Here is a 72,089-nt window from a genome sequence, read left to right on the forward strand (position 1 = left end):
ACCATCTTCCCTTTCTGGAATTGTCTCCTTTGTCACCCACTAAGAATGTCTGATTTCTCAAGTCCTGTCCTTTAAAGGTTCTCTGATAAGAATTCCTGACAGTCTCAGGTATCAGGCTTTGTATTTTATCCCCAACAAATTGATATGAAAAACCCAGTGTGGACTCTATCTATGTGAATGAGAATATAAGGAGGTTTGTTTGCACAAATGGAGTAAATAGGCAATAGAAGCAGGACTTCACATTTTTTGGTTGGTTCTAATTATGAGGACTAAGTGAGGAGTCTCTACCATAATAAAAAAATACCAGAACACAAAGTTGTTAATTTAAATTCTGTATAAAATGTCCATTGATAACAGCTCATACCTATAAGTGGTTACTATGAGCCCATCACTGTTTTAAGGGCCATTTATAAACACACTATTTTAATATTCACAAGAACCTTATAAGGCTGTTCATTATTATTATATTCATGTTAATAAGGAGACTGAGACAGAGGTAAAGTGATGTGTCCAATGCAACACAGCTAGTAGGTGATGGTGCTGGGATTTTAATCTTTCTCATCATAGCACCTTGCTCTTCACTTTCCCATCCTAAACACATTGGTAATAGTTTGAATTATTGAGATGGCATTCCATGCTACATTTTACTGATGTTTCATTTCATTCTGACAAGTAGGTTGTACACATAGTCTTCAGTATATGAATGACCCAACCATAGTGTCCCAGTTTCAGGGTCTGTTCTTGGATCCCTTTCTTATACAAACTATATCATTTGGGATCTAAGCAATCAACTGAAGACACAAAGGAAGGGTTTAACGGAAAGCAGTTTAAAGGACTATGTATGAAGGTTTTAGAGGAATAGAGGAAGCCACCATCTCAAGTCCTTGAGGAGCAAGGACAGGCAGCAGTGTTATTAAACCTGGGGAGCATTGAACCTGTGGGAGGGGAGCTCCCCAATATGGTCTCTGACTGCAGAGCATCCAACCACTGTCAGAACAGCATCAAGGAAAAAAAAGGAAAGTTGGAATAAATAACCCATCTTCTCTCTCCTCCAATATTTTGGCCTTTGGCAGACGGCTCCTATTGTTTGAACTGGAAGCCAGAAAGCCCAGTTGAGAGAGGCCATAGAAGGAAATGTATTTGTACTCACATAGGTAATAAGTATACTAAACTGAACCCAACTATTTGCCTTTTCCATAGTTGAACCTAGAAGACAAAGGAAACCCAAAGAAATAAAAACACAACACATAGACATGCACACACACACACACACACACACACACATGAATCTGGTTTCACTTTAACTTCATAATCACAAACCTTTACAGATATTCAACAACTGTGACAGAAACAGTTATTCACTGAAAAAAGTGATTCTAAAAGCACTGAAAAGGCAAGAAGATGATAGATTATGTATGATTTAAATTAGGTAAGATTGAAATGACTCTACTAAATACTCTGCTAGACATCAAGTAAGTGAGGAACAAAACTGACCTGAATTTAATCCTCATGCAACTACAGCATAGTTTATTTGTATTCTTGAGTATAAAGCAGGGAGAGATGGTTGGAAAGAGGTTGATGAACTAGTATTCAGTTACAGCTAGATAGGAATAAGAAGTTCTGGGCTTCTATTGCACAGTTAGATGATTGTAGATAATGTACTGTATAGTTTTCTACTTTAAGAAAATCTCTAAAAGATAAGACAGGAGTTTGGAAGTGTCCCAATGTTAAATGTTTGAGGATATATATATATATATATATATATACACATATATGCATATAAGTATAGCTTGTATGTGAATATACACACACATATATATATACCCTGATTGATTTTTGGGCAATGTATGTATAAATTGAAACATTAATATTACTCCATAAATGTTCAGTTTTTATTTGTTAAAAATGTTTAAGATGTATTTACTTGAAAGACAAAGTAACAAAGCAAGGGGGGGAGGGAGAGAGAGATATTTTCCATCTGCTGGTTCACTACCCAAATAGGCACTTCAGCCAGGTCTGGACCAGGCTGAAGCTAGGACCCAGGAACTTCTTCCTGGTCTCCCACATGGGTGGCAAGGGCCCAAAACTTGGACCCTCTTCTGCTGCTTTTCCAGATACATTAGCCTCACAGTGGATCAGAAGCAGAGCAGCTGAAAATCAAACTGACACTCTGATATGGGATGCTGGCATTGAATGTGGCAACTTAATCTGCTGGGCTATAATGCTGGCCCCCGTTAAAAATATTTAAAAAAAAAAAGGAAGAAAAAATGGAGGAAAAAAGGTGAAATCTACTTTAATAGATTAGAAGAAAGAAAGCTGATTTAATTTTATGAGTAGTCTGAATTTACTGGTTTTGTAATATTATATAATTACTATAATAGAATCTTGATAAGGGAAGCAACCACAACTAGTTTATTCACCTTTTTTTTTAACTTTTATTTAATGAATATAAATTTCCAAAGTACAGCTTATGGATTACAATGGCTTCCCCCACATACCGTCCCTCCCACCCACTACCCTCCCCTTTCCCACTCCCTCTCCCCTTCCATTCACATCAAGATTCATTTTCGATTATCTTAATATACAGAAGATCAGCTTAGTATACATTAAGTAAGGATTTCAACAGTTTGCTCTCACACAGAAACATAAAGTGAAAAATAATAGATGATTTTTTTTAAATGATGATGAAATCAGATCAGACCTATTGTCATGTTTAATCCCAGTGAGAGTCAAGTTGGGAATTGATAATTTCTTTCTTTTTTTTTTTTTTCAGAGGATCAGTTTAGTATGCATTAAGTAAAGATTTCAACAGTTTGCACCCCCATAAAAACACAAAGTGAAATATACTGTTTGAGTACTCGTTATAGCATTAAATCTCAATACACAGCACATTAAGGACAGAGATCCTACATGAGGAGTAAGTGCACAGTGACTCCTGTTGTTGACTTTACAAATTGACACTCCTGTCTATGGCATCAGTAGTCTCCCTATGCTCTGGTCATGAGTTTCCAAGGCTATGGAAGCCCTCTGAGTTCTCCGATTCTTATCTTGTTTAGACAAGCTCATAGTCAAAGTGGAGGTTCTCTCCTCCCTTCAGAGAAAGGTACCTCCTTCTTTGAAGACCTGTTCTTTCCACTGGGATCTCACTCACAGAGATCTTTTGCCAGAGTGTCTTGGCTTTCCATGCCTGAAATACTCTCATGGGCTTTTCAGCCAGATCCGAATGCCTTTAGGGCTGATTCTGAGGCCAGAGTGCTATTTAGGACATCTGCCATTCTATGAGTCTGCTGAGTATCTCACTTCCCATGTTGGATCACTCTCCCCTTTCTTTATTCTATCGGTTAGTGTTAGCAGGTACTAGACTTGTTTATGTGCTCCCTTTGACTCTTAGTCCTTTCATTATGATCAATTGTGAACTGAAATTGATCACTTGGAATAGTGAGATGGCATTGGTACATACCACCTTGATGGGATTGAATTGGAATCCCCTGGTATGTTTCTAACTCTACCATTTGGGGCAAGTCAACTTGAGCATGTCCCAAATTATACATCTCTTCCCTCTCTTATTCCCACTCTTATGTTTAACAGGGATCACATTTCAGTTAATTTTTAACACTTAAGAATAACTGTGTATTAATTACAGAATTAAACCAGTCATATTAAGTAGAACAGACAAAAAAACTACTAAGAGGGATAATGTATTAAGTTGTTCATTAACAGTCAGGGCTATGCTGATCAAGTCACCGTTTCCCATAGTGTCCGTTTCACTTCAGGAGGTTTCCTTTTTGGTGTTCAGTCAGTTGTCACTGATCAGGGAGACTATATGGTATTTGTCCCTTTGGGACTGGCTTATTTCACTCAGCATGATGTGTTCCAGATTCCTCCATTTTGTTGCAAATGACTGGATTTCATTGTTTCTTACCGCGGTATAGTATTCTAAAGAGTACATATCCCATAATTTCTTTATCCAGTCTACCGTTGATGGGCATTTAGGTCGGTTCCAGGTCTTAGCTATTGTGAATTGAGCTGCAATAAACATTAGGCTGCAGACCGCTTTTTTGTTTGCCAATTTAAATTCCTTTGGGTAAATTCCAAGGAGTGGGATGGCTGGGTCGAACGGTAGGGTTATCTTCAGGTTTCTGAGGAATCTCCAGACTGACTTCCATAGTGGCTTGACCAGTTTGCATTCCCACCAACAGTGGGTTAGTGTCCCTTTTCCCCCACATCCTCGCCAGCATCTGTTGTTGGTAGATTTCTGAATGTGAGCCAACTTATAACTGGGATGAGGTGAAACCTCATTGTGGTTTTGATTTGCATTTCCCTGATTGCTAGTGACCTTGAACATTTTTTCATGTTCCTGTTGGCCATTTGGATTTCCTCTTTTGAAAAATGTCTATTGAGGTCCTTGGCCCATCTCTTAAGTGGGTTGTTTGTTTTGTTTTTGTGGAGTTTCTTGATCTCTTAGTAGATTCTGGTTATTAACCCTTTATCTGTTGCATAGTTTGCAAATATTTTTTCCCATTCTGTCGGTTGTCTCTTCACTCTCCTGACTGTTTCTTTTGCAGTACAGAAACTTCTCAATTTGATGCAATCCCAAATAATCTCTGTATCTAGTCTAGTGTTGGGCATATAGCTAAAAGTAATAAATATTTATTGAATAACTGAGATTAATAGAGAAAATTAGCAGCTCAAATTCATGCAGATACCAAGAGTTGGATTCAGAAAACTTTAAAAGAAGGAAAATTGTATGGTTTTGCTAATAAATTATGGCAAGGAATATAATATATACTATTATATAAAGCGTATAGGGAAATCTGTCAGTAATGCAGTTGAGGATATTGAACACAATAAAAGACTACTTAAGAGGACACTTTGTGTAGTCAGACAGATAGATACAGATTTTAATCACAACTCAGTTTCAGATCCTATTCCTCACATCTCAATTATCGATCTTTAGCACCAGAACATCAGGCAAGATGAGGGTCTCATGAGATGCAGCTCATCAGCTGCCAGGGCCCAGTATCCCAGCTGCTACTCTCCCAGCTGGCTTGGAGAGAGGGGTGGGACAGTGTGAGGAACTGGATGCAGATGATAAAACTCTTACTTGCTCAACAGAGCAAAAGCAGCAGCTTTGGCTCTGGTTACTGGATGCAGGCAGGTGATTCCTCTAGCAGCACTTAATCTGTCACATCTGTGAGTTCTAGGGCTGAGGGAGTGGTCACCGCTGGGCTGGTATAGTAACATCGGGGTTGTGAGAAGACTCAAGAGCAGAAGTTTCTCTTAAGATTCCCACACTGGCTCCCATGAAAAGAGAGCAAAAGCCATGAGCTGTGGTGCTGGATGTGAGACTATTCAGAAATCCCAGCTTCCTCCTAGAAAGAACTGTTCTAGAGCTTCGGCAACAGCACACCATCAAGTGCAAGGAATTCCATGTGTTTTATGGCTGAGGACTTCATGCGAGTCTGCCCAGAAAAGCAGGTTAGGGATTTCTGAGAGGGAAAGGACAGTTATGGGACAGGGGCAGCATTTTGAGTTTAATACGACACTACTGAGTATACCTAGGTCCAGAAGGTTGAAGGAAAGAGTTGGTGAAAAAATGTGTTCATTGCTTTCTCTCAACATTTTCCACTGTAAACAGTAGAGAGCCTCCTCTGAGGATTAGATAGGAATTGTACCCAACAGAAACAGATTTCTATGTGATTTTCTCCTAATGACCCTATTTTTTCCTCTTCTCCATGACATTCAGTCATGCATTTGGAAGATATTACTGAGATAAAATATCTACACTTTCCTAAAAATTCCTGCTTAAAGCATTTTTAATGTCATCTTTATCCTGGACAACTTTTTCTAGGTAGTACAGTTTCAAAAATGCTTCTTCAATCAAGGTGCACTGATCTGGTCATATAATCTAAGCATAGTTGAAAAAGAGCAAAGCAGAATAAAAGTTACTACTTTCCTTTTTAATCACTGTTGCTTCTGTTGATATAGTTTAAATTTCTAACAGATTTTTATTAACTAAATATATCAGAAGCTCAATTCATGTTGAGCTATACTTCCACCTACATTTAAAGCCAGATATCTAACCATTTTTCTCTACCTATTTCTTTTTATCCTTTCTGCTCTTATCCTTTGTGCTAAGCACATTCTTCTTAATGTTATCTAAGTAGTGGAAGGATGAGTTTAATTAGAATAATTCTCCACATTGTGAGGAAGGGATGAAAACAGGGATGGATCAGAGAGTGGGAATTGTGAAGTAGGGACAGAAAGAAGAAAAATGTCAAGTAAATGTTCTTTCAGAGACAGCAGAATAAGATAGGAAAAGAGAACAGGCAGACGGCAAGAAAAGAATTGTAATGCAGCATAATGGGATATTCTCTGCAACAGGAGATTGTAAGATATCTAAGGCAATTCTCTTTCATAAAGAAGGGATCACAAGCTCATTTTGTACTAGTGCGTGTATAATGGCAGAAGACTATTAGTAGGTCAGAGGACTGTATCAGAGGAGTTTTCCACTTACCAGTGGTCAGGCTTTTGCGGTTAGAGGGCCCTTAAATGGAATGAGTTGTTTAAAATCCCCAAACTCCAGCAAGAACCTTATGCTATCACAATTCCTGCCTCTGATAGCCATAGCTATCTCAGTCCCTATTCATGTCATGAGCCTCTGTGTGTGGCCTCAAAGGCCCCATCAGTTCCCTTTGGCTTTTTGGTTAATATTTTTTCTGTTCTGTTTTTATTTTTTGATTTTGAAACCAAAATTTAAAACTCAAAATTGAAACATTTACTTCATAAGCATTTTTAACTTAATATTTTATTTACTGCTCTTGCGATAACATTTTTAAAAAGATTGATTTATTTATTTGAGAGGCAGAGTTACAAAGAGAGAGAGATTTATTTGAGAGGCAGTGTTGAGAGAGAGAGAGAGAGAGAGAGAGAGAGAGAGAGAGAGAATCTCCCATCTGCTGGTTCACTCTCCCAAATGACTGCAATGGCCGGAGCTGGGCCTATCTGAAGCCAGGAGCCAGGAGCTTCTTCTGGGTCTTCTACATGGGTGCAAGGGCCCAAGCACTTGGGCCATCCTCCACTGCCTTCCCAGGCCATAGCAGAGAGCTGGGTCAGAAGTTCAGCAGCCAGGACTCGAACAAGTGCCCATATGGGATGCCAGCACTGCAGGCAGAGGCTTAACCCACTATGCCATGGTGCTGGCCCAGAGATAACATGATTTTAATTTACATTGTAGTCAAAGGCTTTAATGTTCCACCAAATAAATAAATAAAAAATAAAAAAGACCACAATTAAGCAGGAAAATACACAAAGACTGTAAATAATAACCAAATAAAAAGATGTTCAACTTAACTCATATGAATTTTTAAATAGTCACAAAGTTATTAAAACTACAGTAATATATAATTCTTAACAATGTGTTTGACAAAGGTTTAATACAAAGTTTGATAAAATTGTATTTTCAGCAAATTGATACAGGCATTTTTTTCCTTTTTTTTCTGTTTTTTTGATTTTTTGAAAACATTTTCACCTCCACATAAAAGGAGAACAGGTGGTGTTTGTTTCTGTGCTTGGCTTATTTCACTGAACATGATGTCCTCTAACTGCAACCATTTTGATGCAGAAGATAGAATCTCATCATTTTTATAGCTAAATCAGATTATAGTGTGCATAAATATCTCACGTTTTCTTTATCCTTTTGTATGATAATGGATACCTTTGTTCTTGGTTGGTTCCTTTTTGGCTGTTGTGAACAGTGCTGCTATAAACATGGTGGTACAGGTATCTATCTCTTTGATACAATGTTTTCATGTCTTTTAGGGGTATTTCTAGTTAGGGGATTGCTGAATTACATGGCAAGTCTATTTCTAGTTTTTTAAGATGTCCTTACTGTTTTCCACAGTGACTACACTAATTTACCTTCATATCAACAGCATGTAAGAATTCCCTTCTCTGGCCGGCGCTGTGGCTCACTAGGCTAATCCTCTGCCTTGCGGCGCCGGCACACCGGGTTCTAGTCCCGGTCAGGGTGCCGGATTCTGTCCCGGTTGCCCCTCTTCCAGGCCAGCTCTCTGCTGTGGCCAGGGAGTGCAGTGGAGGATGGCCCAAGTACTTGGGCCTTGCACCCCATGAGAGACCAGGATAAGTACCTGGCTCCTGCCATCGGATCAGCGCGGTGCGCCGGCCGCAGCGCGCCGGCCGTGGCTGCCATTGGAGGGTGAACCAACGGCAAAAGGAAGATCTTTCTCTCTGTCTGTCTCTCACTATCCACTCTGCCTGTCAAAAACAAAAAAAAAAAAAAAAAAAAAGAATTCCCTTCTCTACATCCTTGCCAGAATTTGTTATTCTCTCTCTCTTTTGAATAACAGCCATTTTGATGGTGATGATTGATATCTCATTGTGGTTTTGATTTGCATTTCCCTGACAGTGATATTGAGCATTTTTATTTATTTATTTATTTATTTTTGTATTTGTTGGCTATTCGTGATCCTTCTTTTGAGAACTTTTTATTGAGGTCCTTTGACATTTCTTAACTGGATTTGTTATGTTTTGCTGTTGCTGAGTTTTTTGATTTGCCAATATATTCTGGATATTAAACTTCTTTTGAATTAGTAGCTTACAAATCTTTTTTTTCCCATTCTGTTGGCCGTGTCTTCACTCTATTGATTGTTTTCTTTGATGTACAGAAGCTGTTGAGTTTGATATAATTGTATTTGTCTAATTTTTTTTATTGCCTGTGCTTTGGGGGTCTTATTTAAGAAGTCATCACCTACTCCAATGTCTTGAAGTGTTTCCACTGTATTTTCTTCTAGCAACATCATAGTCTCAGGTGTCATTGAGCATTAGGTACAAACGGCCCAAGATAAAAAGATAGACAAAACCAATATCTATATAATTCAGAGATTTTATGGTGGATTGGGAAGAAGGGAAAGAAAATCAGACACCGATGTGTTTTAAAGAGTATTTAAATAGTAATAATAACTGTTTCCTTAAGATTTTTCTCTTATTTACTTCCTTTTCTTTTTACCATTAATATTTTTTCTTTCTATTGTCTATTGCCCTTTAAGTTAAGAATATTCAAATTTCTTTTACTAACCTTACAACAAAATCCCTGCGTTAACATCTCTGCACTGGCTTTGCCCTTCATATAAAGCTGTTTGCTGAAGTAAAGATTTCAGACAAACTCTTCATTTTGCCTGTCTCCATTTACTCAAGTTTCGCTGTCATGTTTTTCTGCCTTCTGTTTCTCTTCCCACAAAACTGTTCTTCATTACCTAATGTCAAATATAATGTATGATTTCTTTTCTTCCATTATTAAAATTCTTTTTGTGGGCACATCTGAGCATTCCATATTATATTTATTTATGCCTCTGGTCATTCTTTTTGGCTCTCCTTTTCAGCCCCTTTACATTTTCTGATCATAAACTTACATCTCAATGTTTTTCAGGGTTCCATTCTTATGGGGTTATTTTTGTATTTTAATCTATATATTCTCCTTAAGTAAGTTATGAAGTCTATGTTTTGACAACTATTCAGTATGCACTGATGATTTCCAATGCTTTATTTTTGACTTTGAGCATTTAAATAAATTCAAGCTACTTCAATATTTCATGTCATACATATTTTAATAGTTACAGATTTCATAAACTTAACATATCAAAATTGCATATATAATCTGTGTCTCCACAACATACTGAAAATCTTTCAAAGTTTATTTGTTCTGTGAAATTTATCTAGTCATTTATGTCAGGACAGACAATGCAATTTTAGAATTTCTACCCTCTCTTCTTCTAGGTTAACTTGTCTAAACTTTGCCTATGCCATTACATTTGCTCCTTTAAAATGCCTATGGCATTATGTTTGCTCTATTTCCACATCCTCAGAGTCATTTGTTCATATACTGTTCACTTATAAATTGGACTACTAAAGCCAACAACTACTTATTCTTTTAGATGTTCTTTGCTTCTTTTGGTCTGTTAAGTTTGTGAAGGAGGAAGAAGAAAAAGATTTAGTATATTTGTTCAAAAATGAACTTATGATCTTAATATCAAATAGGATTATGATAATTAAAATAGGAGAGGTTGGAACATTGTGAATATCCATGGAAAGGGGCTAGGAGAGGGTGAATATATAGGAGATCAACTGGAAAATTAATAAGCCAAATTTCATAAGAAGGTCAAGGTAGATAGAATCTAAATCAAAGGTATAGGGATTGCCCTTTGGAGGAAGGATATTTCTTTAGGTCTACTAGGTGTAAAGAGGAACACAAGGATGTGGATGTCGATGAGCTTGAGTCTGTTATGGGAAATGGAGGAATTTGTATCCAATGTTTCTGCTGTCACTGGATAGCACTTAGAGAAGTTACCTTAACAAGGAGGAGATTTAGCATTTGAATAAAATTTAAGAAATTCCTGAAATGGATAAAGTAATAAATAAATGAGAAAAAGTTATTTTAGTAAGTATATAATTTATTTGGGATTGGTGGTCATAAATTTTAATGAAAATATGTGCTGTTGAGCACAACTTTCTATAGGAACATTGCATTACACCTGTACAGGCTGGATTTAAATATGTTCAGGATGGGTTGTGCCAGAATTATAATCAATCAGAATGACAGGAACTTAGAGGGATGTCCTCTTTATATTTAATCAATGTTTACATTTATTTTCTTCTAGTTTATAATAGGTTTGGGAGTATATCATAAAATTTTCAATCTCAAATTTACTTAGGTATATGATAATAGGTAAGGAAAAATGAATTTTTACCACTAACTTGGTCAGCAATACTTACTAAAAGGATTGTATGGTTAGAAACATTTTATGGCATATTTACTAATCCTGTATTACTCTGTAAACTAGCAAGTTTTTCAAACCTATGGGATCTATAATTACTCAAGTTAGTATCACATGGAAACATGTAGCTTTACAACATGTTTAAATGAGGTAACTTATTATTTTCCTTTGAAATCTTGTTTACTATAATATTAGTTTATTTTTTCTAAATTAACTTCAGAAATAATGTCCAAGACTTTTCCCATTCATATCAATATTCACTGAATTTGCTTTTAGTTGGGATTAGTCTTTATATATATATATATATATATATATATATATATATAAATTTTCAGAAGAAGAATGTGTTGGTGAATATTTTGACAGCTTTGTTTTCTATTTATCTAATTCCTGTGTCATATCATCCATAAACACAGGTGAAACTTCCTCATCTTAGGATTTATCTCATGAAATTACTCAGCAACAACAAGGCCCTGGTCTCTGAATTCCTCCTCATCTGCTTCCCTAACTATCAGAGTTGGCAGCACTGGCTGTCCCTGCCCCTCAGCCTCCTCTTCTTTGTGGCCGTGGGGGCCAACGCCACCCTCCTGATCACCATCTGCCTGGAGGCTTCTCTGCATGAACCCTTGTACTACCTGCTCAGCCTGCTCTCCCTGCTGGACATCGTGCTCTGCCTCACTGTCATCCCCAAGGTCCTGGCCATCTTCTGGTTTGACCTCAGGTCCATCAGTTTTTCTGCCTGCTTCCTCCAGATGTTCATCATGAACAGTTTTCTCACCATGGAGTCCTGCACATTCATGGTCATGGCCTTTGACCGCTATGTGGCCATCTGCCACCCACTGCGGTACCCATCCATCATTACTAACCAATTTGTGGCCAAAGCTAGTGTCTTCATTGTGGCTCGAAATATTTTTCTGCTTTTACCTGTCCCCATTCTCTCTGCTCGGCTTCATTATTGTGGAAAAAATGTCATTGAGAACTGCATCTGTAGCAACCTGTCTGTGTCTAGGCTCTCCTGTGATAATTTCACACTTAACAGAATCTACCAATTTGTGACTGGTTGGACCTTGCTGGGATCAGATTTCATTCTCATTTTCCTCTCCTATACCTTCATTCTAAGGGCTGTGTTTAGGTTCAAAGCCGAGGGGGCTGCAGTGAAGGCCTTGAGCACATGTGGCTCCCACTTCATCCTCATTATATTCTTCAGCACCATCCTGCTGGTGGTTGTATTGACAAATGTAGCCAGAAAGAGTGTCCCCATGGACATCCTCATCCTGCTCAATGTCCTTCATCACCTTATTCCTCCTGCCTTGAACCCTATTGTGTATGGATTTCATACCAAAGAGTTAAAACAGGGATTTCAGAAGTTGCTGAAGGGGAGGCTTTGAATACAGAGAGGGGTGGTCTATAGAGACGCTTGTTATTGCTATTTCCTCTATTTCAGGATCTGTTACTCCAGACAATACATTAATATTCAGGTACTGAGTATTTCATGCCTACTTTCTGCCCCTATAGTGTCAACAATTAATGTGGACCTCTTAGTACCTAACCAAAGTTCATTTGTCTAATTCATAATATAATATGCAACTTTGTATCTTAATATTTACAATTTTTAAATGTTTTGTCCTCACAAAATTGTGTAGAGTAGGATTATTTTTCCACTTTATACCTTAGACAAAATTTGGGAAGAAATACAACTATCTTCTCTAGTGAATAGTAGAGCATCAATTCCAGCACAGGTCTGACTCCCTAGCCTTTCCATTCTACAGCACTCCTTCCTCAAATGAGTGAAAGCTCTTTGCTCTGCTCTTTAGATTGTGATCTTTGGGTCATTATTATGAATCTTTTGCTGCCTTCAGATTGAGAAAGATCCAAGGATCTTTCAGATATGTCATCACTACCTTTTTCTGACCATCACAGCTCAAGCATCTTTCACAAAAGGAAAATAATAATAAAAATAATAAAATAATAATAACAATTTTACCGGTATATGCTCAGCAGAAGCCTCACACATCTGTACATTTTTAATGGAAAGGCTAGGCTGCTGAGAACCCACATGGAGGTAGAGATGGGAAATGAGAAGACCAGGGATGTGGGCAGTGGCAAAATTGACTGTGGTGGTATTGGAGATTGTTTTTTATATTGAAAGCTTCATCCCATGTGGTCTGGAATCTGGAACTCAAGAATTTCCAGTGAGAGGTGTATAAGTATGGAAAATAGTTAAACTCTGGACATCATAATGTAATGAAACTAGGTAAGGAAATAAATTATGTAGTTGGTAGGCAGCAATGTCTTTATTTACATAAATAATAGGGAATTGAAGTTTCAGGGCCACCCAAGAAGCTTATCCAAAGGTCATATATTGACCTTTATTTGCAAAATTCCATAAAGTGAAAGCAAGGGCCACTCTATTTCTTGGTCCTTATCCACTGGTTCTGGTGAGTACATTCCATACCTTCTTAAATCAAAGACATTTTAAATAAAGAGAGTACTAGTACTTACTTTTTAAAAAATATTATCTTTTTTGTTCTATGAAATGTCTCTTGAATGGCAACTTGCAAATATTAGATGAATATATATATATGTATATATAATATGGCATTAGAGTATAATGAGCATTTGGTGAATGGTGGGAATTGCTTTATTCCTTTGATTGCAAAGGGCATGAAAGATTAGAAAATATTTTATTTTTCTTGAAAGAATGGCCAGACCTGATCATGCATTTGATATGTGGAGTAGGTGAGAAGAGAGAGAAAGATAACTACATTTTCAAGTTTGCATGCAAATATTTCTGTGAGTTTAGTCAATGCCACTGTGGTATTTAAGGAATACTGGCATAAGCTTCTCTTCTTATTATTAAAGACAGAGATTGAGGTCCCCAGAATGACATATAATTGACTTGGGGTCCTGGTCATGTCATTGTCTTTATTTAACCCTGTGAGAAAAGATTAGTAGTTATATGGTCTTCCCTGAGACACTCATATTAATTTTGAGTTAATTGCACACACAAGTTAGTTTTGAGTTAGTTGCACATGTAAGAATGAAAGATTGGTAGATTTTTCACTTATAAGAAAATCTAAATGCTATCCTTATCCTGGAGGTCCTGAATTAGTCATATCTTACTTGATTTCCCATTTCTGGACATCACTGCTCTTCTCCCAGTCTTAAAATCTATTTTCTTCAACTTTCTTAGATTTGCTCTGGAGTCTCCAAATCATCCCGACCTCTGGTCCCTTAGAGGGGCATTCCCTTCTTTGTGTACATAGTTTTCCTAAGGCTGTTTTCAGCTGTTAAACAGAGCTCTCCCAAATGTGGAGAAGGATGAAGCTTGTGTAGCCACAAATCCAACCATGAGATCAGGATGGAGATAGAAGTTGGGATTCTATATACTCAAGACTGACTTCAGCTTGTCAAAATGGAGGAATCTGGAATACATCATGCTGAGTGAAGTAAGCCAGTCCCAAAGGGACAAATACCATATGTTCTCCCTGATTGGTGACAACTGACTGAACACCAAAAAGGAAACCTGTTGAAGTGAAATGGACACTATGAGAAACGGTGACTTGATCAGCATAGCCCTGACTGTTAATGAACAACTTAATACATTATCCCTCTTAGTAGTTTTTTTTGTCTGTTCTACTTAATATGACTGGTTTAATTCTGTAATTATCACACAGTTATTCTTAAGTGTTGAAAATTAACTAAAATGTGATCCCTGTTAAACATAAGAGTGGGAATAAGAGAGGGAAGAGATGTATAATTTGGGACATGCTCAAGCTGACTTGCCCCAAATGGTAGAGTAAGAAACATACCAGGGGATTCCAATTCAATCCCATCAAGGTGGTATGTACCAATGCCATCTCACTATTCCAAGTGATCAATTTCAGTTCACAATTGATCATAATGAAAGGACTAAGAGTCAAAGGGAGCACATAAACAAGTCTAGTACCTGCTAACACTAACCGATAGAATAAAGAAAGGGGAGAGTGATCCAACATGGGAAGTGAGATACTCAGCAGACTCATAGAATGGCAGATGTCCTAAATAGCACTCTGGCCTCAGAATCAGCCCTAAAGGCATTCGGATCTGGCTGAAAAGCCCATGAGAGTATTTCAGGCATGGAAAGCCAAGACACTCTGGCAAAAGATCTCTGTGAGTGAGATCCCAGTGGAAAGAACAGGTCTTCAAAGAAGGAGGTACCTTTCTCTGAAGGGAGGAGAGAACCTCCACTTTGACTATGACCTTGTCTAAACAAGATAAGAGTCGGAGAACTCAGAGGGCTTCCATAGCCTTGGAAACTCATGACTGGAGCATAGGGAGATTACTGATGCCATAGACAGGAGTGTCAATTTGTAAAGTCAACAACAGGAGTCACTGTGTACTTACTCCTCATGTAGGATCTCTGTCCTTAATGTGCTGTACATTGAGACTTAATGCTATAACGAGTACTCAAACAGTATATTTCACTTTGTGTTTTTATGGGGGTGCAAACTGTTGAAATCTTTACTTAATGCATACTAAACTGATCTTCTGTAAAAAAAAAAAAAAGAAATTATCAATTCCCAACTTGACCCTCACTGGGATTAAACATGACAATAGGTCTGATCTGATTTCATCATCATTTAAAAAAAATCATCTATTATTTTTCACTTTATGTTTCTGTGTGGGAGCAAACTGTTGAAATCTTTACTTAATGTATACTAAGCTGATCTTCTGTATATTAAGATAATTGAAAATGAATCTTGATGTGAATGGAAGGGGAGAGGGAGTGGGAAAGGGGAGGGTTGCGGGTGGGAGGGACGGTATGGGGGGGAAGCCATTGTAATCCATAAGCTGTACTTTGGACATTTATATTCATTAAATAAAAGTTAAGAAAAAAGAGAAAAAAATTAGTTTTTTTTTAAAAATTGCTGCTTAGATTTATGGGTGAACATTCTTATAAAAATTATTCTAACAGAATAATGAATCAAATCATTTGGATCAATAAAGTTCCATTCTAGGAAAATTAATAATTTTGATATCAGATTTTAATTTTTATTAATACATTGCTGCAGATTACATGATTATCTCTAACAATGGAGAAAAACTGATAAAATATAATATCTATTTATAATTTAAATTTTTTCTGAAAGTTAAAGAAAAATCCTTAATATGGTGTACCTCTTTATCAAATACTTCATGGTCATCAAAATGGAGAAATTTAAAAGCATTTGTCTTAAAAATGATATGAGCATGCCCAGGTTACTGCTACCTTTCCTCGTAAAACTGGACATCTGGAACAACACTAAAATCAAGGAAGAGAGAAGAACTTAAAGGATCTCAGAACAACAGTGCTTAAGAGTGACGTCAGCAAATGGTGGAATAAAGGATTCATGGCTTCAGTCTTCCTAAGAGGATGTCCAACAAGTAACTATCCACAGGCAAGATTTTTTTTTTGCCATAAACTTTATGAAGTTGTCAATGGTTCACAATAATGTATTATATCTTCTATGAAGAAATAGAGGAGGACATAGTTTCTGAACACAAAGAAAATGTAAAGAAATGGAAATGCTAATCACCTATTTTGATCAGTTTACACTGTATACATGTGATGAAATATTGCACTGTACTTCATAAAAATTTACATGTATTATGTGTTAATCAAAAATATTAGGAAGAAAGAAGGAAAGAAAGAAAGAAAAAAGAAGCAAACATCTACAATTTGAATTAAAAAAATTCTCAGAACATGGAGGTGAGAATAGAACAATTTGCTGGACCGCAGATCTCAAGAGAGCTGCATTAGAAGGGGAAGAGAACCAGTTTCTCTTTGGCCACTTCACCCCTTATCCAGAAGGCAGTGTGTGTGAGGGATCCCCTGGGCCTACAGCTTCTCCAGTGGGCACAAAGAACCTAAAGGTAGATTCAGTTTCCCCAGTATTCTAAGGCACATCCCAGGAATCTCACTTCTGTCTCAGCTCCTGAGGGACCCTGGGGAATCCATAGGGCCAGACCACCTGAGGTCAGCTGGTAACAAAGAAGGGAGTGGAGCTCACAGCAACCAGCATGCAGATCTTAGCAGTAGCCCAGTATTACTAAGGGAAGTCAGTGCCTGACCAGAGAGACCACAATCTTAGAGAATAAAACATACTATAGAGCTGCAGAATGTAAATTAGGTGGGTCTAGTGTAAAGGTGTGCAATATACTAGTTTATTACAGCAAGTGAGGTTGGTACAAGATTATATCATTTGCATAAACTTTTTATCAACCTAGCTGTGTACACATACATTTTCTGTGTGCATTAAAAAGCGTAGATGAAAATACTCAACACACTGTTTAGCAATTTCTGATGGTTGGGATTTAAATAGATTTTAAATAATACACAGCATTACATAATTTGAATTTTAGAGTGTAGATATATTATTTTATACTCATAGGAAACAATTTAAAACTTCTCTTGACTGTGCTGTTTTACAGTAAAAAATCGAAGGATGAGCATTGAATTGATGACAGAAATGCATCATTATTTATAAGGATACACGTATAAGAAGTTAATGAATTCATGGACACTTGTAAAGGTCACCAATTAGAAACTCACGGAGAAACGGGAAAAGTAAGGATGAGAAGACTGGGAGCCACAAAGCAGCCTTTCAGTTCCTGTTGGCTCGATGGTAGCATCCCTTTTGAAATCTCAGTTTTGGCTACTAATCAGTTCTAGTGCTATCTTTGCAGGTCTGTTGTGTCCCCAGTGCATCTTCCCAGCAAAAGTGAACAGGGCTGTGTTGCTAAGTTTTCAGCAGACACAGGTCATGCCCTGCTTGCCCACTCAGTTGCTTTCTCTTTGTTCTCTTCACTGTATCTATTACGGATGGGTCTAGTCCTCCTGCACAGTAGAAAGGGACAGGGAGTCCCATCTAAATAGCAGGTTATTAGAATCACACCAACCCCACACACATTTACAAATGGGCACCAAGAGAATACATGTATGCCCATTCTCTACTTCAAGCTCCTTCTAAGCAGTGATGTCCACTAGAGATAAGACAACAAAGAAATGAAATATATTATTTATTACCTAAGTTATTTGTCTAAGATCAGTAGGGCAATACTAAATGTTAAAAATAAAAACTTAGATCAAATTCTTTCTCTCTTGGACACATTCTTTGTGAAACTTCTCTCAGATTTGCCCTAAATTAACAGTTTATAATTATACTTTATGTAGCTCCTTCTATAATTGAATACTTCACTTATATGTATTTATTTTTCATCAGAGTATCATTTGATGAAATAATGCAGTGGAAGTCCCATTGCTGGAAAAACTGGGTATGATTGTCGATTTAGTTCAGCCTGTGCCCCAAACTTTTCTTGTTGAATTTGACTTATTGTGGTGGTTGATCCACTCCAAAATCTTAGATTTGACATATTCTAATCTTGATTGCCTTCTAATCGCAGGTTCATATTTCATATATCCTTTTTTGGACATCAAGACTAGCAAGACAGAATCCCCATCATCCTTTATTCATCATTTTCTTGGCTTTATTCTTTGGCCAGGTTAGATCCTATGGCCGAGAATTACTGACTCTGATGGTAATAGCCCAGAATTTTTATTTTCCCTTCATTGTAGTTCCTTCAGAAAACCAAAGTCAATTTATATACAAATGTATGTCTCTTCTGCAAGTTTGAAACTTGCTAGGAAAAATATCTGAATAATAAAGATTGATTTCACATTAAATTTATCATCACAAATTTGAGCTGCCTAAATGATGAATACGTTAATTATCCTGATTTAATCATCTCATAATGTATACATGAATCAAAACATCACAGTGTATCCTATAAATATGTACTATTGCAGTTGATTTCTCAACAATGTTGCAGTGGATTCATTTCTGAGAGGAGGAGCGTGGTGGGGGCAAGAGGCGCGGAGTCACCACACAGACCCTGGGAGTCGGGTGAAAGCGGGCTTGAAGCAAGCAGCCCGCAGACTCGTTTATTTCAGTTGGTACAACATCTTATATAGCCAGACCAGCCAATCTGGTCAAGGGACGGTCTATGCCCCAACCAATAGCAGTCTGTTGCCAGGCAGTTTCCAAAACCATCCAATCACAGCCTGTTGCCAGGCAGGCTCCATTGCCAGGTGGGTTTCAAAGCCATTCCTGAGTAACTGAGGCTTGCTTGCCAGCGGCCACCTTGACATGGCCTTCTCATTCCACCACAATGTACAATTACTATATGTCAGTCAAAAGAATAAAAATGGCCGGTGCTGCGGCTCAATAGGCTAATCCTCCGCTTGCGGCGCCGGCACCCCAGGTTCTAGTCCCGGTCAGGGTGCTGGATTCTGTCCCGGTTGCCCCTCTTCCAGTCCAGCTCCTGCTGTGGCCCAGGAAGGCAGTGGAGGATGACCCAAGTGCTTGGGTCCTGCACCCGCATGGGAGACCAGGAGAAGCACCTGGCTTCTGGCTTCGGATCAGCGTGGTGCGCCGGCCACAGCAGCAACTGGAGGGGTGAACCAACGGAAAAAGGAAGACCTTTCTCTCTGTCTCTCTCTCTCAGTGTCCACTCTGCCTGTCAAAAAAAAAAAAAAAGAATAAAAATAATTTTAAAAATACTCTCCCCAAAATAGTGATGTGTGTGAGAAAGAGGAAGTGGGCATTGCTTTATGCTGTTGTGACACTCTGCATGCTATCCTGCAGATACTGTCAGGAAGGACTTGTCTCAACCTCTCAGAACCCCGTGGCCCTCAAATAAGTAATTCTAGGCAGGAAATACCTGTAAGCAGCTGGAAAGAAAAAAAAAAAACATAGACCAGAGGAGAGTGGCAAGAAGCAGGATCTCCACCTTCAGTTGAAGTTGAAGGGGAGTTTCTGAAGAATCTGGGTTCCCAAGCCTGCATATTAATCCCTATTCTGCTACTTCCTACATGTATGATAGTTGGCATTTTCCCTTCTTACAAGTATCTCATTTTATACTATGTAAAGGGAAGTAATAATACACATGGGACATCTTGAAGATTAAATTATTTAGATGTAATTATATAGTACCTAGGTTTGAAACGGTTCCTCAAGAAATAGTTGTTTCTTCTTCTTGCCTATCTCTACTTGAACCATGTAAGGAGAGGCAAGGAACCCTTATTTATTATCTCCCTGTCTGCCTTCCCCCTCCACCAACCCCAGCCCCAGCCCAAGCCCCAGGCATCTGCTTTCTATTCTATATTTTTTCCTATTTTGGACATTTCAAAAAATATTTAACCTATTTACCCACAATTATATATCCTTTGATCAACAAATTCCAACCTCATCCTTTTCAGTAGACACCCATGCCTCTGGTAAACACCAATCTACTCTCTGCTTTTGTAAGATCAACCTTTTCGGTTTTCACATATATGTGAGATTATACTGTGTTTGTCTTTCTATGGTTGGCTTATTTTACTTAATATTATTTTCCCAGATTCCATCTATGTTGTTGCTAATGACATGATCTACTTTTTCTTATTAATATTCCACTTTAAATTCATTTTGAATATATGCAGCTTCAGTTTCTACATTTGAGAGAAAACAGGTGTTATTTTTCTTTCTGTGTATGGTTTATTGCCTTTAACATAATGACCTCAATTTCCATCTATCTTTTTGCAAGCCTCGGGATTTTATTTTATATTTTTATAGCTGAGTAATATTACATTGAATATATGTAACACATTTTCTGTATTCATTTACCTGTTGATAGACATTTAGATTGATTTCATATCATGGCTATTGTGAATAATATTATAATAAACATGAGTGCAGATTTCTCTTCAACTTATTGGTTGCATTTCCTTCAGATATGTACCCAGTAGTGGGATTGCTGGATCATACGATAGTTCTATTTATCATTTTTTGAGGAACCTCCATTCTTTTCTCCATAACACTTGTACTAATTAATACTCCCATCAACAGTGTATAAGTGTCCCCCTTCCTCCCCATCCTCAGAATTTGTTATTTTGTGTCTTTTTGATAATAACCATTCTAATTGGGTGAGGTGGTACCTCGTTTTGCTTTTTATTTGCATTTCCCTGATGGGCAGAGTCTTGAAAATGAGAACATGTGGAGAGAGGGATGGGAGAGGTGACATGAATGGGTAAACTGACTAGGACAATGGTTTTACAACTTCCACTATATGTTGAAGCTACTCTTACAGTGAACAGAAAACAAGTCTGATTTGCTCTGTTGCCTGCCAAAGTGCTCTATTGAAAGTGGAATGCCTTAGCATAGTGTTAGGTTTATGGATGAAAGAAGGCCCAATCAGGAGAGAAGAAACCCTATTGATTATGTATAGGGGATTTATGTAAGCAGTTGGTTCAGTGGGTATTGAAGACATGGAAACCAAAATAGATTTTGCAGCCTCTAGAAAGAGATTCTGAAACAGCGCAGAGATGATACTTAAAGGAAGAGCCTTTACTTGGAAAAATCTTGTGTCATTAGAGTCTCAAGGGTTGGCAGGGGGAACCCTTGAGCCATAGGACTGTGGCTTTGACTACTGGGGACTGATACTGCCCCAGCTAATAGTAGTGGCACAGAAGCTCGGAGGAGGTGCCCCTTAGAACTGGGACTGAAACCGCTAAAGGTGGGATTCTGCCCTGCTGGTACTAAACTTTTGAGAGAGTTTGGTGAGGCTGAATCTTTGAGTTAAACCAAAACCCATCAACCAACAAATAAACAAACACATGTAGAGACTAGAATTACCTGCACTGATAGATGAAGAGTCATTGCTGAGAGATGCTGACATAGCAGGAACAGGGAGGATGGAACAGGGAGGAAAGAGCAGGGATCTTCTGCCCTGACTTCTACCTTCCAGTTTTTCTGTGACTTTCTGTAGGTAGAGACTAAGAAGAGACCTCTAACAAAGAAGAGCCTCAGTCCCAGCGTCACAAAACACTGCATGGATAGAAGGTTTGGGACTAAGAGACATGTTAACAACTGACACAATTCCAACAGGTTCTGAGTCAAAGCTTATGATTACTGAGGGGCAGTTGTAACATCATCCTGCAGTGCATGGTTGCTCCCAGGACACTAGAGATAGCATCAAGTCTCCCAGTGGGTGTGGCTGAAGAGACATGATATCGTGTTATAGGAGCAATGCTCATAGTTATGAAGGAACTTGACATTAATCTGGCAGCAGGAGCAGAGGTCAGCTACCTCATAATGTAGGAAATAGAGTAACTGCAATACAGTGCTGATGTGGACTCTAGGAACAGAGTTTCTTCCTGTTGATACAGCAGAAAAGAAAACATGACATCTATTGGCAAATAAGAAGGGGCTCTTATACCCTTAGGTAACTGATGTAACCCAATATTTATCATTTTATAGAGGGAATTCTCTAATAGGGCTTCTCTCCATCTCACAGTTGCTAGAATCGTTTTTTTTTTCTTTTTTTCTTTTCCCCAAGAAACCTTTTATTTAAGGAATACAAATTTCATAAGTACAACTTTAGGAATACAGTGATTCTTCCCACCATACCTGCCCTCTCACCCACACTCCCACCCCTCCATCTCTCCCCTCTTCCATTCCCAGTCCCATTCTCCATTAAGATTCATTTTTAATTAACTTTATACACATAAAACCAACTCTAAACTAAGTAAAGATTTCAACAGTTTGTACACACACACACACAACTGTTTGAGAACAAATTTTACAGATAACTCTCATAATACAATTCATTGAGGACAGAGGTCCTGCATGGCAAGTTATTGCACAATGACTCCTGTTGTTAATTTTAACAATTACCACGCTTATGTGTGATGTCAGTGACCAGCCAAGGCTCTTGACATAAGCTGCCAAGGCTATGGAAGCCTTTTGAATCCACATACTCTTGTCAGTGTTTAGACAAGGCCATAAGCAAAGTGGAAGTTCTCTCTTCCCTTCAGAGAAAAGTACCTTCTTTGATGGCCACTGCTAGAATAGCTTTTATCTACCACTACCTTCCTACTGAAACTGAGAGGACACAAAGGCCAATTACAACACTGATTTCCTAAATGAGACTAATAATTTCTAATATCCTGATATACTAACAAAAATGATAGCAGTAATAATGAAAATCAAAGCTCACGTATTTTGAGCACTTGCAGTGAACCAGTATCTGTGTATGATAAGTCTTCTGAAGATAATTATAAATATAATATTAAAAAGATAATTATAAATTAGTTTTAAAAATAATCCTAACAGGGATACATCCCATAAAAATATGATAATTTGTAATTAGGTGATCTTTTCAAATCTTTTGTCCACTCTGTTGGCCTCCCCAGGAGTACTTTCTCTACCTCTGTCACACTTTAACCAAGGTGCAAAACCAGAATGAAGTGAAAGATGAGTTGCTATTGGTTAGTCAAAATTCAGATCTTCATTCATGGATCAGTCTTCCTTAGTTCGAAGCAAATGGCCAAAATAATGAAGAGGAGCTCGACTCAAATAGTTGGACTCAAGGACAGAAACTATCAACTTGTACAGATTTGTAAAGAATATAATGTTCAACAGACCCTTGCTCAACCCTTACAAAACCAACACAAATATTGCACATCAGCACACATTCTCTTATGACATTGAAGTGCTAAAGTGAAGAGTTAACAATTATGTCTACATTAAATTTCTGGTTTCATGTCATTAGAGCTGTGAATATAAGACATGGGTAAACTGCACGTATAGGATTGGCTCTATGTTCTGGGTTGAAGGAGAGAGATTAACAGGACCACAGAGGGGCCAGTGCTGTGGTGCAGCAGGTAAAGCCACTGCCTATGGTGCCGGCATCCCATATAGGCGCAAGCTTGGGTCCTGACTGCCCCACTTCTGATCCAGCTCTCTGCTGGGAAAGCAGTAGAAGATGGCTCAAGTCCTTGGGGCACTGCACCCACATGGGATACCCGGAAGATGTTCCTGGCTCCTGGCTTGGGATTGGCACAGCTCTGGCCATTGTGGCCAACTGGTGAGTGAGCCAGTGGATGGAAGACCTCTTTCTCTCTCTGCCTCTTTTTCTCTCTCTGTGTAATTCTGACTTTCAAGTAAATAAATAAATCTTTTTTTTTTTTAAAGAGGACCACAGATTTCTCACAGAATTGGCAAGTCCAGTGCATCTGATTGAAGAAATGGTCACAGTGGTCTTAGAAAGGCTTTGGGGGTGAATCCACAGAGAGGAAAAGAAGATGGAGAGGGAAGGATAATTCAAAGATCTGTATCTTGAAGGGCAGATACACTTCTGCCATAAGTTCCCATGGCATAGGAAATGTTCTTTTAGTAAAAGTCTATGAACATGGTCATGGATAGATAGAATGAAGTATAGCATAAATTAAACTCATTTTAGGTTTTAATTGAGAAAATCGATGAAGAATCTCTTTGCTATTATAGACTGACTATGTTCCAGTTGTACTGGAAGAATGTGTATTTAGAACATGAGAAAGGGGAGGGGATTGGCTCTATAAGAGCCTCTCATCTCAGACCTAAGTGGCTTGCACATTAGTAATATTTGCATGAGAAATTTCTGTTAAGATATAGGTTTTTGGATAGCTGGCACCGCGGCTCACTAGGCTAATCCTTCTCCTGTGGCGCTAGCATCCCTGGTTCTAGTCCCAGTTGGGGTGCCGGATTCTGTCCCGGTTGCTCCTCTTCCAGTGCAGCTCTCTGCTGTGGCCCTGGAGTGCAGTGGAGGATGGCCCAAGTGCTTGGGCCCTGCACCTGCATGGGAGACCAGGAGAAGCATGTGGCTCCTGGCTTTGGATTGGTGCCTTGCGCCGGCCGCAGAGTGCCGCTGGAGCGGCTACTGGGGGGTGAACCAACGGAAAAGGAAGACCTTTCTCTCTGTCTCTCGTCTCTCTCTCTCTCACTGACCACTCTGCCTGTCCAAAAAAAGATATAGTCTTTTGGGAGGGAAGATCTGATACCACTGAACACTGCTATTTAGTACGAAACAGATTTAAATCAAGACCCAGTAGCAATATAGAGTAACAAGTCCTCTGGAATTAAATTTTCTGGAGTTACAAGTACTTGGGTCCTTGCCACACACATGGGAGACTTGGATTGCGTTCTGGGCTCCCGGCTTTGCCCAGTCCTAGCTGTTGTGTGCATTTGGGGAGTGAACATGCAGATGAAATATCACTCTCTGTGTATATCTCTATCTTTGCATTTCAAATAAAATCAAAGTAAATAAATAAAAATTTAAGATTAAATTGTCTAGAGGAAAAGGGCAGTCTTTTTTTGGGTGCCACTGCTCATAACAAAGACCCAAGTGTTGTTGAAGAGCAAGATTATGTTTTCCATGTACCATAGAAAGTTTCTCTATACACAGCCATCTGGATGGGTATTATATTGTGCTTTGGAGTATATTTTAAAAATATTAGTGAGGCAATGAGCTCTGACCTCAGAGACTGAGTTTGGAACATCATGGTTGTATAGCTCTAGAGCAGGAACAGGAACAGCATTATTACCAAGAGTAAGGGAACTCTGCATTGTTGGCAAGTCAGCAGTGTCCCCTTGTGGTTATTTGCTGGAATAGCAGTACAGGAGTGAATAACTTGTTTGGTGATGCTTGAAATCAGACTGCAACTCTATATATTCAGAAAACTCATGGAATTCTCTGGTATTTAGGGGATGGGGCAGTAGGTGACTTCTGGAACATAATATATTTCCTACTGGCAGGGTACATGGGAATTTGAGTGACTAATTTAAAAAACGAAGCACACATAATAATTTACGTTCTGATTTTCTTGTCCTTTTTTCCTTTAAGAATTTATTTTATTTATTTGAAAGGCAGAGTTAGAGAGAGAGAGAGAGAGAGAGAGAGAGAGAGAAAGGCTTCCATCTGCTGGTTCACTCTGCAATGGTCAGAACTGGGCCAATCTGAAGCCAGGAGCCAGGAGCTTCATCTGGGTCTCCCACATGGGTGCAGGGGCCCAGACACTTGGGATATTTTCCACTACATTTCCCAGGTGCATTAACAGGGAGCCGGATTGGAGGTAGAGTAGGCGTAACTTGAACCGGCAACTTGAACTGGCACCATATAGGATACTGGCATCACAGGCAGTGGCTGCCACAACACCAGCCCTCGAATGTACAGGATCTTGTGGCAAGTCTCAGGGGCCCTAACTGGGAGAAATATGCAGAATTTTTTCTGATATTCCATTGCCCAGACTCCTCATATATAAATTATACTGCTTGACTCTTTGAAAGTTTATTTATTTGAGAGGCAGAGCAAGAATGAGAGTGAGAGATACTAAACTCTCATCTGGTCACTGTGTTCATCACAAAGTCTGAGAATTTAGCTATGTGTTTCCCTCTCCAGCAGGCCCATGTATGATTCCTCTTGGATCAATGATGTTTCCCTTCCCTCCATATGTTTAGTAATAAGTATTCCCAACTGGAGTGAAAGACAGAATTCAGTTAAGCAGTAACTTACCAGTAGTAAAGCTGCAATACACTGGGAGCAGGTTTTGGAAGTTTTATATCCTGTCATGCGATTAGACACTGGTTATGTTCTCTGGGAGGATCTCTCTTGACCATTGTTTTTATGTCCTAATCATTTTTTAAAATGAGTTTTGCTCTTGGTAGTGGTGGTGGGGGCAGTTGTACCTTTTTTTTTTTTTTTTTTTGACAGGCAGAGTTAGACAGAGAGAAAGGTCTTCCTTCCATTGGTTCACCCCCCAAATGGCAGCCATGGCCGGTGCGTTGCACTGATCCGAAGCCAGGAGCCAGGTGCTTCCTCCTGGTCTCCCATGCGGATGTAGGGCCCAAGCACTTGGGCCATCCTCCACTGCCTTCTCGGGCCACAGCAAAGAGCTGGACTGGAAGAGGAGCAATTGGGGACAGAACCGGCACCCCAACCGGGACTAGAACCCCGGGTACCAGCGCCGCAGCTGGAGGATTAGCCAAGTGAGCTGCGGCGCTGGCTAAGTTGTGCCTTTTTCAATCAATCTCCCCACAACTATTTATGAAACGAGTATCTGATAGTGACTTCTTTTGTAGTGACACTGAATTTGAACTTACTTCTCATCTGTAAAATATTAGAGATTTGCTAATTTTTTATGTTCTAAGTAAAAAAAAATTTCTTTAAAATTAAAGTTCATGTTTCCTTGGCAATATACCTCCTTAAAAACCTAATAGATTTCTGCTTTATTTGTTACACAGCAGTTCTATGTGCTAGTAGTCACACAGGATTTTCTTAGGCATAATCTCATTTTTTTCTTTATTGTTTTCTCCTTTAACTCATGCTCCCTTTTTCTATTTAATGATGTTTCTTAAGACTCTGAGACTTGAGTAGGACAACCAACTATATATATAATCTGATCTCAGAAAGTTTGACCTACAACAGTAATAGGATTCTTCACAACTCCATTTTAAGTACCTTCTCTATTATGATAAATTTCTTGTTGAAAACTAGTTATTTTTATCATAAAGCAATATATTTCTCATAATAGCATATCAAATGGAATTGACAATGGCAAATATACACTATTATTTTGAAGTGTTCCAACCATCTTCCATAGAGTTACCATTTAGTAAGCATGCTATCTTTCCTTATTGTGTGATCTTTGCAATATTGTATGTCACTTTTCTCACTGTTTACAGGTTTAGTCAGGATAACTTGTCAGTTGATGAAGAAAACAATTCTAATTTGTCAATGGCTTAACACAACACAATTTCAATGCGGGTATTGGAGGAAGCTCTATTCCATGCAGAAATTCAGGGACCTAATAGCCTTCTAATGTGTGAGCTTCAGTATCTTTCAATAGATTATCTGCATCTGGTAGAGGAATAGACATAGTGTAGGACCATGCTGAGGAGAGGTGCCTGACATTTCATTGGCAGGCTCAGTCTTAAAGGCCATCTAACTATAAGGTAAGCCTAGAAAATGTAATTTATTTGTGTGTCTAGGAGGAAAACACATGCTTTTTGGTAAACTTAGGTTTGTGTCTGTCATTTATATATATTGATTGCTCAGCTCTGAATTGTGGAGGAAAGGAGTGCTAGTTGAACTCCTGGTGATTTTTCTTGCTCTCTGAGACAGTTAATCTTAAAGCCCAGTTGTCTTCTTGTTTATCTCCTCCAGATGCCCTTTTAAGAACAACTTTATGTTGTATTTTGGACTTACAAGAAAGAGAGGCAAAAAAGATCTTTTACCTCCCTCCGCTTTTTTCCCATGATAAGAATAAGGAAAGGGCTACTTTTAAAGCTGCATCTCAAGAACAGAAGTTCAATATATGGTGTGCAGGGTTTTGAACCCCTCCTCAAACTCAATCCCTAGCCTAGGACTGTCCAAACAAATTCCTGAAATCTGTCTTGACAGTATGCAATGATGATGTTAGGAACCTGGCATTTGATTCAAACAAACAATGCCTATTCTGCTTAGTCTTTGAGTTTATGCAGAGTTCTTGTGGTCTGTCAAGAGACACAATTGTCAGGGCATGGAAGGGGAAGGAAACTAGATGAGTCACTACTGTAAGAAAGAATAGGCCCTGGCAGATTTCCTCAACAAAGTCACTTGGTTCATTGCATTTGCAGTGGTCCTCCATATCCACAGGTTACTCATTTGCAGATTCATACTGCACCTGGAAGGTAGTATGGCCTGTGATGATTGTAACAGTATGGAATATGTACAGACATTTTTCTTGTCATTGTTCTCAAAACAATACAGTATATTTTCTATTTACATAGAATTTAAATCGTATTAGTTATTATAAGTGATCTATAAATGATTTGAGATACATATTTTATGTAAATACTATGCTTTTTTTTTGGACAGGGAAAGTTAGACAGTGAGAGAGAGAGACAGAGAGAAAGGTCTTCCTTCCATTGGTTCACCCCCCAAATGGCTGCTACGGCCGGCGTGCTGTACTGATCCGAAGCCAGGAGCCAGGTGCTTCTTCCTGGTCTCTCATGCGGATGCAGGGCCCAAGCACTTGGGCCATCCTCCACTGCCTTCCTGGGCCACAGCAGGAGCTAGACTGGAAGAGGAGCAACCGGGACAGAATCTGGTGCCCCAACTGGGACTAGAACCCGGGGTACGGGCGCCGCAGGTGGAGGATTAGCCTAGTGAGCCTCAGCGCCGGCCAATACTATGCTTTTTTAAATAAAGGACTTGATAATCCACAGATTTGGTTATCTATGGGATCCTGGACTCAGTTTTGTGTGGGTACCAAGGGACAGCTATACTTGGAAGCTTGTAATAGAATTAAGAGCTATGTTCTGTTTGGAAAAGAGGCCAAGTTTCCTACACTTATTCCTATAAAATAATGCTCATTTGCCTAGAGACTGAGTCAGGAGAGGCACGTTTATGTGGTCTGATGTCCACTTTTGAAATAATGAGACTTAGATTTTAATTTTGAAAGTCAGGTTTGGTGTCCTGATATACTGTTGCTAATTATATGATCTGAGGACAAAATTTAAGTCCTATGCATAGTGAACTGAATGATATAGTAAAGATAATTAATATATGCCTCTCTTCACATAGTTATTACTTTACTTTTATAGTGAGAACACTTAAGATTTTTTGTCTTAGCAAATTTCATGAATATAATTCATCATTATTAACCATATTCCCTGTGGTACACGTAGATCTCTAAAATTTATTCACCCTTTATATCCAAAACTTTGTACCCTTTGAACAACATCTCCTCATTTCCTCCACTCCTCAACCCTTGGTTACCTACCATTATGCTTTTTGTTTCTGTGAATGTGAGTTTTTAAGGATCCCACACACCAATTGTGATGGTGTAACATTTTTCTTATTGTGTCTGGCTTAGCATAAAGTCTTTATTTAAAAGGACTCCCCAAGTGCCTTTGCTCTCTCTCTCTCACTATACTCCCAGTGCTGAATGATGCTTTTTATAATGTATTCTCCTGGGAAAGGGGCCATAGCACCCCAGGCTCTAGCTGCCTAACAGCATCACTACCTCCTGTGAGCGGTGGGTTGGTAAAGAACATAATATAGCTGGTGAAAATAAAATCAGCCCCAGGCCCCTGCAAGAGTCAGTTTAAATGCTGCATCTAGCATCCAGAAACAGCATCTGCACAATCTTCTGAAGCTGGTGAGTCTCAAGTGGGGCCAGGAAATTTCTGAAGAGGCTACTGGATGGTAGAGAGAGTCCAGGAGTCTGCAATGGAAAGGAGATGGAAGGTTTTCGGTGGAGATAGAGTAGATGCCAACCCTACCAAGGTACGTATGTCCTGGTACATGGGTGACTGGCTCAGACTGTCATTTCCTTCAGAGATGAGCCCGAGTCTTCCTATGGTTTGTAGACCAAGCTTTCTGTAGGCTCAAAGACCCCTCTATGTATCATGGCTAGAAGGCCAAGGTGTTATTATTGACTGAGTCAGAATCTTCTTTCTGACCCAGTACAATTTCATCTATGAGCCCAAGTGTCTGCTCCTTTTTCCAGGCTATCATAGCTGGGCTTGTATCATCCATTGTCATTTTGGTTAATTTGGGATCTGTATCATCTTTCCAGGCTTTGGTAAGTCATGGTCGGAAACTTATATTTTTGTTCATTGTTGACTAGAACAAGGAACCACTATGACTGTTTCTTTGTGAATAAGTCTGAGTATGAACTGATGGAACTGGAGGATCAAATATCAAAGCAATGCCCTACATGATCAACAACTTCTCATTTTTTTTTTTTTTAGTTAGGCGGCCTTATAATGGTTAAGGAATTTAAAAGTAACTATTAAAAACAAATGTAAAGTATATTATTGCCTGGAAGAATCTATCACCACAGGAGGTTTGAAAAGAACGTATTTCCCCAACACATTGTTTTCCATTTTATTTGAATGGCAGAGACAGAAAGAGAGAGAGAGAAAAGGAGGGAGGTAAGTAAGGAGAGAGAGAAAAAGAGAGAGAGAAAGAGAGAGAGAGAGAGAGAGACATAGAATCTTTCATCTTCTCATTCACTCCCCTATTGTGTACAACAGCTAGGGCTGGGACAGGCTGAAGTCAAGATTCTGGAATTCCATCCAGATCTCCCATGTGAGTAGCAGTTACTCAAGTACTTGAGTCATCACCTCATTCTTCCTAGGATGCGTATTAGCAGAATGTTGGATCAGAAGAGAAGTAGCTGAGACTTGAAGAGAGCATTGTGATATAGAATGTGGGCATCCCAAGTGGTGACTTTAGCTGATGAACCAAATGCTCACCCCTTCACAGACAGTCTTACCTTCAGTCTTCCTCTGCATTCTCAGACTTTTTTACACTAAATTTCCTTATAGTCCTCCCTACTCTTCAAATGTATGTCTTTTCTATTTTCATAAATACTACCTCTGTTTAGACCTCAATAACTCTTCATTTGGACTATTCAGGATTTTTTGGTCTCCCATCTCCTGTGATTCCTCTTTGACCTCTCTATTGTGGTCCAAAAGTTTGTGGCCTCACAAAATTTGTATGTTGAAATTTTAACACCTTCTGTGATTATATTAGGAAGTGGAGCCTTTGGTAGGTAATTAGGTCATGAGGGCTCATGATTGGGATTAATGGCTTTGTAAAAGTGACTGCAGAAAGAGTGAGTCCCTTCTACCATGGAGAAGACACAATGAGAAGCCACTATCAGTGAAACAGGAATTGGGCCCTCGATGGACTCGAAATCTGCAAGTGCCTTGATATTGCACTTTCCAGTCTCTAGAACTATGAGGAAAAATGCCTATTGTTTATAAGCCGCCCAGTTTATGGTATTTTATTATAGCAGTCCAAATGGACTAAGATGCGCTATATAGCGTATCACCTCCCTTTTTCAAATATTCTGTGATTTGACTCTCTACAGTGTGCAAGACTATATATACTTTCAGAGGGACCTCTATAGATCCTCTCAAGGCTGCCACTGCTGACTTTTCAATATTGCTTCCTGGTGCTCTACCCTCCTGCCTTCTTTCCTCAAAGAACTTAAGATATATTAGCCCCTTACAACTAATCATTAAAACACCCACTTAGGCAAGTCTTTCTGCTCTTACCATTGTCAGAAGGATTGCTCTCATTCTCCCCCAAGGGAATGTTACCACTTTCCTGTAGCCTTCTCTGATACTCTTGTCATGCCCAGTCTCTGGACTTATCAGGACATCAGGAATGATAGCGCTCTTTCATTCTCAGAATAACACCTAGGTTTCATAAGTGAGAAAACTGGGCACCATAAATTTCAATAGCTTTCATGCTTACATAATGAATACAAGATCTATATTTGGAATTTATTTTTGCCTGAGGTCAACTTTTAAATTATATCACAGTTTCTTTTTTTTTTTAAACTTTTATTTAATGAATATAAATTTCCAAAGTACAGCTTATGGATTACAATGGCTTGCCCCCCATAACGTCCCTCCCACCCGCAACCCTCCCCTTTCCCACTCCCTTTCCCCTTCCATTCACATCAAGATTCATTTTCGATTCTCTTTATATACAGAAGATCAGTTTAGCATACATTAAGTAAAGATTTCAACAGTTTGCTCCCACACAGAAACATAAAGTGAAAAATACTATTTGAGTACTAGTTATAGCATTAAATCTCAATGTACAGCCCACTAAGGACAAAGATCCTACATGAGGAGTAAGTACACAGTGACTCCTGTTGTTGACTTAACAAATTGACACTCTTGTTTATGGCATCAGTAATCACCCTAGGCTCTTGTCATGAGTTTCCAAGGCTATGGAAGCCCCCTGAGTTCACTGACTCTGATAATATTTAGACAAGGCCATGGTCAAAGTGGAAGTTCTCTCCTCCCTTCAGAGAAAGGTACCTCCTTCTTTGATGACCCGTTCTTTCCACTGGGATCTCACTCGTGGAGATCTTTCATTTTTTTTTTCCCCAGAGTGTCTTGGCTTTCCATGCCTGAAATACTCTCATGGGCTTTTCAGCTGGATCCGCATGCCTTAAGGGCTGATTCTGAGGCCAGAGTGCTGTTTAGGACATCTGCCATTCTATGGGTCTGCTGTGTATCTCACTTCCCATGTTGGATCATTCTCTCCCTTTTTGATTCTATCAGCTAGTATTTGCAGACACTATTCTTGTTTCTGTGATCCCTTTGGTTCTTAGTCCTATCATTATGATCAATTGTGCACAGAAATTGATCACTGGGACTAGTGAGATGGCATTGGTACATGCCACCTTGATGGGATTGAATTGGAATCCCCTGGTATGTTTCTAACTCTACTGTTTGAGGTAAGTCAGCTTGAGCATGTCCTGAATTGCACATCTCTTCTAATGAAGAACTGGATTAAGGATTCCTCTGGGTTGCCTTTAGAAATCTCTCTTTTTTTTAAATAATAGGTAAAATCCAACAATTTTATGTAGTACAAGCAAGTGGTATTTATCCCACGTAAGCAAGGCTGTCAGCATTTTAAAAAATCAATAAATTGGACATACTACACAAACTGCAAAAATGTTAAATGGTTACATCAACTTTTGTAAAAGATATTTGGCATAAAAAAACTGAGCAAACAAGAAACAGAAGAGAAATTCCTCATCTAGATAAAGAATATCTACCAAAACCAACTTTAATAGTGAAATTGGACAGTTTTCCCTTAAGTTGGGGAAAGGCGGAAGTGTCTTTTTCTCACCACTACTTTTCAATATTATGGTGGAATTACTAGACAGTGCAGTAACACAAAGAAAGGATACAAAATGCATACATATTGGGAAGGAAGACATAAAACTGCTAGCAAATGTCATTATTGCATGTATAGAAAATTCAAAAGTACATCATAAGTACCCCTGGAACAATGTTAGTGTAGCAAAGTGGCGAATTACATGTACAATTTAATTGTTGTTCCATGTATGGGTAAGAGCTAGGATTTGAAATTTAAAAACAAAATTAAGCATCATTTAAAATTGCATCAGGTTAAAAAGCAAATCCCAATCGGTGTCTTTTAACTGGACAGTTCAGGCCATTAACGTTCAATGTGACTAATGAAAAGTGGTAACTTTGCCCTGCCATTTGCCAAAGATAAGTTCTAATATATGCTTTGAATTCCCTGTGATCTTTTGCTGTGAGGTTTCCTTCCTTTATCTTCTTTCATACTGATGACCGTGTTTCTTTGTTTCTGTGTGTAACACATCTTTAAGCATCTGTTGCAGGGCTGGACGAGTGGCGACAAATTCTTTCAATTTCTGTTTGTTATGAAACGTCTTTATTTCACCTTCATTCACAAATGATAGCTTTGCAGGATATAATATTCTGGGCTGGCAGTTTTTCTCTCTTAGTACCTGGGCTATATCTCGCCATTCCCTTCTAGCTTGTAGAGTTTCTGATGAGAAGTCAGCAGTGAGTCTGATTGGCGATCCTCTGAAAGTAATCTGACGTTTCTCTCTTGCACATTTTAGGATCTTTTCTTTATGTTTCACTGTGGAGAGTTTAATTACAACGTGTCGTGGTGAGGATCTCTTTTGGTCGTGTTTATTAGGGGTTCTGTGAGCTTCCTGTACTAGGATTTCTCTGTCCTTCTCCAAACCTGGGAAATTTTCTGCTAATATCTCACTAAAAAGGCCTTCTAATCCTTTCTCCCTCTCCATGCCTTCAGGAACTCCTAGAACCCGAATGTTGGTTTTTTTAATAGTATCCTGAAGATTCCTGACAATATGTTTTAGATTTCTAATTTCCTCTTCTTTTCTTTGATCTGACTGTATCCTTTCCTGTTCTCTCTCTTCTAAGTCCGATATTCTCTCTTCTGCTTCACCCATTCTGTTTGTAAGGCTCTCTATTGTGTTTTTCATTTGATCTATTGAATTCTTCACTTCAGTCACTATCACAGTTTCCTGTTGTACTAATTGTTTCGTTTCATTTTGATTCTTTCTTAATATTTCATTTTCACGAGAGAGATTTTCTATCTTGTCCATTAAGGCTTTATGTAGTTCAAGAATTTGTTTTTGAGAACTTCTTAATGTTCTTATCAATTTTTTGAGATCTGCTTCTTGCATTTCTTCTATGTCATCATCTTCATAATCTTGAATTGGGGTGTCTTTTTCATTTGAGGGCGTCATGGTGACTTCCTTGTTTTTATTACCTCGGTTTTTGCATTTGTTATTTGGCATATTGGAGATATTTGGTTTCTTCACTGTGGTGCTTTTTCTTGTTATACTATGACTCTAGATTAAGTGGACTATCTGTTTTTGATGGAGCCTTAGGGCTTGAGATAGGTGTGGCCTGAGAGCTCTGTTTGGTGTCCCAAAGGTGACACTCCCAGGTTAGGAGTGGTAAATCTCTCTTTCTCTCTCTTTCTTTTTTTGATTCAAAAGGGAAGTAATTCCGCACAGCTGAACGAAGTTGGAGGTAGTTAGCAGGCAAATGATATACCCACAGGAGCCAGAGATCGGAAGCTCTTTCCCAAGGACCACACAGGGAATCTGTTTGGCCCTCAGAGTGGGTTCAAATTCTCCTTCAGTCTCCCACTGGGTTGCCAAAGTTACGGAATTGTAGTGTCTCTGGAGAGTACTCAGGTGAATTCCGTGAGTTCTCTCCCCCACCGTCTCTTTTTTCACAGTCTCAGTTCAGTAGCACCACAAATTTACTAGGTCCTAATCTCCTGTTAATTCGCCCCACCCAGAGTCAGGGTTTTCTGCTAGGCTCAGGGCCGGTGCAGACCTGAGGTCGCTCTGCTTATGACGTATGTCCAAGATGGCGCCTGCTCTTTGTCTTGCTCGCCCTTGAGAGGTGAGCAGAGAGAGAGAAACCCGTGTCCGTACCAGTCACCTTTTTTTTTTTTTTTCTCTCTCTCTCTCTTCCAGTTAGCCTGGTGAACTTTTCCCCCCCGGGGGTCGTTCCCTCTAGTCTCCTCTCTCTGCTTGCCTGCCGGTGTCTCGGGCTATTGAGGTTCGGCTCACCTTGCGTTCCAGCGCTGGTGTGTTGAGTCTGCCGCTGGTGTCCCGAACTGTGGGCTCCCACGCTCTCCACACAGGTCCGCTGTGAATCACGCGTTCTGGAAGAGTTTCTTCTGCTGTTTCCTCCCCTACTCTTCCTTGAACCTGCAGTATCTCCACTTTTATTAAACTATCTCTCCCCGGACTATCAGTGTGCTCCCTTCCTATTCCGCCATCTTGCCCGCCCTCAAATTATATCACAGTTTCATTCATCTATATTTTTCTTTCTCATGGTTCTACGTTTGCCAATATTAGAGTCACAACTATATTATTAATGTTTGCAAGTTATTTTTATCTATTAAGCTCTCAGAAGGTAGTGGTTTTGCTTAATTCATGCTATGCCCTAGTATGCTTAACATGAAGACCAGATACTAAGAATACATTGACTCTTTTCTAATTTGTTCAAATAGGTCAAGTTACTCTGAGGAGGCATACTTGTAAGTATTGGAAAGAAGAAAAAGCCTTCTCAGAAAAGGTGAGTGTGTTTTCTGTACTTCTTATTTCTCAGGTACACTTTGAGTGCCATTTTCCTGATCATATATTTAAGTATAGAGAAGAAGTGATACATAATTGTCCTTACTCCTGTTTTAACCCTGGAATCCCTGGTTTGCTTTAAAATCCTATAATGAATGGAGAATTTTTCTTTTCTACTGCATATATGTCTGGATTGAATAAATACTTTCATTATCTTCCCTGAAAGGTAGAGTCTGATGCATCCTTATACACAAATCAAGCCTCCTAAAGGAGAATTGTCAAAGGGTACAAGGGCAGGATCAGTTCCACCTATATTGATGTATGCCTCCTGCACTACTTCTTATCTTGCCATGACTTTTTGAATCTTTCCTGTTTTTTGGCTATTACAGCCATTACTATTACCAGTATTAGAAGCTGGCCATTTGCACTTTATTTAGAAGTTAGGGGAAAATATAGTAACCTACAAAAGAAGCAGCAGGAATCAAATCAGGTAAGTCTACAAAAAATAGACTTAATGTGCAAGGGTAATTGCAAGGAAGTGTAGACAACTTACTTATCAGGTAAAATGTGTGCCTATATAAGGTTATATTACTAAAACTCATTCACAGACTAGCTTTTATATTATTTTGGTGAATCTCAAATATCTTGCTTACTGTTTCTATATGTACCTAGTTCTTAGTCCTCAAAGACATGTCTTGTGGGAGTTATGGTCTTTTTGGAATTTTTGAGATGCTCTATTTCTTAGGAATAATTTATTAAGTAGTAAAATTAATACTAAAAAATTTAGTTAAGTACAAAGGAAGAAAGAAAACGTTTAGCTTAGACAAGGGGATGGCCTGGTAGTTATCTGAGTTTGTAGCAGTATTCTTTTTTGGATAACTGACCTGGGAGCTCTAGGTGTGTCAAATACATTTGTTTTTCAAATATATATTCCCATCCCAAGTATGAAAAACTAAATCCTTGAAAGATTTCTATGATAGAACTTGCTTGGAAGATAGCAAGAATCGGAAAATTATAGTTTTTGGTTATTCCTAAAAGGGAACAGAAATAATTTATTTCCAGGATGCTACTCAAGAACATCAGTTACCATTTTACTAATAGCAAGACTGGTTTCTTATAAGAGTTAATAAAAAGGAAAAAATATTTTGGTTTCTGAATAGCGTTTCAGAATAAGCTGTGTGGAAAGTAACTATTTCTGTAGGAAAACAGAACAGGAAGAACTTGCCTTTCACACCCAAATGGGTCCATGAGTATGGGTAATTTCTTCCTATTTTAGAGGAAAATATTTCTACTCCAGGCAAGGATACTTGCTCTCATCCTACAACTTGAAAATGATCCTGGAGATTTAACATGGTTATTTACTTTCCTGTAAAGATCCAACTTGATAATTCTTATTCTGTTTGCTGTCCCTGATTAAAGTAACTAAAACAAGACCACAGTTTTTGACATGTGGAAAGCACTCCTGGTTTTCAGTATAGAAATTTTATTTTGTGAAAAGGGGAGTAGGGAAAAACTAGAGACCTTACTTATGTCATAGTTTTTTCAAAAGGTCTTAATTGATGGTATTAACTTAATCCCCTTCCAATCTATCTCCATGGAACTTTATTTAATCAAATATTTTATTTTCCTTCTAATTCAGCAACTACCAACACCACTTGAAAATTCTCTAAATTTTAGAATTTAAAACACATGTAGGCTTTCCTCAATTACTTTACCTTTTTATACCTGTTTATTTCTCTCATAACAACAAAAACACAATTACAGACTTAATTTTTTCTTGATTTCTATACATGTGATATTTTGAATGATTGTTAGAAAACTCTACTTGGATATTTTGCAAGCATCTTGGGTATATAATTTAAGTACAAATTCACTTCCTGTTCTTAAATTCCTCTTTTTCTCCTTATTCCCCTTCCAGTTTTCTCATTGAAGGTTTCATTGCTTCTATTACATAAGATCCAAAATAGAAAGTCATCTGTAATGCTGTGACTTGAGATTCAAGATCCTGTTTCACTCTTTTTCTCTTCAGTTTGTTCCACCTAAGGTTGCCCAAGATCAAGTACTAAGTATATGCTTGTGCAATACTTAATAATGAATCTGCACAGGCCTTTCATTTTTTTAAATGCTTTTCAGTTTATTCTTTTTTTTAAACTTTTATTTAGTAAATATAATTTTCCAAAGTACAGTTTATGGATTACAATGGCTTCCCCCCCCCATAACTTCCCTCCCACCCGCACCACTCCCATCTCCCGCTCCCTCTCCTATTCCATTCACATCAATATTCATTTTCAATTATCTTTATATACAGAAGATCGATTCAGTATATATTAAGTAAAGATTTCATCAGTTTGCACCCACACAGAAACACAAAGTGTAAAATACTGTTTGAGTACTAGTTATAACATTAATTCACATTGGACAACACATTAAGGACAGAAATCCCACATGAGGAGAAAGTACACAGTGATTCCTGTTGTTGACTTAACAATTCGACACTCTTGTTATGGCGTCAGAAATCTCCCTAGGCTCTAGTCACGAGTTTCCAAGGCTATGGAAGCCCCTTGAGTTCGCTGACTTTGATCTTATTTAGACAAGGTCATAGTCAAAGTGGAAGTTCTCTCCTCCCTTTAGAGAAAGGTACCTCCTTCTTTGATGGCCTGTTCTTTCTACTGGGATCTCACTCACAGAGATCTTTCATTTAGGTGTTTTTTTTTTTTTTTTTTTTTTTGCCAGAGTGTCTTGGCTTTCCATGCCTAAAATACTCTCATGGGCTCTTCAGCCAGATCTGAGTGCCTTAAGGGCTGATTCTGGGGCCAGAGTACTATTTAGGACATCTGCCATTCTATGAGTCTGCTGTGTATCTCACTTCCCATGTTGGATTGTTCTCTCCCTTTTTTATTCTATCAGTATTAGCAGACACTAGTCTTGTTTGTGTGATCCCTTTGACTCTTATACCTATCAGTGTGATCAATTGTGACCTGAAATTGATCACTTGGACTAGTGAGATGGCATTGGTATGTGCAATCTTGATGGGATTGCATTGGAATCCCCTGGCACATTTCTAACTCCACCATTTGGGGCAAGTCCGATTGAGCATGTCCCAAATTGTACATCTCCTCCCTCTCTTATTCCCACTCTTATATTTAACAGGGATCACTTTTCAGTTAAATTTAAACACCTAAGAATAAATGTGTGTTGATTACAGAGTTCAACCAATAGTATTAACTAGAACAACAACAACAAAAAAACTAAAAGGGATAAAGTATTAAATAGTACATCAACAGTCAGGACAATCTGCACAGGCCTTTCTTTACTCATCCAGGTTCCATAACTATTTCTGATTTCAATTCTGAAATGCCTCTTCAATCAATTTCTTTATGTCCATCGTGAGATTAAGAAGTGGTTCTTACTATAAAGAAAGGGGTCATTATCTTAAAGGCAGGCAGGGACTTGGAGTGTCAGAGACACAGGACAATTTAGAGGTCTCTATGGAGGATTCATCCAGAGAACAGAGGAGGAATTAGCCTTTAGAAAGTACCAGGAACATTCCTAACCCACTGTGTTTTTCATAATATACTGGCTAAGTCTGGGCTTCCTCAGAGCAGGAGAAGAAAGGCTTAGCATGCATCACTCAAGGCCCCCATGATAAGAGGCTCAGCTTTGGATAGTATTCCTTGCAGATTAGCTTGTAGAGTGACCACAGCAAGGTATCCCAATGCCCTTATGAAGTGGAACATGTCAGATACCCACATGGTTGAGCCGCATTAACCTCCATGCTATCTTCAGATAGCCCAACCTTTGAAATTCCTGAGGCTTTCAGGCCTTTCTTAACTTTCTGCCTGAGCTAACATATTTCTCCTACCTTTTATGCTTCAAAATGTTTTCCTCTTTTGGATGTCTCCTTGAAGATCCTGCTTTGTATTGAAAGAAGAGCCATATCACTCAAACAGAATATTTTGTATTCCTCTGGGTATGCTCCTTAGTCCTGACTGTCTCAGTCACCAGAACAGGACATTCACTCACAATCGCTTCTAAAGGAATCAAACCAAAGAAAAACACTTCTGAACACTTGCAAAGAGGAAAACAACAACAAATAATTCTCTAAGATAATGATGAACACAACGTATTTACAAAATTTTCTTTAGGAAGGAAGAAATTATTGCCCTTGGATGGAGTCAAAGGCAATAACCCAATATTTTCTGAAGAATGGGAATAAAGAATCCTGAAATCAGGCCCTGTCCAGTTCTGTGGAGCAGAGGCTAGGATTTCCTTGGGCTTACATGGATTCAACTAAGCAGAGCTTTTCATGCAGCTATCCCTTCTAAACAACAAAGAGAGGATGAGTTTAGTTAAATAACTGTGCTCGTCAGGGCTAAATGGTGTAGTGGCTGAGAACCATGAACCTATGATCAGAGTCTCCAGTTCACACTTCTGCCTTCTCCATTTACCAGCTCTCTAATCTTGATCACACTACTTTGCTCCCTTTATTGCCTTCATTATTTGTAACACAAGGGTGACTATATTAACTACTCTGTAGTATTTTTTAAGAGGATGAATGAGATAATAAATAAATAACAATTATCATAGTGCCTGGCAGATGACACATGTCCAGTTAAACATTAGCAATGATGATGGTGACGGAGGCAACATAAGTATATCTTTGAGACAGGTACAGGGCCCCAGCAGAAACTCAAGTTCCACTACATCTAACATAGGTACTGTCTGCATTGATATACTTCTGTCCTTCATTTTAAGGTACTCTGGATTTCCAACTCCATCAGGATATTTTCCATGGCTTCTCCGAGCAACTTTACCATTACCCCTATCTCTGAATTCCTCCTCATCTGCTTCCCTAACTACCAGAGTTGGCAGCACTGGCTGTCCCTGCCCCTCAGCCTCCTCTTCTTTGTGGCCATGGGGGCCAACGCCACCCTCCTGATCACCATCTGCCTGGAGGCTTCTCTGCATGAACCCTTGTACTACCTGCTCAGCCTGCTCTCCCTGCTGGACATCGTGCTCTGCCTCACCGTCATCCCCAAGGTCCTGGCCATCTTCTGGTTTGACCTCAGGTCCATCAGTTTTTCTGCCTGCTTCCTCCAGATGTTCATCATGAACAGTTTTCTCACCATGGAGTCCTGCACATTCATGATCATGGCCTTTGACCGCTATGTGGCCATCTGCCACCCACTGCGATACCCATCCATCATCACTGGCCAGTTTGTGTTTAGGGCGACCATCTTTGTTATAACCAGGAATGCCTTCTTTTCTCTTCCTGTTCCCATCCTTTCTGCCCGACTCAGATATTGTGCAGAGAACATCATCAAGAACTGTATCTGCACTAACCTCTCTGTGTCCAAACTTTCTTGTGATGATATCACTTTCAGTCGGCTCTATCAGTTTGTGGCTGGCTGGACCCTGCTGGGCTCTGACCTCATACTTATATTTCTTTCCTATTACTTTATCTTGAAAGTTGTTCTAAGAATCAAGGCTGAGGGTGCTGTGGCCAAGGTTTTGAGCACATGTGGCTCCCATTTCATTCTTATCCTCTTCTTCAGCACAGTCCTGTTGGTTCTGGTCATCACTAACCTAGCCAGGAAGAGAATTCCCCCAGATATTCCCATCCTGCTAAACATCTTGCACCACCTTATACCTCCAGCTCTGAACCCCATTGTTTATGGAGTGAGAACCAAGGAGATCAAGCAGGGAATCCAGAACCTTCTGAGGAGGTTGTAAGAGTAACCCACCTACTTTGGAAACAGATGATTATGTTTTGCATTTGAAAGGAAATCCTGAAATGACTTCTGATTCTACTTTTTTCCCCAATAACTCAAACAACAATGAAAAAATTTATTTGTAAATCTTTGTTTGCTGTTGCTTCAAAGGATATCTGCCTTTCCTGCATTCTGTGGTTATCTGGGGATTTTCCCTATCTGTTGCATAACTATGAGTAGGCAAGGCTTACCAAAGAGAACTGGATTATTGTGGGGGTGTTTGACCTTGGAGGGAACAGAATTTATGTGATGCCCTTAAAGTTCATTTCCTATCTCTGATTCACCCTGGCAGAATTGTTCCTGGTTTTTGTGCCATAAGCATTGCTTGAGGGGCCAGTGCTGTCCTGCAGTGTGTTAAAGCCCCAGGCTGCAGTGCTGGCAACCCATATCGGCACCAGTTTGAGTCTCAGCTGCTCTACTTCTTATCCAGCTCTGTGCTGTGGCTTGGGAAAGCAGCAGAAGATGGCCCAAGTCCTTGGGCCTCTGCATCCACGTGTGAGACCTGAAAGAAGCTCCTGGCTCCTGGCTCGTATCAGCTTAGCTCTGTCCATTATGGCCATTTGAGGAATGGACTTGGAATGGAAGCCTTTTCTCTCTCTCTCTCTGGCTCTACCTCTCTCTGTAACTCTGTTTTTCAAATAAGTAAAATAAAATAAATAAATAAATAAATAAATAAAAAAGATTGCTTGGGCTGACATACAGCTATTGTCCCCAGAACTTTGACTCAGGGCTGAATGCTTTGCCCTGAATTGACACAACTCTCCTCTTTGGCACCTGAGGTAGATTTTCCATCCACTGGTGCCTAGACCTGGTTAGGATTTTTGAGTCTTCATCATCTCTCTGGGTGAAACATTTCATATTTTCTCTTTCTTCTTAGAGTTTCTTTCTTTGTTTTTTTGGTTTGTAAAGAAGGTTGGCAAGTTTTTAGTTTTTGGGAGGTTGGGGAAGAATTGTATTTGGCACTTGTTAATATGTTCTTTTCTTCTTTATCTTTGTGTTCATGTCTTTATAATCTTCACTTTGTCCCATCTTATCTGTAATCAGGAACTTAGAACTTCTAATCAAGTTTCAGGCAGGGTCCCTGTCTCACCCTGCCCCTGCTATCCTCTACATAAATGAGCTATTGTTTTCATCCCCTGTGTTGGCCTGTTAGCCTCAGGTTGTATTCCTAGCTGTGGCTGGTAAAGCTGCACACAGTTTTACAGGTAAGGATGCTTTAGATTTTTTTTTTTGGCAGAAAATTGCATTTCATCTTTTTGCTAGCTCCTTAATGATGCCTTGCAGTGGGCCAATATCTCAAAGGAATGTTGTGCCGCAATAATCTATCTCTTCTGGAGATGGAAATTAAGATTTCAAGTCCATCATTTCTTGCATTATCATTTGACAACTTTCCTAACTGAACAATTCTACTTTGTTTTGTCTGATGCTTATCTTTGCTGAATGGTGAGCATTAAATTTTAATTTTTCTACAGTATTATAACAAATTTTATATGCTACAGCATTTTCTGTTACTGGGCTTGCATGTTCTGGCCTTGACATATTTTTAGATTCATCTTAGACTTTCTTTGTTTTGTCTTCAGCTGTAGTCAAAATGAATTGATTAATATTTCTGGAATGTTCTCTAAAATGTATTTTCTTTGACACTATTCGCAATGGTCTTCTTTGATAACGTCATCATTTACCAAATCCCATCTTTCCTGTTAAGGGTAATTTGACTTCCACCTTTCACGAAATGTCCTCCTTTCAAGATCCTTTCAACAGGAATTATTATTCTTACATAGTTGTATATACAACTTACATATATCTTACATAGTTGTATGTCTTTCTTTGACACTGCCACAGCTTCTTTTAGGTTGAGACAGCATTTTATTCAACTTTTAAATTTTTCATTTACTTTTACTTTTTCTTGTAAGGAGAAATTAAAAATAAAAATATATTAAACAAGATAGGACATTTTATATGTGAATCTCTTCTCTTTTTTCCTTTGAAAACTACTTGGAAATGATCAAATCTTATAAAATGAAGGCCACTAGGCTTAGCATAATCTGGATGATTTGTTTGATTCTAAGATAAACCCATTTGGCTAAATTTGTCTAGCAGATTTTGTTAAGATTGGTTAATTCACAGAGCCTTGGTTCACTATTTTGAATATGGTAACAATGATCTTATCTCTTATTATTGTTTTGCAAAATGGATAAATAAGTCACGTAAATTTTGCATAGTACTTTAAATTCATACACATTAAATTATATACACATGAAATAAGATATCATTATTATTTCCCTAAGCACAGTCCTTCCCTGATGCCCTTTGAAAATAACAGAGATCATTATCTTATACCACATTTATCTCGTGTACCTGTCATTTGAGTTATCATTCATTTTTGCAGTCTTTTTTTTTAGGTCTTTACTTGAAAAAATTCTTATTTATTGTCAGGGATATGGAAATGCTTTAACATAGCAATAAATTTTTTAAACTATAGAAATATTATTTTCACTTTAATCTCTCATGCATTTCTTAAGTACAACTTTAGGAATATAGTGATTCTTCTCTCTGTGCTCACCCTCCTGCCCACACTCCCACCCACACTCCCACTCCTCTTCTTCCTTCCTCTCCTATTCACAGTCTTATTTTATACTAAGATCTATTTTCAATTAACTTTATGCACAAAGGTTAAGTAAATAGTAATTAAAGAGTTCATGAGGCCGGCGCCGTGGCTCCATTGGCTAATCCTCTGCCTGCAGCTCCGGCACCCTGGGTTCTAGTCCCGGTTGGGGCGCCGGTTCTGTCCCGGTTGCTCCTCTTCCATTCCAGCTCTCTGCTGTGGCCCAGGAGTGCAGTGGAGGATGGCCCAAGAACTTGGGCCCTGCACCCGCATGGGAGACCAGAAGGAAGCACCTGGCTCTTGGCTTTGGATCGGCGCAGTGCGCCAGCCATAGTGGCCAATTTGGGGGGTGAACCAACAGAAGGAAGATCTTTCTCTCTGCCTCTCTCTCTCTCTCACTGTCTAACTCTGCCTGTCAAAAAAAAAAAAAGTCATGAATTTGTATGAAAAGAGAAGTAAAAAATAAAATAAAAAGAAAAAAATGTTTTCTCAACAGTTGAGACAAGGGTTGGTCAAAGTCATTGCATCTTGAAGTTAATTTCTTTTTTTGTTTGTTTGTTTGTTTGTTTTTGAGAAACTTATTTACCTTTAAAGAAACACCCAAGGATGATACCTCTTTTGTGAGCATGTAGACATAACTGTAGTTCATGAGACATAAGAATATCTTCCACTTAATACATTAAAAGAAAGTAAGTCTTTGGGAACAAATTTTGTCATTAATTAAAGAAGCACCTAAGAAAACAAGCAATGGAGTTGGGCATTTTGGTCTAACTAAAACTTAAGAGCCATAAGTATGTCCGCCACTTAATATACTAAAATGGATAAATCTTTGAAAATAAGTTTTCTTGCTAGCTTCCTAAAACAACTCTTTGAGGGAAGAGGTCTTGCATGGGAGGTTAGTGCACAGTGACTCTTGTTGTTAATTTAACAATTTACACTCTTATGTATGATGTCAGTGATCACCTGAGGCTCTTGACATGGGCTACCTAGGCTATGGAAGCCTTTTGAATCCACAGACTCCTTCAGTATTTAGATAAGTCCATAGGCAAAATGGAAGTTCTCTCCTCCCTTCAGAGGAAAGTACCTCCTTCTTTGATGACCATTTTTTTTTCACTGGGGTCTCTCCCACCGAGGTCCTTCATGAAGGACACTTTTTGCCACAGTGTCTTGGCTTTCCATGTCTGAAATGCTCTCATGGGCTTTTCAGCCAAACCAGAATGCCTTAAGGGCTGATTCTGAGGTCAGAGTGCTACTTAAAGTGATTGCATTCTATGAGTCTGCTGTATGGACTGCTTCCCATGTTGGAGAACTTCCACTTTGCATATGGCCCTGTCTAAAAACCGACAGATTTTCTGGACTCAAAAGGCTTCCATATCTGTGGCAGCTCATGACAAGAGCCTTGGGTGATTCCTGACATCATAAATAAGAGTGTCAATTGTTAAATCAACAACAGGAGTCACTGTGCACTTACTCCCCATGTAGGATCTCTGTCCTTAATATATTGTACTATGTGAATCAATGGTATAACTAATAATCAAACAGTACTTTATAGTTTGTGTTTCTGTGTGAGTGCAAACTGTTGAAATCTTTACTTAGCAAATACTAAGTAGATCTTCTGTACATAAAGATAATTGAAAATGAGTCTTGATGGAGAATGGGATGGGAGAGGGAGTGGGAGATGGAATGGTTCTGGGTGGGAGGGAGGTTATGGGGAGAAAAAGCCACTATAATCCAAAAGTTGTACTTTGGAAATTTATATTTATTAAATAAAAGTTAAAAAAAGAAGATACAACTACACTGAAACTGTTCAGCATGAAGGCGCTCTATTCATTTTATGTGGATAAAAATTGTCAGTCACATGATTTGAAGTTTCTACAAAAGTGTATCTCTCATACACTTAAAACCTGCCCTGTGATAATTTAAGAAATCTCTTTTGCCTGAACTGCTCTGGAAAGATTTTAAAATAAGATGCAAAAAACAAAATAAATAAAATAAGATGCTAAAAAAGATCTTAATTCATAATAACATAGTATGCAGATGTTTTAATGCTTTACCACTGCCTGTCCAAGACAATGCTACTAATGTTTTGTCTCAGGTTACCTGTAAAAAAGAAAAGTAATGAGAATTCACAAAATGATGTTACATATTGTCTCCAGATAATCCTATTGAGTCCTTACTTTAGTTCAATTTTTCTTCTTGAGGCAGGATAGCTCCTGCAACTTCTCTCAGAGTCAGCTAAGACTTGGTACTTCATCTGAGAAGAGCTGCTACCCTATCATTCTCTGCTTCTGAAGCATTCTCAGTAGCAAAGAATCAGGGCACCTCTCTTGGAGTCATCACTTTCGTCTGCCTCTCTCCTTTCTGTTGTGATTCTCCTTCTCTTTGATTTAGTCTACTTCCTAATTTAGATTCTTTCTGAGTGAGGACTCTGGTTCAGGCACATTGCTCATATGTAAACCACTACAGCAGGAGCCTTCCTGGGTACTCCCCTTCTATGCAGGAAGAAGTGGTAGGTTGGAAAGAGTAAAGTATGGTAAGACCTTATCTATCCCTAAGTATTATTTACGGCAAGTATTAGACTGGTCAGATGAAGTCAATGCCCAACCCAATGTTCCCTTTGGAAGACAGACAAGGTAGTCATCTTGCCCAGTTATGCCGCATTGTCTGAAACACAGCTGCCACATCCCTCTTGGAACACAGACCTTGTGAGGTGGGAAAGAGAGGGTTGTATCCCAGCATCCTCTCCACCTCTTTCACTCATATAGCTGGTACCCAAGTGCTTTCTAAGGCGCTTGTTCTTTACTACCACACATATTCAGTAGAAGCTGTACACATCCAGTGAGTGAGATTTTCATGTTCATGTCATGCCCTATCCTTAATAATAGTTCATTTTACCCATTTCAATTGTCAATTAAGCCACTGTGCTGTGAACAAAAAGGGAAATGGTAATCTTATAACATATTACACTTTATGGCTCAAGTTTATGCAGTGGGTATAATAAATTACCCCATTTAAGATCAATCCCATTCACAATAGCTACAAAAACAATCAAATACCTTGGAATAAACTTAACCAAGGACGTTAAAGATCTCTACAATGAAAATTACAAAACCTTAAAGAAAGAAATAGAAGAGGATACCAAGAAATGGAAAAATCTTCCATGCTCATGGATTGGAAGAATCAATATCATCAAAATGTCCATTCTCCCAAAAGCAATTTACAGATTCAATGCAATACCAATCAAGATACCGAAGACCTTCTTCTCAGATCTGGAAAAAATGGTGCTGAAATTTATATGGAGGCACAAGAGACCTCGAATAGCTAAAGCAATCTTGTACAACAAAAACAAAGCCGGAGGCATCACAATACCAGATTTCAGGACATACTACAGGGCAGTTGTAATTAAAACAGCATGGTACTGGTACAGAAACAGATGGATAGACCAATGGAACAGAATTGAAACACCAGAAATCAACCCAAACATCTACAGCCAACTTATATTTGATCAAGGATCTAAAACTAATTCCTGGAGCAAGGACAGTCTATTCAATAAATGGTGCTGGGAAAATTGGATTTCCATGTGCAGAAGCATGAAGCAAGACCCCTACCTTACACCTTACACAAAAATCCACTCAACATGGATTAAAGACCTAAATCTACGACCTGACACCATCAAGTTACTAGAGAACATTGGAGAAACCCTTCAAGATATTGGCACAGGCAAAGAATTTCTGGAAAAGACCCGGGAGGCACAGGCAGTCAAAGCCAAAATCAACTATTGGGATTGCATCAAATTGAGAAGTTTCTGTGCTGCAAAAGAAACAGTCAGGAGAGTGAAGAGACAACCGACAGAATGGGAAAAAATATTTGCAAACTATGCAACAGATAAAGGGTTAATAACCAGAATCTACAAAGAGATCAAGAAACTCCACAAAAACAAAACCAACAACCCACTTAAGAGATGGGCCAAGGACCTCAATAGACATTTTTCAAAAGAGGAAATCCAAATGGCCAACAGGCACATGAAAAAATGTTCAAGGTCATTAGCAATCAGGGAAATGCAAATCAAAACCACAATGAGGTCTCACCTCACCCCGGTTAGAATGGCTCACATGCAGAAATCTACCAACAATAGATGCTGGCGAGGATGTGGGGAGAAAGGGACACTAACCCACTGTTGGTGGGAATGCAAGCTGGTCAAGCCACTGTGGAAGTCAGTTTGGAGATTCCTCAGAAACCTGAAGATAACCCTACCGTTCGACCCAGCCATCCCACTCCTTGGAATTTACCCAAAGGAATTTAAATTGGCAAACAAAAAAGCGGTCTGCAGCCTAATGTTTATTGCAGCTCAATTCACAATAGCTAAGACCTGGAACCAACCTAAATGCCCATCAACGATAGACTGGATAAAGAAATTATGGGATATGTACTCTTTAGAATACTATACCGCAGTAAGAAACAACGAAATCCAGTCATTTGCAACAAAATGGAGGAATCTGGAACACATCATGCTGAGTGAAATAAGCCAGTCCCAAAGGGACAAATACCATATGTTCTCCCTGATCGGTGACGACTGACTGAACACCAAGAGGGAAACCTGTTGGAGTGAGGTGGACACTATGGGAAATGGTGGCTTGATCAGCATAGCCCTGACTGTTAATGAACAACTTAATACATTATCCCTCTTAGTAGTTTTTTTTTATCTGTTCTACTTAATATGACTGGTTTAGATCTGTAATTGATGCACAGTTATTCTTAAGTGTTGAAAATTAACTGAAATGTGATCCCTGTTGAACATGGTGGTGGGAATGGGAGAGGGAAGAGATGTATAATTTGGGACATGCTCAGGCTGACTTGCCCCAAGTGGTGGAGTTGGAAGCATACCAGGGGATTCCAATTCAATCCCATCAAGGTGGCATGTACCAATGCCATCTCACTGTTCCAGGTGATCAGTTTCAGTTCACAGTTGGTCATGGTGAAGGGACTGGGAGTCAAAGGGAACACATAGACAAGTCTAGTACCTGCTAACGCTAACCGATGGAGTAAATAAAGGGGAGAGTGATCCAACATGGGAAGTGAGATACTCAGCAGACTCATAGAATGGCAGATGTCCTAAATAGCACTCTGGCCTCAGAATCAGCCCTAAAGGCATTCGGATCTGGCTGAAAAGCTCATGAGAGTATTTCAGGCATGGAAAGCCAAGACACTCTGGCAAAAGATCTCTGCGAGTGAGATCCCAGTGGAAAGAACAGGTCATCAAAGAAGGAGGTACCTTTCTCTGAAGGGAGGAGAGAACCTCCACTTTGACTATGACCTTGTCTAAACAAGATAAGAGTCGGAGAACTCAGAGGGCTTCCATAGCCTTGGAAACTCATGACTGGAGCATAGGGAGATTACTGATGCCATAGACAGGAGTGTCAATTGGTAAAGTCAACAACAGGAGTCACTGTGCACTTACTCCTCATGTAGGATCTCTATCCTTAATGTGCTGTACATTGAGATTTAATGCTATAACGAGTACTCAAACAATATATTTCACTTTGTGTTTCTATGGGGGTGCAAACTGTTGAAATCCTTACTTAATGCATACTAAACTGATCCTCTGTAAAAAAAAAAAAAAAAAAAAGAAATTATCAATTCCCAATTTGACTCTCACTGGGATTAAACATGACAATAGGTCTGCTCTGATTTCATCATCATTTAAAAAAATCATCTATTATTTTTCACTTTATGTTTCTGTGTGGGAGCAAACTGTTGAAATCCATACTTAATGTATACTAAGCTGATCTTCTGTATATTAAGATAATCGAAAATGAATCATGATATGAATGGAAGGGGAGAGGGAGTGGGAAAGGGGAGGGTTGTGGGTGGGAGGGACGGTATGGGGGGGAAGCCATTGTAATCCATAAGTCGTACTTTGGAAAATTATATGCATTAAATAAAAGTTTTTTAAAAAAAAAAAGAAAAAAAAATGGTATTTACTGTTCATGCTATAGAATTTTCCAATCAAATAAATAAATATGCATGCCATAATCACTTATAAAAAAAAACAAAAAAAAAAACAAAACAAAAAAAAAAGAATAATACAAATGATTTTTGACTTAATTAGGATTCTTTTCTGACTTAGGATTTTTTGACTTTATGATGGTGTGAAAGTAATATGTATTGAGTAGAAACTGTATTTTAAATTTTGAGTGTTGATTCTTTCTCAGGTAGTGACTTGCAGTATGATACTCCCTTGCAATACTGGGCAATGACAGTGAGCACAGTTCTATCAGCTACGCAATTGTGAAGGTAAACAACCAATTCTCTGCAGTGTGCTGTGTTTCTAAGCTATGATGTTCAGCAGGTCAGGTGTATGAATATTAGAAGTATTTTCAACTTTGCACAATTTTCAACTTCTATAGCACTTGCCAGATCAAACCACATCCTTGATTTTTCACAGCTCTCTTCCTTTTAAGCATTACCTCCATATTAAAATTTTCTTCTTTATTTTCTCCTCCTTTCTCCCCTTGGGAATGGGCTGTAAGATCCAGGTCCAGATACCCCAAATAGCATTAGTTCTGTGATTTTTGGGGAAAGATTTGGAGATTAGCACAGGAAAATATGCTCTGTGGTCTCTGAGGGGTTGGATCAGGCAGTGTGGCAAATAGTAATACATTTGCAATCACAGAGTATTCTCATGGAGCTGCTAGGCCTGGTTTGGAAACAGAAAATGATGAGAAGGGGAATGATTAGGCATGGAGGAACCCAGGTGACCAATATAATCAAGAAGAAGAAATTCTTCTGGTAGTATAGAAGGTCTGGTGGTGCAGATCAGACATTGCCAATTTCCCCAAATCAGATGCACCTCTGTTTTTCTATGGGGCACAGTTTTTTCTTTATTTTTATTTTTATTTTATTTAATGAACATAAATTTCCAAAGTACAGCTTATGGATTACAATAGCTTCCCCCCCATAACTTCCCTCCCACCCACAACACTCCCCTCTCCCACTCCCTCTCCCCTTCCATTCACATCCAGATTAATTTTCAATTATCTTTATATACAGAAGATCAATTTAGCATATATTAAGTAAAGATTTCAACAGTTTGCACCCACACAGAAACACAAAGTGTAAAATACTATTTGAGTACTAGTTATGTTTTTTTTTTTAACTTTTATTTAATGAATATAAATTTCCAAAGTATGGCTTATGGATTACAATGGCTTCCCCCCCATAATGTGCCTCCCACCCGCAACCCTCCCCTTTCCCACTCCCTCTCCGCTTCCAATTGCATCAAGATTCATTTTCGATTCTCTTTATATACAGAAGATCAGTTTAGCATACATTAAGTAAAGATTTCAACAGTTTGCTCCCACACAGAAACATAAAGTGAAAAATAATAGATGATTTTTTAAATGATGATGAAATCAGATCAGACCTGTTGTCATGTTTATTCCCAGTAAGAGTCAAGTTGGGAATTGATCATTTCTTCTTCTTCTTCTTCTTTTTTTTTTTTTTTACAGATCAGTTTAGTATACGTTAAGTAAAGATTTCAACAGTTTGCACCCCCATAGAAATACAAAGTAAAATATAATGTTTGAGTACTTGTTATAGCATTAAGTCTCAATGTACAGCACATTAAGGACAGAGATCCTACATGAGGAGTAAGTGCACAGTGACTCCTGTTGTTGACTTTACAAATTGACACTCCTGTTTATGGCATCAGTAATCTCCCTATGCTCCAGTCATGAGTTTCCAAGGCTATGGAAGCCCTCTGAGTTCTCTGACTCTTATCTTGTTTAGACAAGGTCATAGTCAAAGTGGAGGTTCTCTCCTCCCTTCAGAGAAAGGTACCTCCTTCTTTGAAGACCTGTTCTTTCCACTGGGATCTCACTCACAGAGATCTTTTGCCAGAGTGTCTTGGCTTTCCATGCCTGAAATACTCTCATGGGCTTTTCAGCCAGATTGGAATGCCTTTAGAGCTGATTCTGAGGCCAGAGTGCTGTTTAGGACATCCGCCATTCTATGAGTCTGCTGAGTATCTCGCTTCCCATGTTGGATCACTCTCCCCTTTATTTATTCTATTGGTTAGTGTTAGCAGGTACTAGACTTGTTTATGTGCTCCCTTTGACTCTTACTCCTTTCATTATGATCAATTGTGAACTGAAATTGATCACTTGGACTAGTGAGATGGCATTGGTACATGCCACCTTGATGGGATTGAATTGGAGTCCCCTGGTATGTTTCTTACTCTACCATTTGGGGCAAGTCAGCTTGAGCATGTCCCAAATTATACATCTCTTCCCTCTCTTATTCCCACTCTTATGTTTAACAGGGATCACATTTCAGTTAAATTTCAACAATTAGGAATAACTGTGTATTAATTACAGAATTAAACCAGTCATATTAAGTAGAACAGACCAAAAAAACTACTAAGAGTGATAATGAATTAAGTTGTTCATTAACAGTCAGGGCTATGCTGATCAAGTCACCGTTTCCCATAGTGTCCATTTCACTTCAACAGGTTTGCTTTTTGGTGTTCAGTCAGTTGTCACCGATCAGGGAGAACATATGGTATTTGTCCCTTTGGGACTGGCTTATTTCACTCAGCATGATGTGTTCCAGATTCCTCCATTTTGTTGCAAATGACTGGATTTCGTTGTTTCTTACTGCGGTATAATATTCTAAAGAGTACATATCCCATAATTTCTTTATCCAGTCTACCGTTGATGGGCATTTAGGTTGGTTCCAGGTCTTGGCTATTGTGAATTGTGCTGCAATAAACATTAGGGTGCAGACCGCTTTTTTGTTTGCCAATTTAAATTCCTTTGGGTAAATTCCAAGGAGTGGGATGGCTGGGTCGAACGGTAGGGTTATATTCAGGTTTCTGAGGAATCTCCAAACTGACTTCCACAGTGGCTTGACCAGTTTGCATTCCCACCAACAGTGGGTAAGTGTCCCTTTTTCCCCACATCCTCACCAGCATCTGTTGTTGGTAGATTTGTGTATGTGGGCCATTCTAACCGGGGTGAGGAGAAACCTGATTGTGGTTTTGATTTGCATTTCCCTGATTGCTAGTGACCTTGAACATTTTTTCATGTGCCTGTTGGCCATTTGGATTTCCTCTTTTGAAAAATGTCTATTGAGGTCCTTGGCCCATCTCTTAAGTGGGTTCTTTGTTTTGTTTTTGTGGAGTTTCTTGATCTCTGTGTAGATTCTGGTTATTAACCCTTTATCTGTTGCATAGTTTGCAAATATGTTTTCCCATTCTGTCGGTTGTCTCTTCACTCTCCTGACTGTTTCTTTTGCAGTACAGAAACTTCTCAATTTGATGCAATCCCAATAGTTGATTTTGGCTTTGACTGCCTGTGCCTCCCAGGTCTTTTCCAGAAATTCTTTGCCTGTGCCGATATGTTGAAGGGTTTCTGCAATGTTCTCTAATAACTTGATGGTATCAGGTCATAGATTTAGGTCTTTAATCCATGTTGAGTGGATTTTTGTGTAAGGTGTAAGGTAGGGGTCTTGCTTCATGCTTGTGCACGTGGAAATCCAGTTTTCCCAACACCATTTATTGAATAGACTGTCCTTGCTCCAGGAATTAGTTTTAGATCCTTGATCAAATATAAGTTGGCTGTAGATGTTTGGGTTGATTTCTGGTGTTTCAATTCTGTTCCATTGGTGCCCTGGCCCACGGGGTAATCAACTAGGACATGAGGAGGGCAGACCTGAATGGAGAGACAAACCAGACACGAGAAGGGAGACCAAGACAGTACTCTGATCAAGGTCTCAACTTTATTGGAGAAGGAGGTGGCTTATATAGTATAAGGCAAGAATTGTAAAGTTGAGCGTAAGCAGGGGTCATCTCACAACATAGATCAAAGGAATAATTTCACAGGAACCAGTATCAATTTGACAAAGGGAGTTACAGCAAGGTCTTACAGCTACCAGATGTGCTTATCAAGGTACAAGAAAGAGAGCACTGAAGCCAGAAGGCCAAGTGCTAACCATATCAGTGAGTTCTACAAATGGAATTTTCTAGTGAATCCTCCTTACAGGAACACAGCTGAAGGTTAGTTTAAACAAAGGCCTATACAGGGAAACCAGCACAGTGGCTCCCAACACATTGGTCTATCCATCTGTTTCTTTACCAGTACCATGCTGTTTTGATTACAACTACCCTGTAGTATGTCCTGAAATCTGGTATTGTGATGCCACCGGCTTTGTTTTTGTTGTGCAAGATTGCTTTAGCTATTCGAGGTCTCTTGTGCCTCCATATGAATTTCAGCATCATTTTTTCTATATCTGAGAAGAATGTCTTTGGTATCTTGATTGGGATTGCATTGAATCTATAAATTGCTTTTGGGAGAATGGACATTTTGATGATGTTGATTCTTCCAATCCATGAGCATGGAAGATTTTTCCATTTTTTGGTATCCTCTTCTATTTCTTTCTTTATGGTTTTGTAATTTTCATCGTAGAGATCTTTAACATCCTTGGTTAAGTTTATTCCAAGGTATTTGATTGTTTTTGTAGCTATTGTGAATGGGATTGATCTTAGCAGTTCTTTCTCAGCCATGGCATTGCTCGTGTATACAAAGGCTGTTGATTTTTGTGCATTGATTTTATATCCTGCTACTTTGCCAAACTCCTCTATGAGTTCTAATAGTCTCTTAGTAGAGTTCTTTGGATCCTCTAGGTAAAGAATCATATCGTCTGCAAAGAGGGATAGTTTGACTTCTTCCTTCTCAATTTGTTTCCTTTAATTTCTTTTCTTGTCTGATGGCTCTGGCTAAAACTTCCAGAACTATGTTAAGTAGCAGTGGTGAGAGTGGGCCTCCCTGTCTGGTACCAGATCTCAGTGGAAATGCTTCCAACTTTTCCCCATTCAATAGGATGCTGGCCGTGGGTTTTTCATAAATTGCTTTGATTATATTGAGGAATGTTCCTTCTATACCCAATTTGCTTAGAGTTTTCATCATGAAAGGGTGTTGAATTTTATCGAATGCTTTCTCTGCATCAATTGAGATAATCATATGGTTTTTCTTCTGCAGTCTGTTAATGTGGTGAATCACATTGATTGATTTGCGAATGTTGAACCACCCCTGCATACCAGGGATAAATCCCACTTGGTCTGGGTGGATGACTTTCCTGATGTGTTGTTGTATTCTATTGGCGAGAATTTTATTGAGGATTTTTGCATCTATGTTCATCAGGGATATTGGTCTATAATTTTCTTTCAGTGCTGCATCTTTCTCTGGCTTAGGGATTAAGGTGATGCTGGCTTCATAGAAAGAATTTGGGAGGATTCCCTCTTTTTCGATTGTTCAGAATAGTTTGAGAAGAAATGGAATTAATTCTTTAAATGTCTGGTAGAATTCAGCAGTGAATCCATCTGGTCCTGGGCTTTTCTTTGTTGGGAGGGCCTTTATTACTGTTTCAATTTCTGTTTCAGTTATGGGTCTATTTCGGTTTTCTATGTCTTCATGGATCAATTTAGGTAGATTGCATGTGTCCAGGAATCTATCCATTTCTGATAGATTTTCTTGTTTGCTGGCATACAAGTCCTTGTAGTAATTTCTGATGATTCTTTTTATTTCTGTGGTGTCTGTTGTTACGTTTACTTTTTCATCTCTGATTTTATTGATTTGAGTCTTTTCTCTTCTTTTTTTAGTTAGTTGGGCCAATGGGGTGTCAATTTTGTTTATTTTTTCAAAAAACCAGCTTCTTGCTTGGCTGATTTTTTGTAATTTTTTTTTGGATTCATTCCTGTTAATTTCTTTTCTGATTTTAATTATTTCTCTTCTCCTACTAGATTTGGGTCTGGTTTGCTGCAGTTTTTCTAAGTCCTTGAGATGCGCTGAAAGCTCATTTATTTGGTGTCTTTCCAATTTCTTGGTATAGGCCCCTATTGCTATAAACTTGCCTCTCAATACTGCTTTTGCTCTATCCCATAAGTTTTGATATGTTGTGTTGTTATCCTCATTTACTTCCAGAAAGTTTCTGATTTCTCTTTTGATTTCTTGAATGACCCAGTGTGGATTCAGGAGCATGTTGTTCAGTCTCCATGTGTTTGCATACTTTCTGGGGTTTCCTGAGTTGCTAATTTCCAGCTTCATTCCGCTGTGGTCTGAGAAGCTGCATGGTATGATTCTAATTCTTTTAAATTTGCTGAGACTTGCTTTATGGCCTAGTATGAGGTCAATCCTAGAGAAGGTTCCATGTACTGCTGAGAAGAATGTAAATTCTTTAGACGTAGGATTGAAAGTTCTGTATATATCTGTTAGATCCATTTGAGCAATAGTGTCAATTAAATCTGCTGTTTCCTTGTTGATCTTCTGTCCTATTGATCTATCTATTTCTGAGAGTGGAGTATTGAAGTCCCCCAGTACTATTGTATTGGAATCTAAGTCTCCCTTTAAGTCCCTTAACATATCTTTTAAATAGACCGGTGCCATGTAATTAGGTGCATATACATTTATAATAGTTACATCTTCCTGTTGAATTGAACCCTTAATCATTATGTAGTGCCCCTCTTTGTCTCTCTTAACAGTTTTTGTATTAAAGTTCATTTTGTCTGATATTAATATGGCTACACCTGCTTTTTTTTGGTTTTTGTTGGCATGGAATATCTTTTTCCAACCTTTCACTTTCAGTCTGCATGCATCTTTGTTAGAGAGAGGTGTTTCTTGTTGGCAACAAATAGTTGGGTATTGTTCCTTAAGCCAGTCAGCCAATTGGTGTCTTTTAAGTGAAGAGTTAAGTCCATTCACGTTTAATGTGACTATTGATACATAGTGACTTTGCCCTGCCATTTGCCAAAGATAAGTTCTAATAGATGCTTTGAGCTTCCCATGCTCTTTTACCAGTAGGTGTTCTTCCTTTACCTTCTTTCATATTGATGGCCGTGTTTCTGTGTTTCTGAGTGTAGCACATCTTTAAGTATCTTTTGCAGGGCCGGATGAGTGGCAGCAAAGTCTTTCAATTTCTGTTTGCTATGAAAGGTCTTTATTTCACCTTCATTCACAAATGAGAGCTTGGCAGGATATAATATTCTGGGCTGGCAATTTTTCTCTCTTAGCACCTGTGCTATGTCTCGCCATTCCCTCCTAGCCTATAGTGTTTCTGATGAGAAGTCAGCTGTGAGTCTGATTGGAGATCCTCTGAGAGTAAGCTGACGTTTCTCTCTTGCACATTTTAGGATCTTTTCTTTATGTTTCACTGTGGTGAGTTTAATTACAACGTGTCGTGGTGAGGATCTCTTTTGGTCATGTTTATTGGGGGTTCTATGAGCTTCCTGTACTAGGATGTCTCTGTCCTTCTCCAAACCCGGAAAGTTCTCTGCTAGTATCTCACTAAAAAGGCCTTCTAATCCTTTCTCTCTCTCCATGCCTTCAGGAACTCCTAGAACCCGAATGTTGGGTTTTTAATAGTATCCTGAAGATTCCTGACAATATGTTTTAGATTTCTAATTTCCTCTTCTTTTCTTTGGTTTGACTGTATCCTTTCCTGTTCTCTGTCTTCTACGTCCAATATTCTCTCTTCTGCTTCACCCATTCTGTTTGTAAGGCTCTCTAATGTGTTTGTCATTTGATCTATTGAGCTCTTCATTTCATTTTGATTTCTCATCACTATCACACTTTCCTGTTCTACTAGTTTCTGTGTTTCATTTTGATTCTTTCTTAAAATTTCATTTTCACGAGAGAGATTTTCAATCCTGTCCAATAAGGATTTCTGTAGTTCAAGGATTTGCTTTTGAAAACTTCTAAATGTTCTTATCATAAATTTTTTGAAATCCGTATCTTGCATTTCTTCTATCTCATCATCTTCATAATCTTGGCTTGGGGTGTTTTGTTTATTTGGAGGTGTCATAGTGTCATCGTTGATCTTGTTCCCTCGATTTCTGTGTTTATTGCTTGGCATGGTTAATTCTTTTTCTGTCACTGTGAGGTGTTTTTTTTTTTTTTATATACTATGTCTGTGTTAAGTGGACTGCCCGCTGTTAGAGGAGCCTTGGAAGCTTGAGATGGGTGTGGCCTGAGATCTCTGCTTGGTTCTTCAGGGTTACAGCTGAGCAAAGGTTATGCGTGGTAAATCTCTATTTATTAATTCATTTATTTATTTTATTTTATTTTTTATTCAGGAGGTAAGTAATACTGCAAGGCTGAGCAGAATGGATGGTATTTAGCTTCAGATCTCTGGCTTCTACCCAAAGAGTCTGTGCAGGCTCTGTTTCTCCTGCGGACTCCCACTGGGTTGCCTAGGCTACTGAATTGTAGCCTTAACTCTCCCCTTTTATTATGTACATCCCAGCTCTTTGTCTCTTGCTTGCCTTTGCAAGGTTGGTGGAGAGAGGAACTTGTCTGTACCAGTATGCCCTCACCTTTTTTTTTTTTTTTACCTTCTCTCCTGTAGTCTGTTGAACTTTCCCACTTCAAAGCCTGCTTCTCTCTAAAATTCTGTCTGCCGTTTCCCTGCCAATGTCTCCGGTTACTGAGCTCACCTCCGCTTACAGCGCCGATGTGTGGACTCGGAGCCCTGGGCGTCCCTCCTCTCCCTGCTGGTGTCTGTGTCACCTATTTGAGTACTAGTTATAGCATTAATTAAACACCTAAGAGTAATTGTGTATTAATTACAGAGTTCAACCAATAGTTTTAAGTAGAACATAAAAAATACTAAAAGGTTAAAGTATTAAGTTCCTTTTTTGTTTGTTTGTTATATAGTTATTTTTTTATTTAATAAATGTGAATTTACAAAGTGCAGCTTTTGTATTGTTGTGGCACCCCCCCCCACAACCTCCCTCCCTCCCGTGGCCCTCCCCTCTCCCACTCCCTCTCCCATCCTGCCCTTCATCGGGTTTCATATTCAATTACCTTCATATACTGAAGATCAACTTAGTATATACTAAGCAAGGATTTCAACAGGCTGTACTCACACAACTGCACAAGGTATAGGGTATTGTTCAACTAGTAGTGTTGTTTTTAAGTTTCATAGTAAAACACATTAAGGACAGAGATCCTATGTGGGGAGCATGTACCCAGTGACTCACGGTGTTGATTTAACAGTTGGCACTCTTATTTATGATGTCAGCAATCACCCGAGACTCTTGCTATGAGCTGTCTAGGCTATGGACGCCCCTTGAGTTCACCGACTCTGAACTTGTTTAGTCAAGGCCGTATCACAGTGGAGGTTCCTTCCCCCCTTCAGAGAAAGGCGCCTCTCTCCTTGATGGCCTGTTCCTTCTGCTGGGGTCTTGTTCACCAGGATCTTTCATTTAGATTGTTTTTTGCCACTGTGCCATGGCTTTCCATGCCTGAGATTCTCATGGACCTTTTAGCCAGATCCGAATGTCCCTAGGGTTGATTCTGAGGCAGGAATGTTGCCATTCTATGAGTCTGCTGTGTGTCCTGTTTCCCCCGCAGGATCATTCTCTCCCTTTTAGTTCTATCCTTCATTATTTGCTTCCACTGGTCTTATTTGTGAAATCTCATTGACACATACCCTATCTTTTTGATCAGTTGTGTATTTATACTTATCACTTTACCAAGTGCGCTGGCATTGGTACTTGCCTCCTTGGTAAGATTGAGTTGAAATCCCCTGGCACATTTCTAGTTCCACCATTGGAGGTAAGTCTGAGTGAGCATGTGGGGCACAGTTTTTTCAATGTGCGTTATACTCTAATGATACCTGTTTAGAAAAACTGAGATTCCTAAGGTGAAGAATTTGAATTCAATCTATACCTTCATTCTTGTCTATGGCAGCTGGAGGTCAGAAGAATCTCAATAAAACTAAGAACTGCCTTGGAGGCAACAGATGAAGTAGTACGAGTAATTCCAGCTCCCTGGGTTTCTCATCTTCTCTTGCCTGTGCTCTCAGTGCTGTTTCCTGCTTCTCTAACTCTGTTTTTAACTTCTCTAACTCAAGTTAGCTCAAGTCACCACACTTTCCTGGAAGACTCCCAACTGGGTATGGAGTCAGTTCTTTATCTTCAGTTCATTGATTCAGAGCACAATAATCAACTGGAAACAAGTTAAAAGACTTTAAAGAAATAGATTTATTTCCTTAAAGTAATTGTCATTTGGCCACAGGGAAGTTTGTATGATTCAAAAGGATCAGTATGTTTTTTTATCTGTATTTATGTCTGAACTATAATGTTTTATAATTCAATCTCAACCTTTTGAACAACTCTTTTGCACATCTACTTCTAGTCTCCAAATATATCTTATGTAAGAGGGTGCTGTTTTTATTATCACATTTGTAGATATATGGAAATATTGGCATTTTTAACTGAATAGTGACATTTTTGTAACAAGAGACATAACTTCACTTGTTCAAGGTAACAGTGGGAGTAGGATATCTAGTCTGGGTCAAGGAGGTCAGGCTTTTATTTGCTGGCAAGGACCCCATGGTAACTTGTCTAGTCTGGTTTAGTGACTGAAGGAGAATTCACATGCAGTGGTTGATGACAGCAGTTGCTGTTATCCCTCACTCTTGGAATAGTTCTATTGGACCAAAATTGATTGATCCTGTTCTCATCTCAACTGCTACAGTAAGGCATAAGGACATATTTTTCATATCTTTTTCTCTCAGTTTATTCTTTAGACATCTTTAAGGTCCTATCTTCTGCACAAATGACAATGGCTCTAATGAAGTCTTCATATAGTCTCTGGTGAAGCACTAAGGTCAGAACAGCCTCTCTTGGAGGAAGGCCAGGAGCACACCTTTGTGTGAGGACTGCCACTGGTCTACTTTAGTAGTGGGGCCTGAATAAGCATTTGTTTATAGAGGCAGAGAACTTCACATTAGTTTCAGACTGCATGGCTTCAAGTCTTGGTTTCATCGCTGTGATTTTAATAAAATGACTTTATGTGCTATTTTCTTTATTTGTAACCAGAATAATAATGGTGTTCTTTTATATGGAACTCTATCACATAATTTATCAACCAAGTTGGGCAAAAACAAGTTCAAATGGCCTAAGTGGGAATTTTCCTCGGCAAATCAGCAAAGAAATTATCATTCTGTCATTTCACTTAGAGGCCTTTTTAACAGAATGGATGGTTTTATAACTACAAAACACTTTGAACAATGCCAGGCAAATAACAATTATTCTTTTTCAATGGTTCTTTGGAAAATGAGTTAATCCCCCATGTGTATTCATATTCTCATTTTGGATTTGTTCCTATTCTACCCACCAAGATTTCTGAAGTATCTGTTCTGATCAGGATACAGCTCATGGGATCACTAAACCACAGTTCCTCTATTCCAGTCTCTGAGTGCCTCCTCATCTGCTTGCCTAACCACTAGAGCTAGCAGCACTGGTTCTCCTCGCGCCTCAGCCTCTACTTCCTCTTGGACAGGGGAGCCAACACCACCCTCCTGATCACCGTCTGGCTAGAGGCCTCTCTGCTGAACCTCTCTGCTGAACCTGCTGGACACTGTGTTCTGCCTCATTGTCATTCTCAGGGTCTTACACATCCTCTGGATTGACAACAAAACCACCCATTTTTCCTTCTGCTTCCCGGAGTTGTTCATCATGAACAGTTTCCACACAGTGGAGTCCTCACATCTCTAGTCATGGATTATGACTGCCATGTAGCCCTCTGTCACCAACTATGGTACCCATTCAATGTCACTGACCAATTTGTGCCTGAGGCTGCCATCTTTGTTGTCATCTAGAATACCTTTCTTACCATGCCTATTCCCATATTTTCTCCTAGGTTTAGAGACTATATAAGAAACAGGGTGAAGAACTGCATCTAGATTAACATGTCTGTATACAAACTCTTTTGCATATTACCTTCAATCAACTGTACCAGTTATAGGTCGGATGCCATTGGATTCTGACGAGAGAGAGAGAGAGAGAGAGAGAGAGAGAGAGAGATCTTCCATCTACTGGTTCACTCCCCCAAATGGCTGCAATGGGTGGGGCTGGGCCAAGCTGAAGTCAGTAGCCAAGAGCTTCTTCCAGGTCTCCCACATGCATGCACTTGGGCCATCTTCTGCTGCATTCCTATCTCATCTAGAATACCTTTCTTACCATGCCTATTGCCATATTTTCTCCTAGTCTTAGAGACTATATAAGAAACAGTCCAGCTCCCTACTAAATGGAAGTGGAGCAACTGGGACCTGAACCAATGCTCCAATATCGCAAGAAGTGGAATAGTCCACCACACCACAAGGCTGACCCCTGATAGGTGCTATCTACTGCCTCCTCGATCTGTGAAAAACTTGTTAACAGTTTTACCTAATGACAGTTTCACTTGAGTATGAAAGTGAATCCTTCATTTTTTTTTTAAATTTCAAGATGACTCATATTTCTCTGTGGGTGTTTTAAGTGAGCCCTGTGTCCTTTTTTCTAGACGTGCTTTTCTGTTTTCTGACTTCATAGTCTTCTACCTGACCTTTCCATCAGATTTCTAGTCTGTCTGCATTCTTGTCCTTTCTTGCTTGTCTTAGATGTACAATTAAATTGCCCTTCTCATTTTTTCTTCCAGACCTGTTATGTCAATCCTCATATCCTGTCCTGTGGTCTGCATAGCATCACATAGGATCCAGGCATCTTAATTAGGAGGTTGTTAAACAAAGATAAATATGTTTACTCCTTGTTCTGAAAATGGTTTCCTAAAAATAATACACATTACTGGTAATCTGGCCCCTTTTTGAATAAACTAGGAGCTTCATATAAAAATTATTTATAAGAATCATATGGGAATGTCTTCTAATATAGGTGAGATGTGATGACCTAACAATTCTTATAGGACTAATAAACTAATTTATCATGTCTATAGCATTGTCTTTCACAAAAATAATAGCTTTGATTTTTCACTTCTTTGTTTCATAATAGCAAAGACTGATCCTAACCAAATATAATAATCAAACACTCGTGTATTCATTAGCATTCCAGTTACTCCCTAAATCATTTTTTCCAGATTATGCTCCCTCCCCTGATACTTTTTCTTAAAGTTTATGCTCAATTATTCCATTCCACATAGAAAACCTACTGCTAGTGTCTTCATTTGACAAACCATGTTCATCCTACCAATCTCAGTTTTATTTTTTTATTTTTGAAAGATTTATTTATTTATTTGAAAGGCAGTTATGGAGAGAGCAAGCGAGCTAGCTTCCATCTGCTGGTTCACTCCGCAAATGACCACAACAGCCAGAGTTGGGCCAATCTGAAGCCAGGAGCCAGAAGTTTCTTCTGGGTCTCCTACATGGGTGCAGGGGCCCAAGCACTTGGGCCATCTTCTGCTGTTTTCCCAGGCACATTAGCAGGGAGCTGGATTCAAAGTGGAGCAGCTGGGAATGGAACTATGCCTACGTGGGATGCTGGTGTAGCACTGGTAGTTTTACTCACTATGCCACAACGCCAGCCCTCCTATTCCCCAGTCCCAGTTTTAAACTTTATCTTCTCCATAATGCCTTCCTTTATTCAGCATAATGAAATTAATCAAACCATCTTGAGCCATGTGTTTATCTCCCTCTGATACTAGATTATAAACTCCTCTGAGTCTGGTGAAGAGTTTTATTTGGGGCTGCTGTTGTTGCACTGTAGGTCAAGCTGCAATGTCAGCATCCCTTATGGGCCCCAGTTAGTGTCCTGGCAGTTCTATTTTGAATCCAGCTCCCTGCTAATGTGCCTGGGAAAGCAGCAGAAGATCACTCAATTGCTTGGGCCCCTGAACCCATGTGGGAGACCTGGATAAAACTAATGGCTCCTGCCTGGTCCAGCCCTGGCCATTGCAAATATCTGGGGAGTGAACTGGCAGATAAAAGATCTCTCTCTAACCAGGATATACAAGGAACTCAAGGAATTCAACAATAAAACAATCTATTTAAAAATGGACTAAGGTTATGAACAGGTATTTTTCAAAGTATGAAATACAAATGACCCACAGACACATGAGAAAATTCTCAGGATCATTAGCCATCATGGAAATGCAAGTAAAATCCACAATGATGTTTCACTTCACCTGAGTTAGAATGGCTATCATCCAAAAATCAAAAAAAAAAAAAAAATACTGCTAATACTGCTGAGGATGTGGTCAAAAAAAGATATCCTAATATATTGTTGGTAAGAATGTAAAATAGTATAAGAATTATGGAAGACAGTATGTAGACTCCTCAGAAATCTGAAAACAGTTGGGGCCAGTGTTGTGGCGCAGTGGCTTAATGTTCTGGCTTGAAGCGCCGGCATCCCATATGGGCGCCAGTTATAGACCCGGCTGTTCCACTTCCGATCCAGCTCTCTGCTATGGCCCAGGAAAGCAGTATAAGATGGCCCAAGTGCTTGGGCCCCTGCACCATGTGGGAGACCCAGAGGAAGCGCCTCGCTCCTGGCTTCGGATAGGTGCAGCTCCAGCCCTTGCAGCCAATTGGGGTGTGAACCAGCAGATGGAAGACCTCTCTCTCTCTCTCTGCCTCTCCTCTCTCTGTGTAACTCTGACTTTCAAATAAATAAATAAATATTTTAAAAAAAAGAAAAAAAAAGATCTCTCTCTCTTTCTTTCTAATCTGCTTTTCAAATAAATAATTAAATCTTTTTTTAAAAAAAGTTTTATTCATATTCTCAATTAACATAATTTAGAACTAATAGAATACTCTTCATATTTTTTGAATAAATATCAATAATATGTCACATCTTGTTTCTTATTTCATGTGAAAACCTTTTAAGAAAAGAATCATTGTTCGTTCATATGTGCTCACCAAAATTTTTTACAAAGAGCTTTGTATAACTCACAAATATAATACAATTTTATACACTATAGAGCCTAAGACTTATAATCATGGAATGAGATTAGCTTTTTATTTTAAATGTTTTATTAATTTTTTAGATAATATATTTTTAGTTTACATCATAGTCAAAGGCTTTACCAGCTCCACTAAATCAAGTGTTCAACAAATAAAGAGTAAAAGGATCACAGTCCAGCAAGAAAATAGGCAAGGGCTATAACACAGTTTCAAGTTATGCACAATAATCAAAGGAAAAGATGTTCAACTTCACATCTATAATTTGTAAAATCGTCACAAAATCATTAAAACTATAGTAGTATATAATTCCTCTCACTTTGTTTAGAAAATATTTAGAACAAATTCTGACCAAACACTATTTGCAGTAAAATTGATGTACTCAGGCATTTCTTTTTAAATTTTAGTGCCCATATTAAAGGAGAACATGTGGTATTTGTCTTTCAGTGTCTGCCTTATTTCACTCGACATGACGTTTTTCAGCTCCAACCAGTTGGCTATAAGTGATATAATTTCATCCTTTTCTAGTTAATAATATTCCATTGTATATATGTACTCTTACATGTAGGTGTGTACATATAAATGTGTATATACATTCACTTGATGATGGGCACCTTGGTTGATTCAATATTTGCCTATTATGAACAGTGCTGCTATAAAAAGTGTAGAACAGATATCTCTTTGATACAATGTATTCAAGTCTTTTGAGTATAACCCAGAAATGGGATTGCAGAATCATATGGCAGGTCTATTTACAGCTTTTAAAGAAATTGCCATACTGTTTTCCTCATTGGTTGCACTAATGTATATTTTTGCCAGTAGTGTATGCAAGTTTCCCCTTTTCCACATTTTCATCAGTATTTGTTGCTCTCTTTTGGATAACAGACTTTCTGACAGGGATGAGATGACATTTGATTGGGGTTTAAATTTGAATTTCTCTTAAATTTTTTTTTTAAGATTTACAAGTTTCAGGTATTAAATACATATACAGATTTAGGAATATAGGGATACTTCCCACCCTATACTCCCCTGCCCATGCTGCAACCCTTCTTCCTCTTCCCTCTCTTATTCCCACTCTTACTTTTTACAAGTATCTATTTTCAGTTTACTTTATAATTATAAGGTTAAACCTACACTAAGTAATGAGTCCAACAAATAATATGAAGAAAAAACACTGTTTCTCAACGGTAGAAACAAGGCTATAAGCATTCATTGGATCTCAAAATGTCCATTACATTCCAATACATTACATTTTAGGTACTCTATTAGTTATCACAGATCAGGAAACATATGAAATTTGTCTTTTGGGGATTGGCTTATTTCACTAAGTATAATGGTTTCCAGTACATCAATTTTGTTGAAAAAGAGGATTTCTTTTTTTTTTTTATGGTGCAGTGGTACTCTATAGTGTATATATACAATAATTTCTTTATCCAGTCATCAGTTGATGGACATCTGGGTTGATTCCATAGCTTATCTATTGTGAATTGACCTGCTATAAACATGGAGGTAAAGATAATTCTTTCATATGCTGATTTCTTTTCCTTTGGTTAAATTCCCAGGAATGGGGTGGCTGGATCATATGGTAGGCCTGTATTCAGATTTCTGAAGTATCTCTATACTATATTTCCCCAGTGGCTGTACCAGTTTACATTCCCACCAACAGTGTATTAGAGTACTTTTTTCCCCACATACTTGACAAAATCTGTTGTTTGTTGATTTCTACATGAGAGCCATTCTAACTGGGGTGAGATGAAACCTTATTGTGGTTCTGATTTGCATTTCCTTGATGGCTAGTGATCCTGAACACTTTTTTCAAGTGTCTGTTGACCATCTGAATTTCCTCTTGTGAAAAATGCCTATTCAAGTCCTTTACCCAATTCTTTTTTTCCCTAGAAACCTGTTATTTAAAATATACAATCTTAATGCATTTCATAAATACAACTTTAGGAACATAGTGATTCTTCCCACCCTACCTGCCCTCCTACCCACTCTCCTACCCTTCTTCCTCCTCCCTCTCCTATTCCTATTCTTATTTTTTACTAAGATATATTTTCAATTAAGTTTATACACATAAGATTTACTCTATATTAAGTAAAGATTTCAACAAATAGTATGAAAAAAAATCCCAAAACCCTGTTCCTCAACAGTTGAGATAAGGGCTGTTCAAAGTCATTGCATCTCAAAGAATCAATTTCACTTCAATAGATTACCTTTTAGTTGCTTTATTATTTTCCACAGATAGGGGGAAGATATGCTATTATCATTTTGGGACTGGCTTATTTCACTAAGTATGATGTTTTCCAATTTTATCCATTTTGTTTCAAACAACAGGATTTCAGTTTTTACCACTGTGTAGTATTCCATGTTGTACATATCCCATTGTTTCTTTATCAAATCTTCAGTTGACCGGCATTTGAGTTGATTTCACATCTTAGCTATTGTGAATTGGGCTGCAAAAAACATGAGGGTACAAATAACTCTTTTATATGCTAATTTCATTTCCTTTGGGTAAATTCCCAGGTGTGGATATCCCTTTCTTTCCCAAAAATAGGTATTTTTTCTGTTATTATTTCACTGAAAGGTCTTCTAATCTTTTCTCATTCCACAACTTCAGGAACTCTTTAAGACTTGTATGTTGAGTTGTTTGATAGTATTCCATCTATCTCAAACACTTTTTTTTTAAAAAAAGAATTATTTATTTATTTGAAAGGCAGAGTTATAGGGAGGCAGAGGCAGGGAGAGAGAGAGAGACAGGTCTTCCATCCACTTTTCACTCCTCAAATGGCTGCAACAGCTGGAGCTGGGCCATTCTGAAGCCAAGAGAAAACAGGAGCTTCCTCCAGGTTTCCCACACAAGTGCAGGGTCCAAAGGATTTGAGCCACCTTCTACAGCTTTCCCAGGCCATATCATAGAGCTGGATCAGAAATTGAGCAGCTGGGACTCGACAGGCACCCATATAAGATACTGGCACACTACAGCACCAGCCCCTCAAACACTGTTTGTAATTTTTCAATTTTCTCTCCTTTGGTCTGACTGAAAAATTTCTAAGGATTTGTATTCTAGTTTGAATATTCTTTCTTCTACCTCACCAAGTCTGTTTTTAAGGCTTTCCATCGTATTTTTATTTGATCTATTGAATTCTTCATTTTAAATATTTCATTTTGATTACTCTTTAAATTCTCAATTTTATGGGGAAATTTTTCATTCATGTCATGTATGGATTTCTTCAATTTGTGGATATGCTTCTCATAGTTTCTGAGTAATTCTATGATTAATCTTTTGAATTCCATTTCAAGCACTTCATCAAAAGTGTTGCGTTCCTTTGGAGGGGGCTTCTTTTTGTCTTCCTTATTCTTTTTATTTATTTATTTATTTTTATTTTTTGACAGGCAGAGTGGACAGTGAGAGAGAGACAGAGAGAAAGGTCTTCCTTTGCCATTGGTTCACCCTCCAATGGCTGCCGCAGCCAGCGCACCATGCTGATCTGATGGCAGGAGCCAGGTACTTATCCTGGTCTCCCATGGGGTGCAGGTCCCAAGGACTTGGGCCATCCTCCACTGCACTCCCTGGCCACAGCAGAGAGCTGGCCTGGAAGAGGGGCAACCGGGACAGAATCCGGCGCCCCAACCAGGACTAGAACCCGGTGTGCCGGTACTGCTAGGCGGAGGATTAGCCTAGTGAGCCGCGGCGCTGGCCAGTCTTCCTTATTCTGGTTTCTTGAGTTTTTGCATTTATTTTTAGGCTTTTTTTTGGAGATACTTGTTGGTTATTTTCCCTGATGGCTTTTATCTTTGAACTATATCTTTGTTGCTTAGCAGAATATCTGCTCCTCAGTGAATACTCAGAGATTTTTGTTGGATGTGTCCAGGGAGTTCTGGTCAGTACTCCAGGTTGGGGTGAGAGTATCCAGGGTAACACCCAAGTTGGGCATGGTAAATCTCTTTTTTTGTTGCATTTATTTATTTTCCCCCAAAAAACCTTTTATTTAAAGTATATAAACTTCATGCATTTCATAAATACAACTTTAGGAACATAGCGATTTTCCCCATCATACCTGCATTACCATCCTTCTTCCTCCTCTCTATTCCCATTCATACTTTTTTTTTACTAAGATCTATTTTTATTTAACTATCTCTTCTTGTTAACAGAAATGGATTATGGGTTTCTCTGTTGGTGTGATCACTCCCTCACTTTCTCTCCTCCAAGGTGATTAGCGTCTTCATGTTAGCCCTCAGTGCAATACTCATATGCGCTGTTGAATGACCCACACAAAAGATCTGTGCAATCCTCACTGTGAGCAGGTATCCTGCTGTGGTGACCCATCCTAAGCAATCAGCATTTGGAGTTGCACATGGTGATTGCTCAGAGACCCAACTATACTCTGCACCTTCTCATGCAGACACCGAGTTCCAACAGTCTCAGCACACAAGGCTCCCATTGTCACAGAGTACAGAGGATTTACTCTGCCCTGCTAGCCTGTCTGGGCCACAGTGAGGCAGAGGTTCTTAGAGCCAGCTGCTTTTGGGTGCTCCATCTTGGCAGTTTGAGCCCCTGAACTTGTGGTATGTTGGGAGGATTGGGAAACTTCATGGTCCTATATGGATGCCCTACCTTCAATAATCCTCCCAGCCAGACCCTTAGTGGGGAATGCGAATTTTTCCCTCTGCTGTAATCTCTGGATCACAGGCATACACAAGAGCTGCTGGCCAAATGTTGTCTTCTCCCTGCTGGTTGCACTGGATCTTCTGCCACCAGTGCTGAGAAGATGGCGTCTTTTCTCAGCCAGTTAATGTGCATGCACATAAGGGCTCCAGCAGCTGCTGCTTATGACCAAAATGGCTCCTGGTGTTTCTCAGCTGATTGTCAGGCACTGTTGTGGAGGGGAGGCGGTGAGAGAAACATTCTCCCCTTTATTTTTACTGGATCAACAGGTACTCTCTCCACCTTAGGGCTCCAGACCAGTCTCACGCTGCACCCTCTCTCAACCTATTCAGCAGTGGCATGGGTTGCCGCAGTCTGATCTCACCTCAGTGTCCAAAGCTTGCACTTTCTCCAGCTCTTGGCTGCTGGAGTTGTGTGTTGTGTTGGTGTTCATGCTGCACACCTGCATCTTGCACACAGATCCACAGCATTCTTCTTCCTGCTATAGAAGGAAGTGAGAGTGAGCTTAAGTGAGAGTGAGCTTCATTGTCTCATTCCAGATCTTAGTGGGAATGTTTCCAACTTTTCCCCATTCAGTAAGATACTGGCTATGGGTGCCACAAATTGCCTTGATTGTTTTGAAGAATGTTCTTTCCATACCTAGTTTGATTCATGTTTTCATCATGGAAGAATATTATATTTTATCAGATGTTTTCTCTGCATCTATTAAGATAATCATATGGTTTTTGTTCTTCAGTTTTTTAATGTGATGTATCACATTTATTGACTTATGAATGTTGAACCATCTCTGCATACCAGGGATAAATATTACTTGGCCCAGGAGAATGCTCTTTCTGAAGTGTTGTTGATTTCAATTATCCAGTATTTTGTTTAGGGTTTTTAAATCTATGTTTGTTAGGGATATTGGTCTATAGTTCCCTTTCTCTGTTGTATCTTTTTCTGGATTTGTAATATCATGATGCTGGATTCATAGAGGAGTTTTGGAGGATTCCCTCACTTGAATAGCTTGAGAAGAATCGGAATTAGTTCTTATTTAAATATTTGCTAGAATTCAGTAGTGATGCCAACCAGTCCTGGGCTTTTCTTTGTTGGGAGAGTATTTCTTATTGATTCAATCTCTATCTTGGTTATTGGTCTGTTTTGGTTTTCTATGTCTTCATGGCTCAATTTTAGTAGATTGTGTGTTCCAGGAATCTATCTATTTTTTCAAGGTTTCCCAGTCTGTTGGCCTACAGTTCTTTATAGTAATTCCTGATGGTTCTTTTTTATATCTGTGGTATCTGTTGTTGCATTTCCTTTTTAATCTCTGATTTTATTGATTTGGGTCTTCTCCCTCCTGTTTTTCATTGGTTAGTTGGACGAATGATGTATCAATTTTGTTCATTTTCTCAAAAAAATCAGATTTTCATTTCACTGACTTTTATGTTTTCTTTTTTGTTTCAACTTTGTTGATTTCTTCCCTAATTTTAATTATTTGTTTTTGTTTTTTTTTTCCTACTAATTTTGGGTTTGGTTTGTTATTCTTTCTCTGGTTCTTGAGATGCATTACTAGCTCATTTTACTTGGTACTTTTCCAATTCTTGATCTAGGAACCAACTGTTACAAACTTTACTCTTTTTTTTTTTAAAGAATTATTTACTTTACTTGAAAGACAGAGTTACAGAGAGGTAAAGCCAGAGAGAGAGAGAGAGAAAGAGAGAGAGAGAGAGAGATCTTACATTCCACTGATTCACTCCCCAAATGACTGCAACGGCAAGAGATGAGCTGATCTGAAGCCAGGAGCCAGGAACTTCCTCCAAGTCTCCCATGTGGGTGCAGGGGCCCAAGGACTTGGGCCATTTTCTACTGCTTTTCCAGGCCATAGCAGAGAGCTAGATTGGAAGAGGAGTGGCTGGGACTCAAGTTGGTGCCAACATGGGATGCTGGTGCTGCAGGCTGGGGCTTTAACTCACTGCACAAGTATGATGTTTTCAAGATTCCTCCATTTTGTTGCAAATGACAGATTTCTCTCTTTTTATGGCTGTGTAGTATTCCATAGAATAATATCCCATAATTTCTTTATCCAGTCTTATATTGACAGGCATTTTTTTTAACTTTTATTTAATGAATATAAATTTCCAAAGTACGACTTATGGATTACAATGGCTTCCCCCCCACAAACAACCCTCCCCTTTCCCACTCACTCTCCCCTTCCATTCACATCAAGATTCATTTTTGATTATCTTAATAT

The 72,089-nt window shown here is 38.9% G+C and overlaps 2 protein-coding genes and 1 pseudogene across 2 annotated transcripts; all 3 read left to right on the forward strand.

The window, feature by feature from the left end:
- The first annotated feature begins 11,196 nt into the window (after positions 1–11,196).
- On the forward strand, positions 11,197–14,437 carry LOC100352131 (olfactory receptor 56A1). The gene has a single exon (XM_051823225.2). The coding sequence runs from the start codon at positions 11,240–11,242 to the stop codon at positions 12,179–12,181; it is 942 nt and encodes a 313-aa protein (XP_051679185.2). The 5' UTR covers positions 11,197–11,239; the 3' UTR covers positions 12,182–14,437.
- Positions 14,438–38,738: 24,301 nt separating this feature from the next.
- LOC100357201 (olfactory receptor 56A4) lies at positions 38,739–42,404 on the forward strand. The gene has a single exon (XM_008265110.3). The coding sequence runs from the start codon at positions 40,879–40,881 to the stop codon at positions 41,818–41,820; it is 942 nt and encodes a 313-aa protein (XP_008263332.3). The 5' UTR covers positions 38,739–40,878; the 3' UTR covers positions 41,821–42,404.
- A 19,147-nt stretch (positions 42,405–61,551) lies between these two features.
- Positions 61,552–62,205, forward strand: LOC138846015 (olfactory receptor 56A4-like; annotated as a pseudogene).
- Positions 62,206–72,089: the final 9,884 nt, after the last annotated feature.

Source organism: Oryctolagus cuniculus, chromosome 1, assembly GCF_964237555.1.
Source record: "Oryctolagus cuniculus chromosome 1, mOryCun1.1, whole genome shotgun sequence".
Lineage (NCBI taxonomy): Eukaryota > Metazoa > Chordata > Mammalia > Lagomorpha > Leporidae > Oryctolagus > Oryctolagus cuniculus.

Excerpts from the sequence above, each read along its gene's own strand:
- LOC100352131 (XM_051823225.2), top strand. The coding sequence starts at position 11,240 with ATGAAATTACTCAGCAACAACAAGGCCCTGGTCTCTGAATTCCTCCTC.
- LOC100357201 (XM_008265110.3), top strand. The coding sequence starts at position 40,879 with ATGGCTTCTCCGAGCAACTTTACCATTACCCCTATCTCTGAATTCCTC.